At 48.5% G+C, this 72,089-nt stretch overlaps 1 protein-coding gene across 1 annotated transcript; it reads right to left on the reverse strand.

Annotated features, from left to right (window-relative positions):
* Window positions 1-2,403: 2,403 nt before the first annotated feature.
* Window positions 2,404-40,340, reverse strand: SERF2 (small EDRK-rich factor 2). The gene is made up of 3 exons (XM_063925872.1): window positions 40,206-40,340; window positions 5,850-5,952; window positions 2,404-2,899 (listed from the first exon to the last, which is right to left on the reverse strand). Exons 1-3 carry the CDS (start codon window positions 40,210-40,212, stop codon window positions 2,836-2,838), a joined length of 174 nt encoding a protein of 57 aa, XP_063781942.1. The 5' UTR covers window positions 40,213-40,340; the 3' UTR covers window positions 2,404-2,835.
* Window positions 40,341-72,089: the final 31,749 nt, after the last annotated feature.

Genomic DNA, 72,089 nt, shown 5'->3' on the forward strand with positions numbered 1-72,089 from the left:
CAGAAATCCATTTGTCCAATTCAGGACCAAACAACTTCTCACCACCGTAAGGTAACGCCTCTATACCTCTTCCTCTGCCTCCGCTTGCCAAGAACGCAGCCAGAGAACTCGTCGTACTGTAACCAGTGACTATGAAATGCGAGAAGTGAGCTGACAGACGTCAGTAGAAGCTGTACATAGATACTCCGCAGCCTCACACATTTGATCAGCCAGAAGTATAAGGTGATCGTCATGTAGGGCAGACTTGAGTTCTGTTATCCATACTATGAGCGCCTTATTGACTCAGATGCCAACCAACCCAGGTCTCAGCAGCACTCCTGCTGCTATATACATGGACTTTAGCATAATTTCTATTTTGTGGTCTGAAGGGTCTTTAAGCGTAGTAGCAGTTGGCACTGGTATGGTTAATTTCTTTGTAAGTTTCGACACAGACGAATCAACCATTGGTGGATTCTCCCATGTACATGTCACAGAGTTTGGAAACCGGTAACTAGACTTAAATCTGCGAGTTATAGAAAACCGTTTATCTGGATTCTGTGTTTTTCTATTAACATCTTATTAAGAGACTCCGAAACAGGAAAACACATTTGAGTTCTCTGTCGTTTAGTAAATACGACTTCATCATTGGTCAGAGGCTCCTCAGTTTCTGTAAACTTCAGAGACTGACGCACCGCTCTGATGAGATTATCAATGCCTGGGCTGTTAAAATCATCACTATCTGACTCCACTTCGCCCTCCTCACCCTCATCTTGTGCCGTGAGGTCTGGCATGGAATAGTCAGAATGCAACATAGCCGAAACAGGTAAATCATAAGACATATGAAATTTATCCTGTCTACCCAAAATGGATTTGGACCTTTCGCAAGGCTGAGACGCCTCCGGTAGTTCTGGCGGTCTCATCCTAGACTCAGATCTTGCCGCTTCCCGCTCTTGTCGAGCGGCAGTCAATTCTGATTGCAACCCAGCCAGTACATTGGCTAGCATTTCCCATGGAGGGTCCGGGGAGGAAACTGGCTTTAAAACCGGAGCAGAAATTGTATTCGGAACTGAATCCACAAAACATACTTTACATGTGGTAGATCCATCCGGTAACACACTGGTACAGACCTTGCAGTGAACCTGCTTTTTAATTTTTGCTGGTGCCTTACTCATTATGGAGACAGACAATACAATATACAAAGACAGATAATTGCACGACTCAGTAAAATAGTACTAAAGATGTGTGTGATATATATATATCTGGCCAAGTGCAGTACACGTGGCCAGTACTATGAAATGTGATCCCAAATTCCCACTAACACCCCTGCACCTCCAGTGGAGTAGAGATGTAGTACTGGAACGTTCTGGAATCACAACAGGAAGACACAGGAAGCATGGTTAAAATGGCTGCCATGCTTACACTTAGTCACAGTACAGGTTATAATCTTTTAAACTGATATATAAACCTTGTATCAAAATCCTATGTATATTATCCCAGCAGCCTAGCCTACTGCTGCTGCTTGTCCCCCCTCGTGCAGCTGCTTGTAATGGTGCCGTGATTCTCTTCCACCTCCCCCTGTATGCTCCGTTGCGGGTAGAGGCAACCAAGCGGCCAGGGCGGGCAGCGGTAGTGTGGGGCGGGCAGTGGGAGCCGGGTAGCGGGACGCGCTGGAGAACAGACAGCGGGAGGCGGGGAGCGCGGTCCCTTGAAGCGGCTCTGGGCAGCGGCAGGAGCAGCGGCGGTGGCGGGCGGGCAGAGGCTGTAAAGAAAACATTGTCTCCGACCAACATACCTGGACTCCCGTGGTGAGGCTCCGACGGGGCTTCTCTGTAAGCACCGGCCAGCCTTTCTGCAGGATGTCTGCTCTGGCTGTGAGGGTGCTCTTTTAAGTGAGGACCGACACGCCACAGCTGCTTGTAGCAGCTTCCACTATCCCTGACCCTGCCTTTTGGAAGGGGGAAAGGGATGTGGTGTGAAAAAAGAAAAAATATTACACACAAAAAAAAAAAAAAAAAATGTATATTCAAAATAATTGTGGACTAAGCCACACAAGCCTGTTGCTACTTGAGCACAGAAAAAACACTGGGGTACTCTAGGATATGGAGGGGTGGAGTGTTCTAAATTTAAATATTCAGTGCCCTGTTCCTGTGGAAGCCGTCCATATCCCAAGAGTACTCCAGTGACCCCTAGTGGATGAAAAAATAAATTTGTTTACCCCCCTCCCCCCAATAAGCCATCATAATCAAGCAGCAAGTCTGCGTCTTTGTTTTACCACGAACAGAAGGCAGCTTTAATTATTTTACCACTTCATTGTAGGTTCACATATTGGCCGTGTAACAAACCAAGTACTGAGGTCTACATACCATATATTAATATGCTTCTACTACATTGAACATATTCCTGAAACAGACAAAATAATGCGGCTTCACGGAAAAAAGTCATTTTATTAAATATTTGACTGGGTCCAGCGTGAATACAAAATGACAGGTTACTTCAATCACGGTGAAGTGGTTGTTCAGTTTTGAACTTGATTAGAATATGTATTTGAGAAAGCTGACTCAACCAATGCTAGGTCAGCATGCAGAGAAAGCGACAAGTTAAAAACAAGGGCCTGAACTTTGTGCAGGGTTAAGATAAAGTGGTATATTTATAATATGTACAGGAGGCAGGAAAACACAAAACAACTATGCTACTTGTCTATGATTAAAAGGAAAAGGCTGGAAACAATGCACAGCGAAAATACTTAGCATTGGGGGGCAAACAAAGCAATTTAGCCAAATGTTTTTGTTCAGGGACTGGGCAATGTATCATAATGTCATCATCCTCCATCTTTAGTCACACTGCGATCCACAGATGCTATTTAGGATCATCTTTTTTCTCTGTTGCCTTTTTCTGTTTCTCCTGCATTATTTGAGCATCTCTAGAAGAAAAACAAATAAAAATAGATTACAGTTAATATAAAGTACAGCAGATGAGCATATGGGGGAAAGTGTTGAGCACCAGTAATAGAGATAGTGGACAGCATTTCACTATCTCCATACATTCATAATTAAGACAAGCAACTTCAGCTTTAAAATCACATGGAAAATGTGCAGAGATCATGCAACTATGGGGGTAATTCAGAGTTGGTAGCAAACCAAAAAAGTTGGCAGTTGGGCAAAACCATGTGCACTGCAGTGGGGGCAATATAACGTGCAGACAGAATTTGATTGGTGTGTTATATTATTTCTGTGCAGGGTAAATAATGGTGCTTATTTTTACACTGCAATTTAGATTTCAGTTTGAACACCCCCCCCCCCCCAACCAAATCTAACTCTCTCTGCACGTTACATCTGCCCCAACTGCAGTGCACATGGTTTTGCCCAAATTGCTAACTCTGAATAACCTCCTATATTAGCAGTTACATTTACTTATACATGGGTCACTTCTCTATAAGCATCCTCCTGCACACCCTTCACTCAATCAGCAGTTCTTTCTTGATTTGCTACCTAACACATCCTTCAGTACGTATACTTCTGGCACATTTACCCTTCCACTGCCAGCAATACTCTGCCTCTGTCTGCTTTGCTCACTGTATACATTTTTCTTTGGTGGCAAACTCTAGGCACTAGCTCCAAACACACATCTACTCTGACGACATCCACATCTGCTATATTCACAAGCAGAACACTACCTAAAGGCCCTCATTCCGATTTGTTCGCACGGTAAAAATCTTCGCATCGCAGCGATTGTTCGCACTGCGACTGCGCCAAGTAAATTTGCTATGCAGTTAGGAATTTTACTCACGGCTTTTTCATCGTTCTGGAGATCGTAATGTGATTGACAGGAAATGGGTGTTACTGGGCGGAAACAGGCCGTTTTATGGGCGTGTGGGGAAAAACGCTACCGTTTCCGGAAAAAACGCAGGAGTGGCCGGAGAAACGGAGGAGTGTCTGGGCGAACGCTGGGTGTGTTTGTGACGTCAAACCAGGAACGACAAGCACTGAACTGATCGCAGATGCCGAGTAAGTCTGAAGCTACTCAGAAACTGCTACGAGGTGTGTAATCGCAATATTGCGAATACATCGTTCGCAATTTTAAGATGCTAAGATTCACTCCCAGTAGGCGGCGGCTTAGCATGAGCAAATCTGCTAAAATCCGCTTGCGAGCGAACAACTCAGAATGAGGGCCAAAATGTAACATGTTAAGAACACGCCTTACCTCCCTCATAGTTAACAAAACACAAGAAGCTTCCGGTCTCCCTAGACCTCTACCTGGTCACAAATGACCTCATCTCCTACGTTATTATGGTTTTGCTAGGGCCCCAAAGTCCAGAGGAGGAAATTCAACTGCTGGCAAATCCCTTCGCTGGGCTGATTCAGCACGACAATGCCCTGCTATATGGAAGCTTGATCTCACACTTAAGTGTTCGCAGCCCCACAGGGTATTGAGCACTTGTGTGAATCTGGCATTCGGGCAAAGGGTGCCATTGACGGCATTTAAACACCGCAGCAACAGCAATTTGCACCCTTTACCAGCAATTGGATTCCCCCATTAATGTTTACAGAAGAAAATTATATAATTGAGCAATGGTTTTCAAATTCATTCCTCAGATACCTCCAACAGGTCATGTCTTCAGGAGTCCTGTAATTGGGCACAGCTGTTTTTTTGGTCAGTAGTTATCTTACCTATTGCCACACACAGAAAGCATGAAAACACAACTTGTTAGGTGTTTGAGGATTGAGTGGAGAACCGCTGTTATACAAAATTATTTGGCCCTTTCTTCATGCATAGTGGCACTATCATGGTTAGATGAGAGGTCCATCAAAAAAATTGGTTTGCAGAGTTCATTCTGGGAGAAGTTTACTGACCTGCAGACACCTCAAAACCATTGGATTAACCGGAATGCCAACTGTATGCCAGGCCTTATTGCTCCAATGTCACTGCCCAACTTCACTTATATTCTTGCAGCTGAATAGATGCGAATATCCGCAGCCATGTTACAAAGGGGACCAACATTGTTTTAAATGTTCAAGGTTTTGGAACGCTCATTGAAAACATTGCACAGATATATGTGGACACCTGTACGTTTGGCCATATTGTGTATATTATAAGGCAGAATTCATTGCACCTAATAGAATTCACACACACCTATTTAATGTTATTCATGACTAACATCCTATGTACCGTTTCAAAGACGGTTACCAAAACCTGGGCATCGTGATTCAACATTCATCTCAGATTCTCATAACACTATAGGTCAGTTGTTCCTAACCCTCAAGATTTCCCCCAACAGATCATAATGCTCCGATTCAACCAGTATGACACCACTGCTGTTATTATTATTATCTTTAAAGACTAGTGTATGATAAGTATCAAAACATAAGTTTATACATATCCAAAAAAAATATGCTAGAAACACAATTTTCTGTATATACTGTAGCAAGACCTGCAAGCTGACATAAACAAAGGTAATCTTGAGGAAGGCAACTGCTTTTAATCACTGATGGCTATAAGTTAAAACAAGCCTAAAAAAGATTCCTGCAGAAAACTATTAAATATGCTTAATAGTCGATTTGTTACTACATAAACTTCTTAAAATGGACTCTGGAATTCCATTGACTCCAGTGAACTTCTGCCTTACCCAGTGTTATTTCATCAGACTATTACAAACAGTTAGTGCTTGCAGTGTTCCCTGGATCATGTCACCAACTGGGAAGCAATCCAGCACAGTTTCTGTTCTCCCTAAAATGATCCATGTAGTCTGGGGAATCATGTTATAAGACATCTATTTGACAACTATGGTAGTTGAAAGAACTGTCAAATGTCTCAAACAAGATTTGTGGGTACAAGCAGCCCTGTAATTATTCTGCACAACATTATGTACATACCTCTGCTTTCGTGCAGCAGCCGATAATCCATCATCCGCCTTTTTCTTGCTATCCTGACCCTTCTTAAGGTTTTTTGCCCGGGCAAGTTCACGCTGGTTTCCGCCTGGAGAATTATTGGGTTAGCGTCAATACACTTAAAATGCCTCAATGTCAGAGCCACAAAGAATCAATGGTGTTTAGAAGGTATACACATCACACTACTTGACATACATACATACATACATACATTATGGCCCAGAATAGTGCTTCTCAAACTCTAACAGTCCAGGGTTAAGGATATTCACACTTGAGCACAGTAGACATAATTAGTACCTCAGTCATTTTGATTTAATCTGTGATCAAGCATGGATATTCTTAAAACATTGTTCGTGTGTATTGAGAATCAAGTTTGAGAAGCACCTGTCTAGAGATTAATGCTCCAGGCACCTGTAATCCTATCCTGGTACGATTAGGCACTGGTATACGGTTACGTTTCTCTACAGGTCTAATTGTAATTGAAGTACAGACGCATCAAACCTTGGGAAAAAGATTCAGTGGAGAGCGATAAAGTACCAACTAATAATCAGCATTTAACTGCTATTTTACTGGCAGTTTTTGAAAAATGACAGAAGTGGATTAGTTGATACTATCTCTCAGAGCTTCGATAAAAAAAAAAAAAAAAAAAAAAAAAACATTCTGTGGGACAGATTTAAGTTCTTTTCAGATTAAAAAAAAAAACAAAAAAAAACAAAAAACCACCACTTCACATAGGATACACTCAGGTTTAGAACAGTATGTTGGTGGTTGTCAGAGGTAGTTTGAAATCTCAATTAAAAAGACACCTAGTGAAAAATAGGATTTTGGTTACCTACCGGTAAATCCTTTTCTCGTAGTCCATAGAGGATGCTGGGGTCCATATTAGTACAATGGGGTATAGACGGGTCCACCAGGAGCCATTGGCACTTTAAGAGTTTAATAGTGTGGGCTGGCTCCTCCCTCTATGCCACTCCTACCAGACTCAGTCTAGAAACTGTGCCCGAGGAGACGACAAACTTCGAGAGAAGGAATTACATAGACAGTGGCGAGATTCATACCAGCTCACACAACATGCAAATCCGGCCAACATGCCGGAAAAACTCAGCAACAGCTGAAAACCGTAAATAAAACGCAGAACTTACCTAGGAACCAGGTAGAACTGAACTATAAAACCAAAGCAGGAAGAGGTAGCACTGGGCGGGCACCCAGCATCCTCTACGGACTACGAGAAAAGGATTTACCGGTAGGTAACCAAAATCCTATTTTCTCTTGCGTCCTAGAGGATGCTGGGGTCCATATTAGTACCATGGGGATGTACCAAAGCTCCCAGTATGGGAAGGAGAGCGCAGAGGCTCCTGCAACACTGCTTGACCAAACTTGAAGTCATCAGAGGAGTATCGAACTTTTAAAACTTGGCAAACGTGTTCGACCCAGACCAAGTAGCTGCTCGGCAGAGTCGTACGGCCGAGGCACCCCAGGCAGCCGCCCAGGAAGAGCCCACTTTACGAGTAGAGTGGCCTTTACAGATTTCGGACACGGCAATCCTGCTGTGGAATAGGCAAGCTGGATAGTGAACCTGATCCAGCGCAAAATCGACTGCTTAGAAGCAGGACATCCAATTTTGTTGGGATGATAGAGGACAAACAGAGTCACTTTTCCTATGATGAGCCGTCCTCAGCACGTAGATCTTCAAAGTCCTCACCACATCCAAGGCCATTGAAGTAATTGAGGAGCCTCTGGCACCACAATAGGTTGGTTGATATGGAAAGCAGACAGAACTTTAGGTAGGAACTGTGAACGAGTCCTAAGTTCCGCCCTGTCCTCATGGAAGATCAGATAGGAGCTTTTACAAGATAAAGCCCCCAATGCCGACACGTGTCGTGCAGAAGCCAAGGCCAACAAGGTGACCGCCTTCCACGTGAGAAACTTGAGATCGGCCTCCTGTAGAGGCTCAAACAAAGCAGATTGCCGGAACTGCAACACCACATCAAGATCCCATGGTGCCGTAGGCGCCACAAAGGGAGGCTGGATGTGCAGAACCCCTTTCAAAAAGGTCTGAACCTCAGGAAGAACAGCCAATTGTTTTTGGAAGAAGATGGACAAAGCAGAGATCTGGACCTTGATGGAGCCCAATCTCAATCCCATATCCACACCTGCTTGCAGGAAAAGGAGAAAACGTCCAAGTTGAAACTCCAACGCCGGAAACTTCTTGGCCTCACACCAAGAAACATATTTCTTCCAAATGCGATGGTAATGTTTAGACATTACCCCCTTCCTGGCCTATATCAGGGTAGGAATGACCTCACTTGGGATACCTTTCCGAGCTAAGATCTGGCATTCAACCGCCATGCCGTCAAACGTAGCCGCGGTAAGTCTTGATAAGCGAACGGCCCCTGCAGGAGCAGATCCTCCCAAAGAGGTAAAAGCTGTGGATCTTCCAGCAGATCTGCGTACCAAGCCCTCCTTGGCCAGTCCGGAGCAATGAGGATTGCCAGAACCTTTGTTCTTCTCACGAGCTGAAGAACATTTAGTATCAGAGAAAGTGGAGGGAACACATTCACTGACTTGAACACCCAAGGTGTTACCCGTGCATCCACCGCCACTGCCTGTGGGTCTCTTGACCTGGAACAGTACCTCCGTAGCTTCTTGTTGAGGCGGGAGGCCATCATGTCTATGTAAGGAACCCCCCCACCAACTGGTTACCTCCTCGAACACCTATGGATGGAGGCCCCACTTCCCTGGATGGAGATGGTGTCTGCTGAGGAAGTCTGCTTCCCAGTTGTCTACTCCCAGAATGAAGATTGCAGACATCGCCACCGCGAGACTTTCTGCCCAGATGAGGATTTTGGACACCTGACATGGCAGCCCTGCTCTTCATTCCGCCTTGTCGGTTTATGTAGGCCACTGTGGTCATGTTGTCCGACTGCACCTGAACAGCCCGATCCTGTCGAAGGTATGCTGCCTGCAGAAGGGAGTGTTACACGGCCCAGAGTTCCAGGAGGTTTATTGTGGAGGAGTGATTCTTGATCCGACCATCGTCCCTGAAACGTTTCCCCCAGAGCGATTGCTCCCCAACCTCTTAGACTTGCATCTGTGGTTAAAAGGATCCAGTCTTGAATTCCGAACCTTTGCCCTTCCAGAAGGTGCGGAAGTTGCAGCCACCAGAGGAGTGAAATCCTGGCTTTCAGAGACAGGCGTATTCTCTTGTGCATGTGTAGGTGAGAGCCCAACCACTGGTCCAAGATGTCCAGCTGAAAAGGTTGAGCATGAAACCTGCCGTACTGCAGAGCCTCGTAGGCGGCAACCATCTTCCCCAGAAGGTGTATGCATTGATGAACCGATACCCGGGTAGGCTTTAGGACATCCTGGACCATTGTTTGAATCACCAACGCTTTCTCCACTGGGAGAAATACCCTCTGCACTTCCGTGTCGAGGATTATTCCCAGGAATGACAGCCGCCTTGTCGACTCCAGATGAGCCTTTGGAAGGTTCAGGATCCAACCGTGCTTCCTGAACAGCTGTGTTGTGAGCGCGATGGACCGCAACAACCTCTCCCTGGACGACGCCTTGATCAGGAGATCGTCCAGATATGGGATTATGTTCACCCCGTTTGCGGTGGAGAACCATCATCTCCGCCATCCCCTTGGTGAAGATCCTCGGTGCTGTGGAGAGATCAAACGGCAGCGCCTGGAACCGATAGTGATCGTCCATCAGCGCAAACCTGAGATACACTTTATGCAGCGCCCAAATGGGAATGTGGAGGTAAGCATCCTTGATGTCCAGAGACACCAGGAACTCCCCCTCCGTTAGTCCTGAGATGACAGCTCTCAGATTCCATCTTGAATTTGAACTCCCTGAGATAAGGGTTCAAAGACTAAGTTTAGAATAGGCCGTACCGAACCAACCGGTTTTGGTACCACAAAAAGGTTCGAATAATAACCATTGTTCCACTGCTGAAGAGGAACCAGAACAATGACCTCTAACACCACCGATTTTCTGATGGCCTCCAGAAGAATTGTCCTGTCTGCCAGCAGGGTGGCAAGCCTGACTTGAAGAAACGGTGAGGCGGGGGATCTTGAAACTCCAGTCTGTACCCCCTGGACACTATATCCAGGACCCAGTGGTCCAGACCAGACGCCGCCTAGACGTGGCTGAACTGCTGGAGTCTTGCCCCCACCTGACCCTCCTCCAGACCTAGCTGTCCACCATCATGCGGAGGACTTAGGGGTATCAGAAGCGGGCTTCTGGGTCTGGGGACCTGCGGGAGCCGGCTTCTGTCCTTTGGCACGACCACCTCTGAAGGTGGTGTTCGAAGGCTTATTCTTTCTAGGCCTCACGGGCCTAAAGGACTGCGACGTGGTAGATGAAAAAAGGCTTCTTCGTAGCCGATGCAGCTGAGGGGAGAAAAGGAGACTGCCACGGCTACCGCGGGTAAATCCACGCATCCAGCGCCTCCCCAAAGAGAGCCTGACCTTTGTATGGTAGGCCCTCCACACACTTCCTGGATTCCACGTCCGCAGACCAGTTGCGCAGCAGAGACCCCTGCAAGCCGAGACGGACATGGAGGAGATCCCCGCAGCCATGGAACCCAGGTTTTTCATGGAGGTGTGGTGCCTCTGGACTGGCTGAGCTGGGTGGCTTTAGTGTGGCATACCTTTACATTCTATTAACACTTTTCACTTATTCATTTTAACACTATTTCTCTATTTTAATTACATTTCATGTTTGTATCAACCTCTCTATAGCTTCCGCTTCCTAAATACCAATTTATTAACACTATAGTTTTTTCACTGGTATGCTACGCTGGGCTTTCTGGCTTATGCTGGTGTTTTGGGGTGCCACGCCCTGCACCTAGATATAGTGCTAGGGACCCCAAATATACAAAGACGTCTTGATGCGGCTTTGGGGCTTAACCACACGTTTGCGCAAATATGTGTAAAGAAGATCTCTGAATTCTATTATTATGTGGGATTTATATCTGGTTACTGTTCAATAATGAGAATATCCCACTGATAGGTACTTATTTAAGCGAGGAAGTAGTCTGTGACCGATTACAACATTTAAAGATTAATAAATCACCAGGGCCCGATGGTATTCACCCAAGGGTTCTAATGGAGCTTCACTCTGAACTGGCAAAACCGCTATTTCGGATCTTTAAGGATTCAGTTATATCAGGTATGGTTCCCAAAGACTGGCGTATAGCGGAAGTAGTGCCTATATTCAAAAAGGGAAGTAAAGCTGAACCAGGCAGTTATAGACCAGTTAGTCTTACATCTATAGTGGGGAAAGTATTGGAAGGTATTCTAAGATTGTATTCAGAAGTTCCTTGAAGTCAATAAGGTCATTAAAAGGAATCAACATGGGTTTATGAAGGACAGATCCTGTCAAACCAACTTACTTGGCTTTTATGAAACAGTAAGCACAAACCTAGATCAGGGTAAAGACGTGGATGTAATCTTTTTAGACTTTGCCAAAACGGTCGATACTGTACCACACATGAGATTTATCTACAAGCTACAAGAATCAGGGCTAGGAAGCACAATATGCACTTGGGTCAAAAACTGGTTAGATAATAGGGAGCAGCGCGTTGTGGTTAATGGATCTTTTTCAACTTGGACTGAAGTGCTAAGTGGTGTGCCGCAAGGCTCAGTATTAGGGCTGCTATTGTTCAATATTTTCATTAACGACCTAACAGAAGGTCTAGAGAGCATGGTGTAAATTTTTGCAGATGATACCAAATTGTGTAAGGCTATAAATACAGAGGAGGATGCAGAGTCTCTTCAGAACGACTTCGTTAAATTAGAAGCATGGGCAGCCAAATGGAGAATGCGCTTCAACACAGACAAGTGTAAGGTAATGCACTGTGGTAACAAGAACAAAAATTACACCTACCTACTAAATGCGGTAAAATTAGGGGATTCTGTACTGGAAAAGGACTTAGGTGTCCTCATAGATAGCAAACTAAGCAGTAGTACCCAAAGTAGGACTGCAGCAAAGAAGACTAATAAGATATTAGCATGCATAAAACGGGGTGCTGATGCTAGGGACGAGAGTATTATACTCCCGTTATATAAATCACTAGTGAGGCCACACCTTGAATACTGTGTACAATCCTGGGCACCGTACTACAAAAAGGATATCCTGGAGCTTGAAAACGTACAGAGGAGGGCGGCCAAACTAATTAAGGGCATGGAGACGATGGAATACAAGGAAAGGCTTGAAAGACTAGGCATGTTTACATTGGAAAAGCGGAGACTAAGAGGGGATATGATCAACATCTACAAATATATAAGGGGACAATACACAGAGCTTGCACGGGACCTGTTTTTGGTTAGATCAACACAGAGGACTCGTGGACACTCGCTCAGGTTAGAGGAGAGGAGATTCCGCACAATACGGCGTAAAGGCTTTTTCACGGTAAGGACAATACGTGTTTGGAATTCCCTGCCTGAGGGAGTTGTAATGGCAGAATCTGTCAACACCTTTAAGAATGGGTTAGATAAATTCCTAATGGATAAGGATATCCAGGGGTAAGGTGCAAAGTCTTGCATTATAGTTACTATAAATAGGGATAAAATGCAACGGCTGACAGCAGCATCAGTCAGAAATTTTTGTCAAATCATCATGCATAGGAGACCACAAATAGGTTGAACTCTATGGACAATTGTCTTTTTTCAACCTCAGATACTATGTTACTATGTTATCATTCAGGGTGCTGGGGGAAACCAAATGCCTTTTTTTCTTTCATGGAATCCATCAATAACCCTGCAGAATCCTGAATATTACGTAAAAATAAATCAACGTCACCTTTGTCCTGCGTAGTTGATTCCTCCTGCAGAGTGATTGACCACCTGGCAATATCGTTAGCAATCCAAGCACAGGCTATAGTAGGCCGCAATATAGCCCCTGAAGCCGTGTAAATGGATTTCAGCGTAGCATCCACCTTGCGATCTGCCGGGTCCTTTAACGCGGTAGATCCCGGGACTGGTAATACCACCTGTTTGGACAGCCTGGAGACAGAGGCATCGACCATCGGTGGGGACTCCCATCTCTTCCTATCTTCCTCTGGGAAGGGAAAAGCCACCAAGACTCTCTTGGGAATCTGGAATTAATTCTCTGGATGCCGGGAAGGTGAGGGGGGGCTTCTTACTATCTGTAACAAAGGCCTCCTCCACCTGTTCCGGAGCGGTGTCCAAAATGTGTAAAACATCCTTAACAGCCTCAATCATCAACTGCACCCCCTTGGCAAGTGATGCCGTCCCCCTCAACACATCCCCATCACCGTCTGCAGCATCAGAGTCGGTGTCTGTGTCATCCTGCATAATTGCAAGTGCATGTTTGTGAGAATGTACCGCAGGGGACCCCGAGGAGGCAGTATCAGACCATACAACCATAGAGGACTGGAGGATCCGAGTGGCATGCTCAGTCCTAGCAACCCTATCGGAAATCTGAGAAATAGTCCCCCTCAGAGAGACTAACCATTCTGGCTTTCTAGCTGGGATCTGTACTAAAACAGTGCAATCCTGATTACATGGAATGGAGTCTGCCTGGGAAGACAAATCCTCTGCAGCATATGAAACAGTGTCCCTAGACATATTGTCACACACCCTCAAACACACAAGGTATTATGTAGACACAGTTCCCCCCCCAAGAATGGCAGAGAGACAGATTGGAGCCAACCCACACACAGCGCTATTAGAGGTATAGGGAGTCCCTAACCAGCTCTGACTGTGTCCCTTAATAGGTGACACAGCCTAAATACAGCCCCCCTCCTTTCTACAACCCCCTGGTACCGTACTGATAGCTGGAGATTGCTCTGGAGAGACCTGGATCTACTTGGTAGTGAGTGCAGTCAGGAAAAAATAAGATTTTACTCACCGGTAAATCTATTTCTCGTAGTCCGTAGTGGATGCTGGGACTCCATAAGGACCATGGGGATTAGCGGCTCCGCAGGAGACTGGGCACAACTAAAGAAAGCTTTAGGACTACCTGGTGTGCACTGGCTCCTCCCACTAAGACCCTCCTCCAGACCTCAGTTAGGATACTGTGCCCGGAAGAGCTGACACAATAAGGAAGGATTTTGAATCCCGGGTAAGACTCATACCAGCCATACCGTATAACTCGTGATACTATACCCAGTTAACAGTATGAAATATAACTGAGCCTCTCAACAGATGGCTCAACAATAACCCTTTAGTTAGGCAATAACTATAAACAAGTATTGCAGACAATCCGCACTTGGGATGGGCGCCCAGCATCCACTACGGACTACGAGAAATAGATTTACCGGTGAGTAAAATCTTATTTTCTCTGACGTCCTAAGTGGATGCTGGGACTCCGTAAGGACCATGGGGATTATACCAAAGCTCCCAAACGGGTGGGAGAGTGCGGATGACTCTGCAGCACCGAATGAGCAAACTCTAGGTCCTCCTCAGCCAGGGTATCAAACTTGTAGACTCTTACAAAAATGTTTTAACCCGACCAAGTAACAGCTCGGCAAAGTTGTAAAGCCGAGACCCCTCGGACAGCCGCCCAAGAAGAGCCCACTTTTCTCGTGGAATGGGCTTTTACAGAATTAGGGTGCGGCAGTCCAGCCGCAGAATGTGCAAGTTGAATCGTGCTACAGATCCAGCGAGCAATCGTCTGCTTAGAAGCAGGAGCACCCAGCTTGTTGGGTGCATACAGGAGAAATAGCGAGTCAGTTTTCCTGACTCCAGCTGTCCTGGAAACATATACTTTTCAGGGCCCTGACTACATCCAGTAACTTGGAATCCTCCAAGTCCCAAGTAGCCGCAGGCGCCACAATAGGTTGGTTCACATTAAAAAATTATACCACCTTAGGAAGGAATTGGGAACGAGTCCTCAATTCCGCCTTATCCATATAAAATACAGATAAGGGCTTTTGTATGACAAAGCCGCCAATTCTGATACACGCCTGGCTGACGCCAAGGCCCACAGAATGACCACTTTCCACGTGAGGTATTATAGCTCCACGGATTTAAGTGGCTCAACCCAATGCGACTTCAGGAAATCCAACACCACGTTGAGATCCCACGGTGCCACTGGAGGCACAAACGGGGGCTGACTATGCAGCACTCCCTTAACAAAAGTCTGAACTTCAGGCAGTGAAGCCAGTTCAATTTTGGAAGAAAATCGATAGAGCCGAAATCTAGACCTTAATGGAACCCAATTTTAGGCCCATAGTCACCCGACTGTAGGAAGTGCAGAAATCGACCAAGCTGAAATTTCTCCTTTGGGGCCTTCCTGGCCTCACAGTACGCAACATATTTCCGCCATATGCGGTGATAATGGTTTGCGTTCACTTCTTTCCTAGCTTTAAATAGCGTAGGGATAACTTCCTCCGGAATTCCCTTTTCCTTCAGGATCCGGCGTTCAACCGCCATGCCGTCAACGCAGCCGCGGTACGTCTTGCAACAGACAGGCCCCCTGCTGCAGCAGGTCCTGTCTGAGCGGCAGAGGCCATGGGTCCTCTGAGATCAATTCTTGGAGTTCTGGTTACCAAGCTCTTCTTGGCCAACCCGGAACAATGAGTATAGTTCTTACTCCTCTCTTTCTTATTATTCTAATTACCCTGGGTAAGAGGCAGAGAAGGGAACACATACACCGGCTGGTACACCCACGGTGTTACCAGAGCGTCCACAGCTATCGCCTGAGGGTCCTTGACCTGGCGCAATATCTTTGTAACTTTTAGTGGAGGCGGGACGCCATCATGTCCACCTGTGGCCTTTCCCAACGGTGTACAATCATTTGGAAGACTTCTGGATGAAGTCCCCACTCTCCCGGGTGGAGGTTTCTTAGTTGTCCACTCCGGGAATGAACACTGCTGACAGTGCTAACACATGATTTTCCGCCCATCGGAGAATCCTTGTGGCTTCTGCCATCGCCATCCTGCTTCTTGTGCCGCCCTGTCTGTTTACATGAGCGACCGCCGTGATGTTGTCTGACTGGATCAGCAGCGGCCGGTGTTGAAGCAGGGGTCTAGCCTGACTTAGGGCATTGTAAATGGCCCTCAGTTCCAGAATATTTATGTGTAGGGAAGTCTCCTGACTTTTCCATAGCCTTGGAAGTTCCTTCCCTGTGTGACTGCCCCCCAGCCTCGAAGGCTGGCATCCGTGGTCACCAGGACCCAGTCCTGTATGCCGAATCTGCGGCCCCCTAGAAGATGAGCACTCTGCAGCCACCACAACAGCGACACCCTGACCCTTGGAGACAGGGTTATCCGCCGATGCATCTGAAGATGCGACCCGGACCACTTGGCCAACAGATCCCACTGGAAAATCCTTGCATGGGACCTGGCGAATGGAATTTCTTCGTAAGAAGCTACCATCTTTCCCAGGGCTCGCGTGCATTGATGCACCGACACCTGTATACGTATTAGGAGGTCTCTGTCTAGAGACAACAACTCCTTGGACTTCTCCTCCGGGAGAAACCCTTTTTATCCTGTTCTGTGTCCAGAACCATACCCAGGAACAGTAGACGCGTCGTAGGAACCAGCTGCGACTTTGGAATATTCAGAATCCAGCCGTGCTGTTGTAGCACTTCCCGAGATAGTGCTACTCCGACGAACAACTGCTCCCTGGACCTTGTCTTTATAAGGAGATCGTCCAAGTACGGGATAATTATTTCGGCCATTACCTTGGTAAATACCTCGGTGCCGGGGACAGACCAACGGCAACGTCTGGAATTGGTAATGACAATCCTGTACCACAATATTGAGGTACTCCTGGTGAAGAGGGTAAATAGGGACATGCAGGTAATCATCCTTGATGTCCAGTGATACCATGAAATTCTCCAGGCTTGCAATAATCGCCCTGAGCGATTCCATTTTGAACTTGAACCTTCGTATATAAGTGTTCAAGGTTTTCAATTTTAGAATGGGTCTCACCGAACCGTCTGGTTTCGGTACCACAACATTTTGGAATAGTAACCCCGGCCTTGTTGAAGGAGGGGTACCTTGCTTTCACCTGCTGGAAGTACAGCTTGTGAATTGCTGCCAGTACTACCTTTCTCCGAGGGCAGCCGGCAAGGATGATGTGAGGTAACGGCGAGGGGGAGTCGCCTCGAACTTCAGCCTGTATCCCTGTGATACTATTTGCAGAACCTAGAGATCCACCTGTGGGCAAGCCCACTGGTCCCTGAAGTTCCCGAGACGCGCCCCTACCGCACCTGTCTCCACCTGTGGAGCCCCAGTGTCATGCGGTGGACTCAGAGGAAGCGGGGGAAGATTTTTGATCCTGGGAACTGGCTGCTGGTGCAGCTTTTTTCCTTCTTCCCTTGTCTCTGTGCAGAAAGGAAGCGCCTTTGACCCGCTTGCTTTTCTGAAGCCGAAAGGACTGTACCTGAAAATACGGTGCTTTCTTAGGCTGTGAGGAAACCGGAGGTAAAAAATTTTCTTCCCAGCTGTTGCTGTGGATACGAGGTCCCAGAGACCATCCCCAAACAATTCCTCACCCTTATAAGGCAGAATCTCCATGTGCCTTTTACAGGCAGCATCACCTGTCCACTGCCGGGTTTCTAATACCCTCCTGGCAGAATGGACATTGCATTAATTCTGGATGCCAGCCGGCAAATATCCCTCTGTGCATCCTTTATATATAAGACAACGTCTTAAATATGCTCAATGTTAGCAAAATATTATCCCTGTCTTAGCGTGTTAATATTATCTGACAGGGTATCAGACCACGCTGCAGCAGCCCTATTTATGCTGAGGCAATTGCAGGTCTCAGTATATGACCTGAGTGTGTAAATACAGACTTCAGGATCGCCTCCTGCTTTTTATCAGCAGGTTCCTTCAAGGTGGCCGTATCCTAAGACGGCAGTGCCACCTTTTGACAAACGTGTGAGCGCCTTATCCACCCTAAGGGATATCTCCCAACGTGACCTATCCTCTGGCGGGAAAGGGTACGCCATCAGTAACTTTTTAGAAATTACCAGTTTCTTATCGGGGGAACCCACGCTTCTTTACACACTTCATTCATTCATTCATCTGATGGGGGAACAAAACACTGGCTGCTTTTTCTCCCCAAAAATAAAACCCCTTTTATGTGGTACTTGGGTTCATGTCAGAAAATGCGTAACACATTTTTCATTGCCGAGATCATGTAACGGATGTTCCTAGTGGATTGTGTATATGTCTCAACCTCGTCGCCACTGGAGTCAGACTCCATGTCGACATCTGTGTCTGCCATCTGAGGTAACGGGCATTTTTTGAGCCCCTGATGGCCTTTGAGACGCCTGGGCAGGCGCGGGCTGAGAAGCCGGCTGTCCCACAGCTGTTACGTCATCCAGCCTTTTATGTAAGGAGTTGACACTGTCGGTTAATACCTTCCACCTATCCATCCACTCTGGTGTCGGCCCCACAGGGGGCGACATCCCATTTATCGGCCTCTGCTCCGCCTCCACGTAACCTTCATCATCCAACATGTCGACACAGCCGTACCGACACACCGCACACACACAGGGAATGCTCTGACTGAGGACAGGACCCCACAAAGTCCTTTGGGGAGACAGAGAGAGAGTATGCCAGCACACACCAGAGTGCTATATAATGCAGGGATTAACACTATAACAGTGATTTTTCCCCAAATAGCTGCTTGTATACATATATTGCGCCTAAATTTAGTGCCCCCCCTCTCTTTTTAACCCTTTGAGCCTGAAAACTACAGGGGAGAGCCTGGGGAGCTGTCTTCCAGCTGCACTGTGAAGAGAAAATGGCGCCAGTGTGCTGAGGGAGAAGCCCCGCCACTTTTTCAACTGACTTTCTCCCGCTTTTTCTGGAATACTGGCAGGGGTAATTTTACATCTATATAGCCTCTAGGACTATATATGATGTAGATTTGCCAGCCAAGGTGTCATATTGCCCTCAGGGCGCCCCCCCCCCAGCGCCCTGCACCCATCAGTGACCGGAGTGTGAGGTGTACATGAGGAGCAATGGCGCACAGCTGCAGTGCTGTGCGCTACCTTGGTGAAGACCGAAGTCTTCTGCCGCCGATTTTCCGGACCTTCTTCGTGCTTCTGGCTCTGTAAGGGGGACGGCGGCGCGGCTCCGGGAACGAACCCCAAGGTCGGGTCCTGCGGTCGATCCCTCTGGAGCTAATGGTGTCCAGTAGCCTAAGAAGCCCAAACTACCACCTGTTAGGTAGGTTCGCTTCTTCTCCCCTTAGTCCCTCGCTGCAGTGAGTCTGTTGCCAGCAGATCTCACTGTAAAATAAAAAACCTAAATATACTTTCTTTCTAGGAGCTCAGGAGAGCCCCTAGTGTGCATCCAGCTCAGCCGGGCACAAGAATCTAACTGAGGTCTGGAGGAGGGTCTTAGTGGGAGGAGCCAGTGCACACCAGGTAGTCCTAAAGCTTTCTTTAGTTGTGCCCAGTCTCCTGCGGAGCCGCTAATCCCCATGGTCCTTATGGAGTCCCAGCATCCACTTAGGACGTCAGAGAAATGGCGCTGAACGCTGCTGGGTCCGCTCTGAGAAGCTCCGCCCCCCCAATGACGCTGTCTTCCCGCTCTTTGAAAGATTATACTGGCCGGAGGATTTGTGCTGGCCTGGATCCGCAGACCCCGACAGGCTTGAAGTGGACAGTGTAGGGTCCGGAGCTGGCCCAGGGCGCCCCTTCCAGCGCCGCGCCGCAGTACCGCTGAGCCTTCCAGGAGCGCAGTTAAGACCGCGCTCCTACCCTCTAGCCGCCCTGTTCATGCTGTCCCCCCGCTTGCAAGGGGGGGGGACAGTGACTCACTCGCCACACTTCAGCTCCCTGAGGGGGTGGCGGCTGGCTGCTGGGGCGAGCGTTCCCCTGAGGCGGGGTGCGATCGGACCCCTCTGGAGCTCAATTTCCAGTCAGCGGGAGCAGTGGCTCAAGACCCCGCAGGGCGGACACTGCCCCCCCCCCCTCAGTCCCTCGCTGCAGGGAGGCTGTCGCCAGCAGCCTCCCTGTAAAATAAACTCTGAAAAGAAAGAAATAACTTTTCTAAGAGAACTCTGTAGAGCTCCCCTAGCTGTGACCGGCTCCTCCGGGCACATTTTCTAAACTGAGTCTGGTAGGAGGGGCATAGGGGGAGGAGCCAGCCCACACTATTAAACTGCCCATGGCTCCCAAGGGACCCATCTATACCCCCATGGTACTAATGTGGACCCCAGCATCCTCTAGGATGTAAGAGAAAGTTAATTTATCAGGCAGAGCTATTCAAATACACTAACTATGGATAGGGCAACAGATAAGCACGTATCCCTACACTGTAACCCATCATATCTACACCACATATTTGTTGTCAAAATCAGAGGGAACAGATATGTCTGGAAACTTTATTCTGATGGAGAAATTTAACACATCTAGTGATCACCCTCGTAATTTTCCAAACTGGACTAAGAAATTATCTGCCCTTGCATGGACAGCTTTAGGGCCAAATGTAAATAGCTTGTGATTTGCATAACTGCTAGCTTTAAAAGCAGAACCGTGCCTGGAAATCACTGGCTAATACATTTGTTCCTTAAATATGCAACAGACCTATGGAGATTGCACTGCACCATAGCATGATATTTATGAAAACTGAATGGAGTTTTTGTATTTCATTTTTTTAATGCAGTAAGCCCTGATAGATAACCTAAGACACTTTTTTCTTTAGACTCAGTAGCTGCAAGGACAATTCCACTTGAAGTGTATCCACTGGCGCATGCCTGGCCAACCTGTGGCTCTCCCCATACCAGGATGCCCGGCCACAGTTTTAGTATTCACTAATACAAAATCGTGACAAGGCATGCTGGGATTTGTCGTCTCCCAACAGCTGGGCCCCACAGGTACGCTAGGTCTGCTCTGGGGCTTACAACGCTGGGTAATTCCATAGCTCTGCACACTTAAAACATGTTAATCATGTGGTTACCAGCAAATAATTGAATATCTCCGCCCATTGAACCCAGGAGCTGCTGTTGCACAGCTAATTGAATCTATCCAATGACAATTTAGCAAGTTATGCAAAATGCCCAAAGAATATAATGGTGGCACACTACGTAGCATTGCTGTCTAACCACACTCGGCAGATGGGTAATTTCTAACCAGAGAAATGCCTGTATCTGGAGAGTATGCCCTGCGTTAATTGGGTTTCTTTTTACACTCCAAAATACATTGGTAGATCATTTTGCTAGTAATAAAACAAAACGTCTGTATGTATGTGGTTCATTAGGTTGACATGAGTTAGGGCGACCACATTTGGTCGACATGGTCACTTGGTCGACGTGGAAAAAGGTCAACATGGGGTTTTACTTCGTAAAGTGACCGGGAACCCAATTAGTGCACTTTGTCCCTATGCATGGCTCGCTGCGCTCGGCACAAGTTAGCATTCCCAACTGTAGTCCACGTGGATCATTAAGTATGAAAAAGGTCAGAGAAAAGAAAGAAAAAAAATTGTGAAAAACTCATGTCGACCCAACAACCGCCGTGTGTGTGTGTTAGGGAATTTAGACTGCAACACCAATGTACAGAGCTGCCTAATACAACAGGTAAACAATACGAGACATTTAAGATAATACAATGCAGCACCACATTTCTTGGACAACCCAGGACAAAATTAAAAATAAAAAAAATAAAAATTATCTATATATCTCAAAGTCAACTCTCAAATATATCCAGGGCCCTTGCCAGGGAAATGTCAGTACAGAAACAAATGCTGGCAACAGCGTTATAAAACATTAGCATATGTTAATGAGCAGTGTAATTGTTGGCATTACTGCCTCACAACACTGAGGTCATGGGTAGGGTGGCCAATCCCGGGATTTAGGCCAAAAATCGTTCAGTATTCAATCCCAGAGATTGAGGGATCGCGCAGCCCTTTTTTTTTTTTTTAGATGGGCAGCGTGCCCAGATGCTGCTTGGCTCCCTCCTCCCCCAGCACAGGCCATCCCCCACCACCAAGACAGAAGGATGTCTCCCACCCCCTGTTGTACGGTGTTATGTGGTAGGGGCGGGGCGAGAGAGCCAGACACATAGTGAAAAGCCAGTCCAAGGATTGACCATTATTCAATCTCGATACGCGGGATTGAAAAGCAATGGCCCGGGATTGGCCACCCTAGTTATGGGTTTTATTCCCATCATGGCCCTAACTGTGATGAGTATATATATATATTCTCCCCGAACTTGCATGGGTTTCCTCTAGGTACTCCAGTTTCCTCTCACAATCCAAAAATATACTGGTAGGTTTATTGGCTCCTAACAAAATAACCCTAGCGTGCGCGTGTGTTTAGGGCAGACTGGATTGGCCAAATGGTTCTTATCTGCTGCCAAATTCTACATTTCTATGTTACACGGTTTAATGTTCTGAACAAGTTTAAAATAAGATTTTACTTACCGATAAATCTATTTCTCATAGTCCGTAGTGGATGCTGGGGACTCCGTCAGGACCATGGGGATTAGCGGCTCCGCAGGAGACAGGGCACAAAAAGTAAGCTTTTAGGATCACATGGTGTGTACTGGCTCCTCCCCCTATGACCCTCCTCCAAGCCTCAGTTAGGTACTGTGCCCGGACGAGCGTACACAATAAGGAAGGATCTTGAATCCCGGGTAAGACTCATACCAGCCACACCAATCACACCGTACAACCTGTGATTTGAACCCAGTTAACAGTATGATAACGAAGGAGCCTCTGAAAAGATGGCCCACAACAATAATAACCCGATTTTTGTAACAATAATTATGTACAAGTAATGCAGACAATCCGCACTTGGGATGGGCGCCCAGCATCCACTACGGACTATGAGAAATAGATTTATCGGTAAGTAAAATCTTATTTTCTCTAACGTCCTAGTGGATGCTGGGGACTCCGTCAGGACCATGGGGATTATACCAAAGCTCCCAAACGGGCGGGAGTGCGGATGACTCTGCAGCACCGAATGAGAGAACTCCAGGTCCTCCTCAGCCAGGGTATCAAATTTGTAGAATTTTACAAACGTGTTCCCGCCTGACCACGTAGCTGCTCGGCAAAGTTGTAAAGCCAAGACCCCTCGGGCAGCCGCCCAAGATGAGCCCACCTTCCTTGTGGAATGGGCATTTACAGATTTTGGCTGTGGCAGGCCTGCCACAGAATGTGCAAGTTGAATTGTACTACAAATCCAACGAGCAATAGTCTGCTTAGAAGCAGGAGCACCCAGCTTTTTTTGGGTGCATACAATATAAACAGCAAGTCAGACTTTCTGACTCCAGCCGTCCTGGAAATATATATATATATATATTTTTAGGGCCCTGACAACGTCTAGCAACTTGGAGGCCTCCAAGTCCCTAGTAGCCGCAGGCACCACAATAGGTTGTTTCAGGTGAAACGCTGACACCACCTTAGGAAGAAAACTGGGGACGAGTCCCAGTTCTGCCCCGTCCGAATGGAAAATCAAATATGGGCTTTTGTAAGACAAAGCCGCCAATTCTGACAATCGCCTGGCCGAGGCCAGGGCCAACAGCATGGTCACTTTCCATGCGAGATATTTCAAATCCACAGATTTGAGCGGTTCAAACCAATATGATTTGAGGAATCCCAACACTACTTTGAGATCCCACGGTGCCACTGGAGGCACAAAAGGGGCTGTATATGCAATACTCCCTTGACAAATGTCTGGACTTCAGGAACTGAAGCCAATTCTTTCTGGAAGAAAATCTACAGGGCCGAAACTTGAACCTTAAATGGACCCCAATTTGAGGCTCATAGACACTCCTGTTTTCAGGAAGTGCAGAAATCGACCTAGTTGAAATTTCTTCGTGGGGCCTTCCTGGCCTCACCCACGCAACATATTTTCACCACATGTGGTGATAACGTTGTGCGGTCACCTCCTTCCTGGCTTTGACCAGGGTAGGTATGACCTCTTCCGGAATGCCTTTTCCCTTAGAATCCGGCGTTCAACCGCCATGCCGTCAAACGCAGCAGCGGTAAGTCTTGGAACAGACATGGTACTTGCTGAAGCAAGTCCCTTCTTAGCTCCTGAGGCCATTAGTCCTCTATGAGCATCTCTTGAAGTTCCGGGTACCAAGTCCCTCTTGGCCAATCCGGAGCCACGAGTATAGTTCTTACTCCTCTACGTCTTATAATTCTCAATACCTTGGTTATGAGAAGCAGAGGAGGGAACACATACACCGACTGTTACACCCACGGTGTTACCAGGACATCCACAGCTATCGCCTGAAGGTCTCGTGACCTGGCGCAATACCTGTCCCGTTTTTTGTTCGGGCGGGACGCCATCATGTCCACCTTTGGTCTTTCCCAACGGTTCACAATCATGCGGAAAACTTCCCTATGAAGTTCCCACTCTCCCGGGTGGAGGTCGTGCCTGCTGAGGAAGTCTGCTTCCCAGTCGTCCACTCCCGGAATGAACACTGCTGACAGTGCTATCACATGATTTTCCGCCTAGCGAAAAATCCTTGCAGTTTTGCCACTGCCCTCCTGCTTCTTGTGCCGCCCTTTCTGTTTACGTGGGCGACTGCCGTGATGTTATCCCACTGGATCAATACCGGCTGACCTTGAAGCAGAGGTCTTGCTAAGTTTAGAGCATTATAAATTTGCTCTTATCTCCAGTATATTTATGTGGAGAGAATTCTCCAGACTTGATCACACTCCCTGGAAATTTTTTCCCTGTGTGACTGCTCCCCAGCCTCTCAGGCTGGCCTCCGTGGTCACCAGCATCCAATCCTGAATGCCGAATCTACGGCCCTCTAGAAGATGAGCACTCTGTAATCACCACAGGAGAGACACCCTTGTCCTTGGATATAGGGTTATCCGCTGATGCATCTGAAGATGCGATCCGGACCATTTGTCCAGCAGATCCCACTGAAGAGTTCTTGCGTGAAATCTGCCGAATGGAATCGCTTCGTAATAAGCCACCATTTTTACCAGGACTCTTGTGCAATGATGCACTGACACTTTTCCTGGTTTTAGGAGGATCCCGATTAGCTCGGATAACTCCCTGGCTTTCTCCTCTGGGAGAAACACCTTTTTCTGGACTGTGTCCAGAATCATCCCTAGGACCAGCAGACGTGTCGTCGGAACAACTGCGGTTTTGGAATATTTAGAATCCACCCGTGTTGTCGTAGAACTACTTGAGATAGTGCTACTCCGACCTCCAACTGTTCTCTGGACCTTGTTCTTATCAGGAGGTCGTCCATTTTCTTTGAAGACGAATCCTCATTTCGGTCATTACCTTGGTAAGGACCCGGGGTGCCTTGGACAATCCAACGGCATCGTCTGAAACTGATAGTGACAGTTCTGTACCACGAACCTGAGATACCCTTGGTGAGAAAGGCAAATTTTGGGACATGGAGGTAAGCATCCCTGATGTCCCGGGACACCATATAGTCCCCTTCTTCCCGGTTCGCTATCACTGCTCTGAGTGACTCCATCTGGATTTGAACCTTTGTAAGTGTTCAAATATTTCAGATTTAGAATAGGTCTCACCTAGCCTTCTGGCTTCAGTACCACAATATAGTGTGGAATAATACCCCTTTCCCTGTTGTAGGAGGGGTAATTTTATCATCACCTGCTGGGAATACAGCTTGTGAATTGTTTTCAATACTGCCTCCCTGTCGGAGGGAGACATTGGTACAGCAGACTACAGGAACCTGCGAGGGGGAAACGTCTCGACATTCCAATCTGTACCCCTTGGATACTACCTGTAGGATCCAGGGGTCCTGTACGGTCCTAGCGTCATGCTGAGAACTTGGTAGAAGCGGTGGAGGGCTTCTGTTCCTGGGAATGGGCTGCCTGCTGCAGTCTTCTTCCCTTTCCTCTATCCCTGGGCAGATATGACTCTTATAGGGACGAAAGGACTGAGGCTGAAAAGACGGTGTCTTTTTCTGCAGAGATGTGACTTAGGGTAAAAACCGGTGGATTTTCCAGCAGTTGCCGTGGCCACCAGGTCCCATGGACCGACCCCAAATAACTCCTCCCCTTTATACGGCAATACATCTTTGTGCCGTTTGGAATCTGCATCACCTGACCACTGTCGTGTCCATAAACATCTTCTTGCAGATATGGACATCGCATTTACTCTTGATGCCAGAGTGCAAATATCCCTCTGCGCATCTCGCATATATAGAAATGCATCCTTTAAATGCTCTATAGTCAATAAAATACTGTCCGTCAAGGGTATCAATATTTTTAGTCAGGGAATCCGACCAAGCCACCTCAGCTCTGCACATCCAGGCTGAGGCGATCGCTGGTCGCAGTATAACACCAGCATGTGTGTGTATACTTTTTAGGATATTTTCCAGCCTCCTATCAGCTGGCTCCTTAAGTACGGCCCTATCTGTAGATGGTACCGCCACTTGTTCTGATAAGCATGTGAGCGCCTTATCCACCCTAAGGGGTGTTTCCCAACGCGCCCTAACTTCTGGCGGGAAAGGGTATACCGCCAATAATTTTCTATCGGGGGAAACCCACGCATCATCACACACTTCATTTAATTTATCCGATTCAGGAAAAACTACAGGTAGTTTTTTCACATCCCACATAATACCCTTTTTTGTGGTACTTGTAGTATCAGAAATATGTAACACCTCCTTCATTGCCCTTAACGTGTGGCCCTAAAGGAAAATACGTTTGTTTCTTCACCGTCGACACTGAAATCAGTGTCCGTGTCTGGGTCTGTGTCGACCGACTGAGGTAAATGGGCGTTTTACAGCCCCTGACGGTGTTTGAGACGCCTGGACAGGTACTAATTTGATCGCCGGCCGTCTCAGGTAGTCAACCGGCTTGCAGCGTGTTGACATTATCACGTAATTCCATAAATAAGCCATCCATTCCGGTGTCGACTCCCTAGAGAGTGACATCACCATTACAGGCAATTTGCTCCGCCTCCTCACCAACATTTTCCTCATACATGTCGACACACACGTACCGACATACAGCACACACATAGGGAATGCTCTGATAGAGGACAGGACCCACTAGCCCTTTGGGGAGACAGAGGGAGAGTTTGCCAGCACACACCAAAACGCTATAATTATACAGGGACAACCTTTATATAAGTGTTCCTCCCTTATAGCATTTAATATATATTCATATCGCCAAATCAGTGCCCCCCCTCTCTGTTTTAACCCTGTTTCTGTAGTGCAGTGCAGGGGAGAGCATGGGAGCCTTCCCACCAGCATTTCTGTGAGGGAAAATGGCGCTGTGTGCTGAGGAGAATAGGCCCCGCCCCCTTTTCGGCGGGCTTCTTCTCCGGAGTTTGTGATATCTGGCAGGGGTTAAATACATCCATATAGCCTCAAGGGCTATATGTGATGTATTTTTCGCCATACAGGTATTATACATTGCTGCCCAGGGCGCCCCCCCCCGCGCCCTGCACCCTCCGTGACCGCTGTGTGAAGTGTGCTGACAACAATGGCGCACAGCTGCAGTGCTGTGCGCTACCTGATGAAGACTGAAAGTCTTCTGCCGCCTGGTTCCGGACCTCTTCAATCTTCAGCATCTGCAAGGGGGGTCGGCGGCGCGGCTCCGGGACTCCCTCTGGAGCTAATGGTGTCCAGTAGCCTAAGAAGCCAATCCATCCTGCACGCAGGTGAGTTCACTTCTCTCCCCTAAGTCCCTCGTAGCAGTGAGCCTGTTGCCAGCAGGACTCACTGAAAATAAAGAACCTAAAAACTTTTTCTAAGCAACTCTTTAAGAGAGCCACCTAGATTGCACCCTGCTCGGACGGGCACAAAAACCTAACTGAGGCTTGGAGGAGGGTCATAGGGGGAGGAGCCAGTACACACCATGTGATCCTAAAAGCTTACTTTTTGTGCCCTGTCTCCTGCGGAGCCGCTAATCCCCATGGTCCTGACGGAGTCCCCAGCATCCACTAGGACGTTAGAGAAATAGGATTTTGGTACTTACCGATAAATCCTTTTCTCCGTAGAGGATGCTGGGTACTCCAAAAGGACCGTGGGGTATTGACGGGATCCGCAGGAGCTTGGGCACACCAAAAAGACTTAATCTGGGTGTGAACTGGCTCCTCCCTCTATGCCCCTCCTCCAGACCCCTGTTATGGGAACTGTGCCCGGGAGAGACGGACATTTCAAGGAAAGATTTTTGTTTAAACTAAGGGCTACAAAACAACCAGCCCACACCACAAACATACCGTACAACCGGAGTAACTTTAAACCAGATAACAGTATGCAGTAACACCAGCAACAAGCTGAAACAATACACAACCCATGTATAAACCAATTTAACAAGCAAGAAAACACTGCAAGTAATATTCCGCACCGGGACGGGCGCCCAGCATCCTCTACGGACTAGGAGAAAAGGATTTATCGGTAAGTACCAAAATCCTATTTTCTCTTACGTCCTAGAGGATGCTGGCAACTCCAAAAGGACCATGGGGATTATACCAAAGCTCCAGAACGGGTGGGAGAGTGCGGACGACTCTGCAGCACCGACTGAGCAAACGCCAGGTCCTCATCGGCCAGGGTATCAAACTTATAGAACTTAGCAAATGTGTTAGACCCCGACCAAGTAGCCGCTCGGCAAAGTTGCAACGCCGAAACGCCTCGGGCAGCCGCCCAAGATGAGCCCACCTTCCTGGTAGAATGGGCTTTTACTGACTTCGGCACCGGTAGTCCGACCGAAGAGTGAGCCTGCTGGATCGTACTACAAATCCAGCGCGCAAGTCTGTTTTGAAGCGGGATGACCAATCTTGTTGGCAGCATACAAGACAAACAACGCCTCAGTCTTCCTAGCAACAGCTGTCCTAGAAACGTAGATCTTCAATGCTCTTACAATATCCAGAGATTTTGGAATCGCCACCGCTTCCGTAGCCACAATAGGTTGGTTAATGTGAAAATGAAGAAACCACCTTCTGTAGAAATTGTTGACGAGTCCTCAATTCCCCCCTATACGAATGAAAAATTAAGTACAGGCTCTTATGAGAAAACCGCCAACTCTGACACCCGCCAGTGCCAAAAGCATAACCACCTTCCAAGTGAGAAACTTCAACTCAAGCTTACGCAAAGGTTCAAACCAGGAAGACATGAGAAACCGCAAGACCACATCAAGGTCCCATGGAGCTACAGGAGGTACAAACGGAGGATTGATATGCATTACTCCTTTCACAAAGGTCTGAACTTCTGGGAGGGCAGCTAATTCTTTTTGAAAGAAAATAGACAAAGCTGAAATCTGCACTTTGATGGAACCCAATTTCAGGCCTGCATCTACGCCCGACTGTAAAAAGTGGAGAAAGCGACCCAAATGAAAATCTTCCGCAGGAGCCATTTTAGACTCTCACCAGGAAACATACCTCCTCCAAATACGGTGATAATGTTGCGCCGTAACCTCCTTCCTAGCCTTAATGAGAGTTGGCATGACCTCCCTGGGAATACCCTTACGAGCTAAGATCTGGCGCTCAACCTCCATGCCGTCAAACGCAGCCGCGGTAAGTCTGGAAACACGCATGGATCCTGCAACAACAGATCCTCTTCGAGGAAGCGGCCAAGGATCTTCCACCAGTAAGTCCTGAAGATCCGGGTACCAGGCCCTTCTTGGCCAGACTGGGACGACGAGAATCGCCTGAACCCTTGCACGGCGAATGATCCCCAGTACCTTTGGAATGAGAGGAAGTGGAGGGAACACATACACCGATTGGAACACCCACTGCACTGGCTTGGGGGTCCCTTGACCTGGAACAATACCTCGGGAGCTTCTTGTTGAGACGAGACGCCATCATATCGATCAACGGAATTCCCCAGTGTTCTGTCACCTCTGCAAATACCTCTTGGTGAAGAGCCCACTCTCCCGGATGGAGATCGTGTCTACTGAGAAAATCTGCTTCCCAGTTGTCCACCCCCGGTAGGAAAACCGCTGACAGTGCGCTCACGTGTTGTTCCGCCCAGCGAAGGATTTTTGTGGCCTCCGCCATTGCCGCTCTGCTCCTTGTTCCGCCTTGACGGTTTACATGTGCCACCGCTGTGATGTTGTCTGACTGTACCAGGACAGGACGACCCTAAAGAAGGCTTCTTGCTTGTAGCAGGCCGTTGTAAATGGCTCTTAACTCGAGAATATTTATGTGGAGACAGGCTTCATGGAGCAACCTTTTTCCCTGGAAGTTTCTTCCTTGGGTGACTGCGCCCCAGTCTCGAAGACTTGCATCTGTTGTCAGAAGTACCCAATCCTGGATACCAAATCGGCGTCCCCCTAGGAGGTGATGACCTTGTAGCCACCACAGGAGAGAAATTCTGGCTCTGGGAGATAAACTTATCTTCCGGTGAATGTGCAGGTGAGACCCGGACCATTTGCTCAGCAAGTCCCACTGAAACACCCGCGCGTGAAACCTGCCAAATGGTATGGCTTTGTACGCCGCAACCATCTTCCCCAGAACCCAAGTACAATGATGGATCGACACACTCGTCAGCCTCAGAAGTTCCCTGACCATCGTCTGCAGTTCCAGAGCCTTTTCTTCTGGAAGAAATACCTTCTGAAAATCTGTGTCCAAAATCATGCCCAGAAAAGGAAGCAGAGTTGTCGGAATCAACTGGGATTTTGGCAAATTGAGCACCCAACCGTGCTGTCGCAGAACCGACAGTGACAACTCTATACTTCTCAGCAACCGTTCCTTGGACCTCGCCTTTATCAGGAGATCGTCCAAGTACGGGATAATTGAAACCCCTTGTTTGCGAAGAACCATAATTTCCGCCATGACTTTGGTGAAAATCCTCGAAGCCGTGGAAAGCCCAAACGGCAACGTCTGAAATTGGTAATGAGAATCCTGTATCGCAAACCTGAGAAAAGCCTGATGAGGAGGATATATCGGCACATGTAAGTAGGCATCCTTTACGTCGACTGACGCCATAAAATCCCCCCCCCTCCAGGCTGACCATCACCGCTCGAAGGGATTCCATCTTGAACACTTTCAAGTATGGATTGAGGGATTTTAGATTTAGAATTGGTCTGACCGAACCGTCCGGTTTCGGCACCACAAAGAGACTCGAGTAGAGCCCCTCACCCCGCTGGGACGAGAGAACGGGAATAATGACCCTCTGTAGACACAATTTTTGAATCACTGCTAGCACCACCTCCCTGTCCAGAAGAACTACTGGTAATGCCGAAATGAAGAACCGGTGAGGGGGCATCTCCTGAAACTCCAGTTTGTATCCTTGAGACACGATCTCTAACACCCAAGGATCCAGGTCTGATTGAATCCAGACCCGACTGAATATCCGAAGACGGCCCCCCACCGGTCCAGACTCCCCCAGGGAAGCCCCAGCGTCATGCGGTGGACTTGGTAGCAGCAGGGGAGGACTTTTGGTCCTGTGCGCCTGAGCCTGCAGGAGGTTTCCTTCCCCTTCCTCTACCCTTTGAAGCAAGGAATGACTAACCTTTTCCACGCCTGTATTGATTGTGACGAAAGGACTGCATTTGCTGTTGTGGTGCCTTTTTCTGTTGTGTGGGCACATAAGGAAGAAAAATAAGAATTTACTTACCGATAATTCTATTTCTCGTAGTCCGTAGTGGATGCTGGGGACTCCGTAAGGACCATGGGGAATAGCGGCTCCGCAGGAGACTGGGCACATCTAAAGAAAGCTTTAGGACTATCTGGTGTGCACTGGCTCCTCCCCCTATGACCCTCCTCCAAGCCTCAGTTAGGATACTGTGCCCGGACGAGCGTACACAATTAGGAAGGATTTTGAATCCCGGGTAAGACTCATACCAGCCACACCAATCACACTGTACAACTTGTGATCTGAACCCAGTTAACAGCATGATAACAGAGGAGCCTCTAGAAAAGATGGCTCACTACAGCAATAACCCGATTTTTTGGTAACAATAACTATGTACCAGTATTGCAGACAATCCGCACTTGGGATGGGCGCCCAGCATCCACTACGGACTACGAGAAATAGAATTATCGGTAAGTAAATTCTTATTTTCTCTAACGTCCTAAGTGGATGCTGGGGACTCCGTAAGGACCATGGGGATTATACCAAAGCTCCCAAACGGGCGGGAGAGTGCGGATGACTCTGCAGCACCAATTGAGAGAACTCCAGGTCCTCCTCAGCCAGGGTATCAATTTTGTAGAATTTTACAAACGTATTTGCTCCTGACCAAGTAGCTGCTCGGCAAAGTTGTAAAGCCGAGACCCCTCGGGCAGCCGCCCAAGATGAGCCCACCTTCCTTGTGGAATGGGCTTTTACAGATTTTGGCTGTGGCAGGCCTGCCACAGAATGTGCAAGCTGAATTGTACTACAAATCCAACGAGCAATAGTCTGCTTAGAAGCAGGAGCACCCAGCTTGTTGGGTGCATACAGGATAAACAGCGAGTCAGATTTTCTGACTCCAGCCGTCCTGGAAACATATTTTCAGGGCCCTGACAACGTCTAGCAACTTGGAGTCCTCCAAGTCCCTAGTAGCCGCAGGCACCACAATAGGTTGGTTCAGGTGAAACGCTGAAACCACCTTAGGGAGAAACTGAGGACGAGTCCTCAATTCCGCCCTGTCCGAATGGAAAATCAGATAAGGGCTTTTACAGGATAAAGCCGCCAATTCTGACACGCGCCTGGCCCAGGCCAGGGCCAACAGCATGACCACTTTCCATGTGAGATATTTTAACTCCACAGATTTAAGTGGTTCAAACCAATGTGACTTTTGGAACCCAAAAAACTACATTGAGATCCCAAAGTGCCACTGGAGGCACAAAAGGAGGCTGTATATGCAGTACCCCTTTTACAAACGTCTGAACTTCAGGGACTGAAGCTAGTTCTTTTTGGAAGAAAATTGACAGGGCCGAAATTTGAACCTTAATGGACCCCAATTTCAGGCCCATAGACACTCCTGTTTGCAGGAAATGTAGGAATCGACCCAGTTGAATTTCCTCCGTCGGGCCTTACTGGCCTCGCACCACGCAACATATTTTCGCCAAATGCGGTGATAATGTTTTGCGGTTACATCCTTCCTGGCTTTGATCAGGATAGGGATGACTTCATCCGGAATGCCTTTTTTCCTTCAGGATCCGGCGTTCAACCGCCATGCCGTCAAACGCAGCCGCGGTAAGTCTTGGAACAGACAGGGTCCTTGTTGGAGCAGGTCCCTTCTTAGAGGTAGAGGCCACGGATCCTCCGTGAGCATCTCTTGAAGTTCCGGTTACCAAGTCCTTCTTGGCCAATCCGGAGCCACGAATATAGTGCTTACTCCTCTCCATCTTATCAATCTCAGTACCTTGGGTATGAGAGGCAGAGGAGGGAACACATACACTGACTGGTACACCCACGGTGTTACCAGAGCGTCTACAGCTATTGCCTGAGGGTCCCTTGACCTGGCGCAATACCTGTCGAGTTTTTCCCAACGGTTTATAATCATGTGGAAGACTTCTGGGTGAAGTCCCCACTCTCCCGGGTGGAGGTCGTGCTGAGGAAGTCTGCTTCCCAGTTGTCCACTCCCGGAATGAATACTGCTGACAGTGCTATCACATGATTTTCCGCCCAGCGAAGAATCCTTGCAGCTTCTGCCATTGCCCTCCTGCTTCTTGTGCCACCCTGTCTGTTTACGTGGGTGACTGCCGTGATGTTGTCCGACTGGATCAACACCGGCTGACCTTGAAGCAGAGGTCTTGCTAAGCTTAGAGCATTGTAAATGGCCCTTAGCTTCAGGATATTTATGTGAAGTGATGTCTCCAGGCTTGACCATAAGCCCTGGATATTCCTTCCCTGTGTGACTGCTCCCCAGCCTCGCAGGCTGGCATCCGTGGTCACCAGGACCCAGTCCTGAATGCCGAATCTGCGGCCCTCTAGAAGATGAGCACTCTGCAACCACCACAGGAGGGACACCCTTGTCCTTGGTGACAGGGTTATCCGCTGATGCATCTGAAGATGCGACCCGGACCATTTGTCCAGCAGGTCCCACTGGAAAGTTCTTGCGTGGAATCTGCCGAATGGGATTGCTTCGTAGGAAGCCACCATTTTACCCAGAACCCTTGTGCATTGATGCACTGAGACTTGGCTCGGTTTTAGGAGGTTCCTGACTAGCTCGGATAACTCCCTGTCTTTCCCCTCCGGGAGAAACACCTTTTTCTGGACTGTGTCCAGGATCATCCCTAGGAACCGAAGACAAGTCGTCGGAACCAGCTGCGATTTTGGAATATTGAGAATCCAATCGTGCTGCCGCAACACTACCTGAGATAGTGCTACACCGACCTCCAACTGTTCCCTGGATCTTACCCTTATCAGGGAATCGTCCAAGTAGGGGATAACTAAAATTCCCATCCTTCGAAGGAATATCATCATTTCGGCCATTACCTTGGTAAAGACCCGGGGTGCCGTGGACCATCCATACGGCAGCGTCTGAACTGATAGTGACAGTTCTGTACCATAAACCTGAGGTACCCTTGGTGAGAAGGGTAAATTTTGACATGAAGGTAAGCATCCTTGATGTCCCGAGACATCATGTAGTCCCCTTCTTCCAGGTTCGCAATCACTGCTCTGAGTGACTCAATCTTGAATTTGAACCTCTGTATGTAAGTGTTCAAAGATTTTAGATTTAGAATCGGTCTCAACGAGCCGTCCGGCTTCGGTACCACAAATAGTGTGGAATAATACCCCGTTCCCTGTTGCAGGAGGGGTACCTTGATTATCACCTGCTGGGAATACAGCTTGTGAATGGCTTCCAAAACTGTCTCCCTGTCAGAAGGAGACATCGGTAAAGCCGACTTTAGGAAAACGGCGAGGGGGAGACGTCTCGAATTCTAATTTGTACCCCTGAGATATCACCTGAAGGATCCAGGGGTCTACTTGCGAGTGAGCCCACTGCGCGCTGAAATTCATTGAGACGGGCCCCCCACCGTGCCTGATTCTGCTTGTAAAGCCCCAGCGTCATACTGAGGGCTTGGCAGAGGCGGGAGAGGGTTTCTGTTCCTGGGAACTGGCTGATTTCTGCAGCCTTTTTCCTCTCCCTCTGTCACGGGGCAGAAATGAGGAACATTTTGCCCGCTTGTCCACGAAAAGACTGCGCCTGATAATACGGCGTCTTCTCATGTTGAGAGGCGACCTGGGGTACAAACGTGGATTTCCCAGCTGTTGCCGTGGCCACCAGGTCTGAAAGACCGACCCCAAATAACTCCTCCCCTTATTAAGGCAATACTTCCAAATGCCGTTTGGAATACGCATCACCTGACCACTGGCGTGTCCATAACCCTCTACTGGTAGAAATGGACAACGCACTTAGACTTGATGCCAGTCGGCAAATATTCCGCTGTGCATCACGCATATATAGAAATGCATCTTTTAAATGCTCTATAGGCAAAAATATACTGTCCCTATCTAGGGTATCAATATTTTCAGTCAGGGAATCCGACCACGCCAACCCAGCACTGCACATCCAGGCGGAGGCGATTGCTGGTCGCAGTATAACACCAGTATGTGTGTAAATACATTTTAGGATACCCTCCTGCTTTCTATCAGCAGGATCCTTAAGGGCGGCCATCTCAGGAGAGGGTAGAGCCCTTACAAGCGTGTGAGCGCTTTATCCACCCTAGGGGGTGTTTCCCAATGCACCCTAACCTCTGGCGGGAAAGGATATAATGCCAATAACATTTTAGAAATTATCAGTTGTTATCGGGGGAAAACCACGCATCATCACACACCTCATTTAATTTCTCAGATTCAGGAAAACTACAGGTAGTTTTTCCTCACCGAACATAATACCCCTTTTTGGTGGTACTCGTATTATCAGAAATGTGTAAAACATTTTTCATTGCCTCAATCATGTAACATGTGGCCCTACTGGAAGTCACATTTGTCTCTTCACCGTCGACACTGGAGTCAGTATCCGTGTCGGCGTCTATATCTGCCATCTGAGGTAACGGGGGCTTTAGAGCCCCTGACGGCCTATGAGACGTCTGGACAGGCACAAGCTGAGTAGCCGGCTGTCTCATGTCAACCACTGTCTTTTATACAGAGCTGACACGGTCACGTAATTCCTTCCAACAGTTCATCCACTCAGGTGTCGACCCTCTAGGGGGTGACATCACTATTACAGGCAATCTGCTCCGTCTCCACATCATTTTTCTCCTCATACATGTCGACACAAACGTACCGACATACAGCACACACACAGGGAATGCTCTGATAGAGGACAGGACTCCACTAGCCCTTTGGGGAGACAGAGGGAGAGTTTGCCAGCACACACCAAAGCGCTATATATTGTGACAAGAACACTGGGATAGTGTTTGAGGGCAGGTATATTTGTCCCAGGTTCTTGTCTTACATGTTTTAGAAAATGTTAACTTCTAGGAAAAATGCTTTTTGTTTTGTCTGAACCTTTTCAGTTTGCTGTAAAAGCTGGGTAAAGGCTCTGAGAGAGAGATAAGGCGAGTTCTAGACATTGGGCCCAGTTCGGGTCTTTGGCCTCACAGAGGGCTAATCAGGGTTTCAGCTGTGTAAGAGTGATATAGTGCTTCTAACCTGATTAGTATGGGCAGACTGCCTGGGAAGGCTGCAGGATCTGTGTGTGAGAGACACGCTTTCTGATGCAAGTAAGCTATACAGTATGTACTGAAGAACTCTGTGTTTTGTTTAGTGACAGTTAGGAACATATTATGTTTAGTTAGTGCCGGACAGGCAAGGTATTTTTATTTTGGGGTTTGTTTTATTTTCTGTTTCAATAAAACTGGCCGGGGTCAGTTGTACCAGAAACTGGACTTGTGTTGTCCCTCAGCTGCTGCGTGCTGCCATATTCCCCAGGAAAAGGCACCTTGCACCCCTACAGTGTTACAATATATATATATATATATATATATATATATATATATATATATATATATATACATACATACACACACACAGGGATAACCTTATATAAGTGTTTTTCCCCTTATAGCTGCTGTATTGTTAATACTGCGCCTAATTAGTGCCCCCCTCTCTTTTTTAACCCTTTCTGTAGTGTAGTGACTGCAGGGGAGCTTCCCTCCAACTGAGCTGTGAGGGAAAATGGCGCCAGTGTGCTGAGGAGATAGGCTCCGCCCCTTTTTCGCGGACTTCTCCTGCTTTTTTATGGATTCTGGCAGGGGTTAAAATTCATCCATATAGCCCTGGGGGCTATATGTGATGTATTTTCGCCAGCCAAGGTGTTTTTATTGCTGCTCAGGGCGCCCCCCCCTAGCGCCCTGCACCCTCAGTGACCGAAGTGTGAAGTGTGCTGAGGAGCAATGGCGCACAGCTGCAGTGCTGTGCGCTACCTTGGTGAAGACAGGATGTCTTCTGCCGCCGATTTTCCGGACCTCTTCTGTCTTCTGGCTCTGTAAGGGGGCCGGCGGCGCGGCTCTGGGACCCATCCATGGCTGGGCCTGTGATCGTCCCTCTGGAGCTAATGTCCAGTAGCCTAAGAAGCCCAATCCACTCTGCACGCAGGTGAGTTCGCTTCTTCTCCCCTTAGTCCCTCGATGCAGTGAGCCTGTTGCCAGCAGGTCTCACTGAAAATAAAAAACCTAAACTAAAACTTTCACTAAGAAGCTCAGGAGAGCCCCTAGTGTGCACCCTTCTCGTTCGGGCACAGAGATCTAACTGAGGCTTGGAGGAGGGTCATAGGGGGAGGAGCCAGTGCACACCAGATAGTCCTAAAGCTTTCTTTAGATGTGCCCAGTCTCCTGCGGAGCCGCTATTCCCCATGGTCCTTACGGAGTCCCCAGCATCCACTTAGGACGTTAGAGAAAGAGGACTTACCCGCAATCGCGGTCGAGACCAGGTCTGCCAAGCCGTCCCCAAACAAGACAGTACCTTTGAAGGGTAGTGCTTCCATAGACCTCTTGGAGTGGGCATCAGCATTCCATTGATGGATCCACAGGGCCCTCCTGGCAGATATCGACATGGCATTGGTTCTTGAACCCAAGAGACAGACATCCCTCGCCGCGTCCTTTAGGTAGTCTGCAGCGTACTTAATATAACCAAGAGTTAAAAGGACATTATCTTTGTCAAGGGTATCCATATCACTAGTTAAATTCTCAGCCCATTTAGCAATAGCACTACTCACCCATACCGACGCCACAGCGGGTCTGAGCAAAGCCCCCGAATTAGCGAAAATGGACTTCAGACACTTCTCCAACTTGCGATCCGCCGGATCTTTGAGAGCTGCTGTGTCAGGAGACGGAAGTGCCACCTTCTTAGACAAACGGGACAGAGCTTTATCAACATTTGGAGATGTCTCCCATTTTTCCCTGTCATCAGAGGGGAAAGGATACGCCATGTAAATCCCCTGGGGAATCTGCCATTTCTTATCCGGCGACTCCCAAGCCTTTTCACAAAAAGAGTATTCATTTCATGAGAGGGGGGAAACTTCACCTCAGGTTTTTTTTCCCTTGAACAAGCAAATCCTTGTTTCTTGTACCGCAGGTTCATCAGAAATGTGTAAAACATCTTTTATAGCCACAATCATGTACTGAATACTCTTAACTAACCGTGGATGTAAAACTGCCTCAGTGAAATCGACCTCAGAATCAGAGTCTGTGTCGGTATCAGTTTCTACCACTTGAGTAAATGGCCACTTATGGGACCCGGATAGGGTCTGTACCTGAGACAAAGCCTCTTCCATGGACTTTTTCCACACCTGGGTCTGTGACTCAGACTTATCTAACCTATTTGATAAGGAAGCTACATTGGAATTTATCGTATTGAGCAGTGCTAGCAAATCGGGTGTTGGCTGCGTCGACAGTTCCAATTCTAGCCCCGCATCCACACCCCCAATAACCTCTGGTGAATAACATTCAGCCTCAGACATGCCGACACGTAGTACCGACACACCCCAACACACAGAACGTCCCAGCTAGGTGACAGGCCCACAATGAAGCCCAGAGAGAGCACACAGAGGGCGTATGCCAGCTCACACCCCAGCGCCCATATATCGACACAAACGATATATGTACCCAGCGCTGCCTTTGTTAAATTCAAGCACCACACTGCTGCCCCCCTTTGGAAATGCCCCCCCGTTACTTTGTAGAGAAGCGTGGAGGTCCCGCCAGCGTCTATCCCTCAGTCGCGTGTAGGGAGAAAATGGCGCCCATGAGCTGCGGGACGAAGCTCCGCCCCCTTCCCGGCGGGCTACGGCCTGCCAATTTCAAAATTGAAAGAAAATGCCGGCGGGGGTCTGTAAAGGGTGGCGAGGCACCTACAATCTCTTTATGCCGCCCTCAACTCCAGTAACATGCGCCCCCCCCCCCCAGCGAAATACCGTTGGTGATGTGTGTGGGAGCATGGAGCACAGCGTTGCAGCTGTGCTGTACCTTTATTGAAGTCTTCTGTTCTTCTCATACTCACTCGACTTCTGGCTTCTGTGAGGGGGTGACGGCGTGGCTCCGGGAACAAGCAGCTAGGCGCACCAAGTGATCGAACCCTCTGGAGCTAATGGTGTCCAGTAGCCGAGAAGCAGAGCCCTTAAACTAAGAAGAAGTAGGTCTGCTTCTCTCCCCTCACTCCCACGCTGCAGGGAGCCTGTAGCCAGCAGGTCTCCCTGAAAATAAAAAACCTAACAAAAGTATTTTTCTAGAGAAACTCAGTAGAGCTCCCCTAGTGTGTGTCCAGTCACTCCTGGGCACAAAGTCTAACTGGGGTCTGGAGGAGGGGCATAGAGGGAGGAGCCAGTTCACACCCAGATTAAGTCTTTTTAGTGTGCCCAAGCTCCTGCGGATCCAGTCTATACCCTATGGTCCTTTTGGAGTCCCCAGCATCCTCTAGGACGTAAGAGAAATGATATTATACCCTATGGTCCTTTTGGAGTCCCCAGCATCCTCTAGGACGTAAGAGAAATGATATTCTGAAGCAGTTTCGTTACCGTATGCCATCCCATGGGGTCCATGTTCTGAGCTTGACACCACAGAACATCTCATGTTCATTGTACACTAGGAAGGACTGAAGAACTTGCACTCCAAAAGCCAACAACGACAAAACTCCAACATTAATCTGTATGTGCCGCTGCCCATCTGTGCTGCAACTTCTACTCAGTGGAGACTGGAAGGTACATTCAGTGCACCCACGCAATCATTACACCGGGGACGGCTATTGCTACTACCCAGGGCTATGTGTCCCCTCCCCAGGGCTATAAAGCAGAGCCCCTACACTACAGTATATAGAGCGCTACAGTAATCACACCGGCGGGTCTCGACCGGGGCACCAGTAGCGCTCATCCGTACCCCATACCCCTCTGTAACGCTAAAGGCTCAGGGGATCGGTCGTCACAGCCCAACCAGCCGTCCCCGGGTAGCCGAGGCCCTGGCTGACGTGGCATCTCAGACAGCAGCCTCCGGACCACAGGGCGGACCACCACAATCTCACCGCCCCGTCTACAGCGTACACTGAGGCTATGCCGGCTGAGTGGCGCTCCGCCGCCCCCGGTATACTTACGGGTCATCGCTCCGGTTTCCCGTCACTCGTTCCCCTGTGCGGCACCAACTTCCTTCTCAGTTTGCTGCGGTTCACCGTTTGCCAAACGCGGATTGGCTGCCAACCATCACATGACCTAAGGCGACTTAAAAAAAAAAAAATCCCACAGAACTATTTCTAGTGTATTCCACACACGGCCCGCCCAGTTTATCCCGCGGGCGGGGCCTCTTCGCCGAACCAGCCAATGGAAGGAGCTAGAGCGTGCTCCCTGCACACGTTCGCGCGCACACGCGGCCGTCCCAGGGCTCGCGAAATCTGTGGAAAATAATGGAACATCTGGGCAGCAAGAGCGCGGAGGATGCTGGGAAGCAGCCAGCATATAGGACTTGCTGTATACTCTCTGCATATCGGGTCGCTCGCTGTTATTACAGGCTGGGAAACGTGTTAGTACAAGGCAGGCTTAGGCAGTCTGCATACCTCCCAACATGACCCTCTCCAGGAGGGACAGAATGCTCTGCTCCTGGACTTCCCTCTTAATGTATGATTGCCATCACCTGTGTGGAAACACCATTCTTATCCAGTTACCTGCTCAAAACAGGTGCCTGCAATCATAAATTAAGAGAAAAGTCCAGAAGCAGAGCGTTGTGTCTGTCCTGGAGAGGGTTGTGTCTATTTCCTAGTGGGCTAAGGGACTGTTGACCCACGTGACATGCAAGAGAAGGGGAGGAGCAAGTTCGCGGGCTTGCTTCGCTCGCCATGCTTCGGGCACGGTGACTCGCTCTGCTTCGCTCGCCACCTGATTACTAAAGGTAATAGTTGGTGGCATGGATCCTTGCTCCGCCCCCTGATGTCACAGGTCCCTTAGCCCACTAGGCTTTAGCATCTACTCACAGGAGAGGGTCATGTTGGGAGGTATAAGTCTACTCTGTACCTCTCCAATGGTGTTGTAATTGTGTCATTCAGTTGCTTTTTATCCATTGTGAAAGGTGTGTGAAATGCAAACTACACGACTGGCCAACATTAATGGGCAAATGCTTCTAGGCCACTGGTTCCCAAATACTGGGGGTAATTCCAAGTTGACTGCAGCAGGAATTTTTTTAGCAGTTGGGCAAAACCATGTGCACTGCAGGGGGTGGCAGGTATAACATGTGCAGAGAGAGTTAGATTTGGGTGGGTTATTTTGTTTCTGTGCAGGGTAAATACTGGCTGCTTTATTTTTACGCTGCAATTTAGATTGCAGATTGAACTCACCACACCCAAATCTAACTCTCTCTGCACATGTTATATCTGCCCCCCCTGCAGTGCACATGGTTTTGCCCAACTGCTAAAAAATTTCCTGCTGCGATCAACTTGGAATTACCCCCACTGTCCTCAAGGCTCCCCAGCAGTCCAAGTTTTAGGGATATCCCTGCTTCTGCACAGATGCTATAATCAAACTCAGGTACTAATTGTCACCTTTGCGAAAGCATGGATAGCCTTAAAACCTGGTCTGCTGGGGTGCCTCTAGGACTGTGTTTGGGATCTACTGATCTAAGCAAAGAAATAAATGGTATATTAAACAAAAGAGGCTTACAATAAGGATACCAACCAGAATGCATGGCATTGGCCAAAGTTGTCAGGGTGGTAGCATAGTAGCCAAGCATCAATAGGAAATTAGTGATGAGCACCGGAAATTTTTCGGGTTTTGTGTTTTGGTTTTGGGTTCGGTTCCGCGGCTGTGTTTTGGGTTCGAACGCGTTTTGGCAAAACCTCACCGAATTTTTTTTGTCGGATTCGGGTGTGTTTTGGATTCGGGTGTTTTTTTCAAAAAACCCTAAAAAACAGCTTAAATCATAGAATTTGGGGGTCATTTTGATCCCAAAGTATTATTAACCTCAATAACCATAATTTCCACTCATTTTCAGTCTATTCTGAACACCTCACACCTCACACAATATTATTTTTAGTCCTAAAATTTGCACCGAGGTCGCTGGATGACTAAGCTCAGCGACCCAAGTGGCCGACACAAACACCTGGCCCATCTAGGAGTGGCACTGCAGTGTCACGCAGGATGGCCCTTCAAAAAACTACTCCCCAAACAGCACATGACGCAAAGAAGAAAAAAAAGAGGCGCAATGAGGTAGCTGTGTGACTAAGATAAGCGACCCTAGTGGCCGACACAAACACCTGGCCCATCTAGGAGTGGCACTGCAGTGTCACGCAGGATGGCCCTTCCAAAAAACACCCCCCAAACAGCACATGACGCAAAGAAAAAAAGAGGCGCAATGAGGTAGCTGTGTGACTAAGATAAGCGACCCAAGTGGCCAACACAAACACCTGGCCCATCTAGGAGTGGCACTGCAGTGTCACGCAGGATGGCCCTTCCAAAAAACACCCCCCAAACAGCACATGACGCAAAGAAAAAAAGAGGCGCAATGAGGTAGCTGTGTGACTAAGATAAGCGACCCAAGTGGCCGACACAAACACCTGGCCCATCTAGGAGTGGCACTGCAGTGTCACGCAGGATGGCCCTTCCAAAAAACACCCCCCAAACAGCACATGACGCAAAGAAAAAAAGAGGCGCAATGAGGTAGCTGTGTGACTAAGATAAGCGACCCAAGTGGCCGACACAAACACCTGGCCCATCTAGGAGTGGCACTGCAGTGTCACGCAGGATGGCCCTTCCAAAAACTACTCCCCAAACAGCACATGACGCAAAGAAAAATGAAAGAAAAAAGAGGTGCAAGATGGAATTGTCCTTGGGCACTCCCACCCACCCTTATGTTGTATAAACAGGACATGCACACTTTAACCAACCCATCATTTCAGTGACAGGGTCTGCCACACGACTGTGACTGAAATGACGGGTTGGTTTGGACCCCCACCAAAAAAGAAGCAATTAATCTCTCCTTGCACAAACTGGCTCTACAGAGGCAAGATGTCCACCTCATCATCATCCTCCGATATATCACCGTGTACATCCCCCTCCTCACAGATTATCAATTCGTCCCCACTGGAATCCACCATCTCAGCTCCCTGTGTACTTTGTGGAGGCAATTGCTGCTGGTCAATGTCTCCACGGAGGAATTGATTATAATTCATTTTAATGAACATCATCTTCTCCACATTTTCTGGATGTAACCTCGTACGCCGATTGCTGACAAGGTGAGCGGCGGCACTAAACACTCTTTCGGAGTACATACTTGTGGGAGGGCAACTTAGGTAGAATAAAGCCAGTTTGTGCAAGGGCCTCCAAATTGCCTCTTTCTCTATCGTCCTAGTGGATGCTGGGGTTCCTGAAAGGACCATGGGGAATAGCGGCTCCGCAGGAGACAGGGCACAAAAAGTAAAGCTTTAGGATCAGGTGGTGTGCACTGGCTCCTCCCCCTATGACCCTCCTCCAAGCCTCAGTTAGATTTTTGTGCCCGGCCGAGAAGGGTGCAATCTAGGTGGCTCTCCTAAAGAGCTGCTTAGAAAAGTTTAGCTTTGGTTTTTTATTTTACAGTGAGTCCTGCTGGCAACAGGATCACTGCAACGAGGGACTTAGGGGAGAAGAAGTGAACTCACCTGCGTGCAGGATGGATTGGCTTCTTTGGCTACTGGACATTAGCTCCAGAGGGACGATCACAGGTACAGCCTGGATGGTCACCGGAGCCTCGCCGCCGGCCCCCTTGCAGATGCTGAAACAAGAAGAAGGTCCAGAATCGGCGGCATGAAGACTCCTCAGTCTTCTTAAGGTAGCGCACAGCACTGCAGCTGTGCGCCATTTCCTCTCAGCACACTTCACACGGCAGTCACTGAGGGTGCAGGGCGCTGGGAGGGGGGCGCCCTGGGAGGCAATGAAACCCTATTTTTGGCTAAAAATACCTCACATATAGCCTCCGGGGGCTATATGGAGATATTTAACCCCTGCCAGAATCCGTTAAGAGCGGGAGACGAGGCCGCCGAAAAAGGGGCGGGGCCTATCTCCTCAGCACACAGCGCCATTTTCCCTCACAGAAAGGCTGGAGGGAAGGCTCCCAGGCTCTCCCCTGCACTGCACTACAGAAACAGGGTTAAAACAGAGAGGGGGGGCACTAATTTGGCGTTAGAAATATATAAAAAAGATGCTATAAGGGGAAACACTTATATAAGGTTGTCCCTATATAATTATAGCGTTTTTGGTGTGTGCTGGCAAACTCTCCCTCTGTCTCTCCAAAGGGCTAGTAGGTCCTGTCCTCTATCAGAGCATTCCCTGTGTGTGTGCTGTGTGTCGGTACGTGTGTGTCGACATGTATGAGGACGATGTTGGTGAGGAGGCGGAGCAATTGCCTGTAATGGTGATGTCACTCTCTAGGGAGTCGACACCGGAATGGATGGCTTATTTAGGGAATTACGTGATAATGTCAACACGCGCCAAGGTCGGTTGACGACATGAGACGGCCGACAAACAATTAGTACCGGTCCAGACGTCTCAAAAACACCGTCAGGGGTTTTAAAACGCCCGTTTACTTTAGTCGGTCGACACAGACACAGACAGGGACACTGAATCCAGTGTCGACGGTGAATAAACAAACGTATTCCTTATTAGGGCCACACGTTAAGGGCAATGAAGGAGGTGTTACATATTTCTGATACTACAAGTACCACAAAAGAGGGTATTATGTGGGATGTGAAAAAACTACCGTAGTTTTTCCTGAATCAGATAAATTAAATGAAGTGTGTGATGATGCGTGGGTTCCCCCCGATAGAAAATATGGGCGGTATACCCTTTCCCGCCAGAAGTTAGGGCGCGTTGGGAAACACCCCTTAGGGTGGATAAGGCGCTCACACGCTTATCAGAGAAAGTGGCGGTACCGTCTATAGATAGGGCCGTCCTCAAGGAGCCAGCTGACAGGAGGCTGGAAAATATCATAAAAAGTATATACACACATACTGGTGTTATACTGCGACCAGCGATCGCCTCAGCCTGGATGTGCAGAGCTGGGGTGGCTTGGTCGGATTCCCTGACTAAAAATATTGATACCCTTGACAGGGACAGTATTTTATTGACTATAGAGCATTTAAGGATGCATTTCTATATATGCGAGATGCACAGAGGGATATTTGCACTCTGGCATCAAGAGTAAGTGCGATGTCCATATCTGCCAGAAGATGTTTATGGACACGACAGTGGTCAGGTGATGCAGATTCCAAACGGCACAAAGGTGTATTGCCGTATAAAGGAAGAGGAGTTATTTGGGGTCGGTCCATCGGACCTGGTGGCCACGGCAACTGCTGGAAAATCCACCGTTTTTACCCTAAGTCACATCTCTGCAGAAAAAGACACCGTCTTTTCAGCTTCAGTCCTTTCGTCCCTATAAGAGTCATATCTGCCCAGGGATAGAGGAAAGGGAAGAAGACTGCAGCAGGCAGCCCATTCCCAGGAACAGAAGCGTTCCACCGCTTCTGACAAGCTCTCAGCATGACGCTGAGACCGTACAGGACCCCTGGATCCTACAAGTAGTATCCCAGGGGTACAGATTGGAATGTCGAGACGTTTCCCCTGCGCAGGCTCCTGAAGTCTGCTTTACCAAGGTCTCCCTCCGACAAGGAGGCAGTATGGGAAACAATTCACGAGCTGTATTCCCAGCAGGTGATAATTAAATTACCCCTCCTACAACAAGAAAAGGGGTATTATTCCACACTATATTGTGGTACTGAAGCCAGAAGGCTAGGTGAGACCTATTCTAAATCTAAAAAAATTTGAACACTTACAAAGGTTCAAATCAAGATGGAGTCACTCAGAGCAGTGATAACGAACCGGGAAGAAGGGGACTATATGGTGTCCCGAGACATCAGGGATGCTTACCTCCATGTCCCAAATTTGCCCTTATCACTAAGGGTACCTCAGGTTCGTGGTACAGAACTGTCACTATCCGTTTCAGACGCTGCCGTTTGGATTGTCCACGGCACCCCGGGTCTTTACCAAGGTAATGGCCGAAATGATGGTTCTTCTTCGAAGAAAAGGCGTCTTAATTATCCCTTACTTGGACGATCTCCTGATAAGGGCAAAGTCCAGGGAACAGTTGGAGGTCGGAGTAGCACTATCTCGGATACTGTTACAACAGCAGGGGTGGATTCTAAATATTCCAAAATCGCAGCTGATCCCGACAACAAGTCTCCTGTGCTTAGGGATGATTCTGGACACAGTCCAAAAAAAAAAAAGGTGTTTCTCCCGGAAGAGAAAGCCAGGGAGTTATCCGAGCTAGTCAGGAACCTCCTAAAATCAGTGCATCATTGCACAAGGGCCATGGTAAAAAAATGGTGACTTCCTTCGAAGCAATTCCAGTCGGCAGATTTCATGCAAGAACTTTTCAGTGGGATCTGCTGGACAAATGGTCCGGATCGCATCTTCAGATGCATCAGCGGATAACCCTATATCCAAGGACAAGGGTGTCTCTCCTGTGGTGGTTACAGAGTGCTCATCTTCTAGAGGGCCGCAGATTCGGCATTCAGTTTTGGATGTTGGTGACCACGGAGGCCAGCCCGAGAGGCTGGGGAGCAGTCACACAAGGAAAAAATTTCCAGGGAGTGTGATCAAGTCTGGAGATTTTTCTCCACATAAATATACTGGAGCTAAGGGCAATTTACAATGCTCTAAGCTTAGCAAGACCTCTGCTTCAAGGTCAGCCGGTATTGATCCAGTGGGATAAAACATCACGGCAGTCGCCCACGTAAATAGACAGGGCGGCACAAGAAGCAGGAGGGCAGTGGCAAAAACTGCAAGGACTTTTCGCTGGGCGGAAAATCATGTGATAGCACTGTCAGCAGTGTTTCATTCCGGGAATGGAAACTGGGAAGCAGACTTCCTCAGTAGGCACGACCTCCACCCGGCAGAGTGGGAACTTCATGGGGAAGTTTTCCACATGATTGTAAACCGTTGGGAATTACCAAAGGTGGACATGATGGCGTCCCGTCTGAACAAAAAACGGGACAGGTATTGCGCCAGGTTAAGAGACCCTCAGGCAATAGCTGTGGACGTTCTGGTAACACCGTGGGTGTACCAGTCGGTGTATGTGTTCCATCCTCTGCTTTTCATACCTAAGGTACTGAGAATTATAAGACGTAGAGGAGTAAGAACTATACTCATGGCTCCGGATTGGCCAAGAAGGACTTGGTACCCGGAACTTCAAGAGATGCTCACAGAGGACTTATGGCCTCTGCCGCTAAGAAGGGACTTGTTTCAGCAAGTACCATGTCTGTTCCAAGACTTACCGCGGCTGCGTTTGACGGCATGGCGGTGGAACGCCGGATCCTAAGGGAAAAGGCATTCAGGAAGAGGTCATTCCTACCCTGGTCAAAGCCAGAAAGGAGGTGACCGCACAACATTATCACCACATGTGGCGAAAATATGTTGCGTGGTGTGAGGCCAGGAAGGCCCCACGAAGAAATTTCAACTCGGTCGATTCCTGCATTTCCTGCAAACAGGAGTGTCTATGGGCCTCAAATTGGGGTCCATTAAGGTTCAAATTTCGGCCCTGTCGATTTTTCTTCCAGAAAGAATTGGCTTCAGTTCCTGAAGTCCAGAAGTTTGTCAAGGGAGTATTGCATATACAACCCCCTTTTGTGCCTCCAGTGGCACTGTGGGATCTCAACGTAGTTCTGGGATTCCTCAAAACACATTGGTTTAAAACCAGTCAAATCTGTGGATTTGAAGCATCTCACATGAAAAGTGAACATGCTCTTGGACCTGGCCTGGACCAGGCGAGTGTCAAATTGGTGGTTTTTTTCTCAAAAAAGCCCATATCTGTTTGTCCATTCGGACAGGGCAGAGCTGCGGACTCGTCCCCAGTTCTCTCCCTAAGGTGGTGTCAGTGTTTCACCTGAACCAGCTTATTGTGGTGTCTTGCGCCTACTAGGGACTTGGAGGACTCCAAGTTGCTAGATGTGGTCAGGGCCCTGAAAATATAGGTTCCAGGACGGCTGGAGTCAGGAAAACTGACTTGCAGTTATCCTGTATGCACCCAACAAACTGGGTGCTCTTGCTTCTAAGCAGACTTTTGCTAGTTGGATGTGTAATACAATTCAGCTTGCACATTCTGTGGCAGGCCTGCCACAGCCAAAATATGTAAATGCCCATTCCACAAGGAAGGTGGGCTCATCTTGGGCGGCTGCCCGAGGGGTCTCGGCTTTACAACTTTGCCGAGCGGCTATTTAGTCAGGGGCAAACACGTTTGTAAAATCCTACAAATTTGATACCCTGGCTAAGGAGGACCTGGAGTTCTCTCATTCGGTGCTGCAGAGTCATCCGCACTCTCCCGCCCGTTTGGGAGCTTTGGTATAATCCCCATGGTCCTTTCAGGAACCCCAGCATCCACTAGGACGATAGAGAAAATAAGAATTTACTTACCGATAATTCTATTTCTCGGAGTCCGTAGTGGATGCTGGGCGCCCATCCCAAGTGCGGATTATCTGCATTACTTGTACATAGTTACAAAAATCGGGTTATTATTTGTTGTGAGCCATCTTTTCAGAGGCTCCGCTGTTATCATACTGTTAACTGGGTTCAGATCACAGGTTGTACAGTGTGATTGGTGTGGCTGGTATGAGTCTTACCCGGGATTCATAAATCCTTCCTTATTGTGTACGCTCGTCCGGGCACAGTATCCTAACTGAGGCTTGGAGGAGGGTCATAGGGGGAGGAGCTAGTGCACACCACCTGATCCTAAAGCTTTACTTTTTGTGCCCTGTCTCCTGCGGAGCCGCTATTCCCCATGGTCCTTTCAGGAACCCCAGCATCCACTACGGACTCCGAGAAATAGAATTATCGGTAAGTAAATTCTTATTTTTTCCTGCCAGTATAAGTACGAACTGTCTGACGTGCCTACTTGGATGCGGTCACTCATATAATCCTCCACCATTCTTTCAATGGGGAGAGAATCATATGCAGTGACAGTAGACGACATGTCCGTAATCGTTGTCAGGTCCTTCAGTCCGGACCAGATGTCAGCATCAGCAGTCGCTCCAGACTGCCCTGCATCACCGCCAGCGGGTGGGCTCGGAATTCTGAGCCTTTTCCTCGCACCCCCAGTTGCGGGAGAATGTGAAGGAGGAGATGTTGACAGGTCGCGTTCCGCTTGACTTGACAATTTTGTCACCAGCAGTTCTTTGAACCCCAGCAGACTTGTGTCTGCCGGAAAGAGAGATCCAAGGCAGGTTTTAAATCTAGGATCGAGCACGGTGGACAAAATGTAGTGCTCTGATTTCAACAGATTGACCACCCGTGAATCCTTGTTAAGCGAATTAAGGGCTCCATCCACAAGTCCCACATGCCTAGCGGAATCGCTCTGTGTTAGCTCCTCCTTCAATGTCTCCAGCTTCTTCTGCAAAAGCCTGATGAGGGGAATGACCTGACTCAGGCTGGCAGTGTCTGAACTGACTTCACGTGTGGCAAGTTCAAAAGGTTGCAGAACCTTGCACAACGTTGAAATCATTCTCCACTGCGCTTGAGACAGGTGCATTCCACCTCCTATATCGTGCTCAGTTGTATAGGCTTGAATGGCCTTTTGCTGCTCCTCCAACCTCTGAAGCATATAGAGGGTTGAATTCCACCTCGTTACCACTTCTTGCTTCAGATGATGGCAGGGCAGGTTCAGGCGTTTTTGGTGGTGCTCCGGTCTTCTGTACGTGGTGCCTGTACGCCGAAAGTGTCCCGCAATTCTTCTGGCCACCGACAGCATCTCTTGCACGCCCCTCTCGTTTTTTAAATAATTCTGCACCACCAAATTCAAGGTATGTGCAAAACATGGGACGTGCTGGAATTTGCCCATATTTAATGCACACACAATATTGCTGGCGTTGTCCGATGCCACAAATCCACAGGAGAGTCCAATTGGGGTAAGCCATTCTGCGATGATCTTCCTCAGTTGCCGTAAGAGGTTTTTAGCTGTGTGCGTATTCTGGAAAGCGGTGATACAAAGCGTAGCCTGCCTAGGAAAGAGTTGGCGTTTGCGAGATGCTGCTACTGGTGCCGCCGCTGCTGTTCTTGCGGCGGGAGTCCATACATCTACCCAGTGGGCTGTCACAGTCATATAGTCCTGAGCCTGCCCTGCTCCACTTGTCCACATGTCCATGGTTAAGTGGACATTGGGTACAACTGCATTTTTTAGGACACTGGTGAGTCTTTTTCTGAGGTCTGTGTACATTTTCGGTATCGCCTGCCTAGAGAAATGGAACCTAGATGGTATTTGGTACCGGGGACACAGTACCTCCAACAAGTCTCTAGTTGGCTCTGCAGTAATGATGGATACCGGAACCACGTTTCTCACCGCCCAGGATGCCAAGGCCTCAGTTATCCGCTTTGCAGCAGGATGACTGCTGTGATATTTCATCTTCCTCGCAAAGGACTGTTGGACAGTCAATTGCTTGGTGGAAGTAGTAAAAGTGGTCTTACGAGTACGACTTCCCCTCTGGGATGACCATCGACTCCCAGCAGCAACAACAGCAGCGCCAGCAGCAGTAGGCGTTACACGCAAGGATGCATCGGAGGAATCCCAGGCAGGAGAGGACTCGTCAGAATTGCCAGTGACATGGCCTGCAGGACTATTGGCATTCCTGGGGAAGGAGGAAATTGACACTGAGGGAGTTGGTGGTGTGGTTTGCGGGAGCTTGGTTACAAGAGGAAGGGATTTACTGGTCAGTGTACTGCTTCCGCTGTCGCCCAAAGTTTTCGAACTTGTCACTGACTTATGATGAATGCGCTGCAGGTGACGTATAAGGGAGGATGTTCCGAGGTGGTTAACGTCCTTACCCCTACTTATTACAGCTTGACAAAGGCAACACACGGCTTGACAAATGTTGTCCGCATTTCTGTTGAAATACTTCCACACAGAAGAGCTGATTTTTTTGGTATTTTCACCAGGCATGTCAATGGCCCTATTCCTCCCACGGACAACAGGTGTCTCCCCGGGTGCCTGACTTAAACAAACCACCTCACCATCAGAATCCTCCTGGTCAATTTCCTCCCCAGCGCCAGCAACACCCATATCCTCCTCATCCTGGTGTACTTCAACACTGACATCTTCAATCTGACTATCAGGAACTGGACTGCGGGTGCTCCTTCCAGCACTTGCAGGGGGCGTGCAAATGGTGGAAGGCGCATGCTCTTCACGTCCAGTGTTGGGAAGGTCAGGCATCGCAAACGACACAATTGGACTCTCCTTGTGGATTTGTGATTTCGAAAAACGCACAGTTCTTTGCTGTGCTTTTGCCAGCTTGAGTCTTTTCATTTTTCTAGCGAGAGGCTGAGTGCTTCCATCCTCATGTGAAGCTGAACCACTAGCCATGAACATAGGCCAGGGCCTCAGCCGTTCCTTGCCACTCCGTGTGGTAAATGGCATTTCTCTGACGTCCTAGTGGATGCTGGGAACTCCGTAAGGACCATGGGGAATAGCGGCTCCGCAGGAGACTGGGCACAAAAGTAAAGCTTTAGGACTACCTGGTGTGCACTGGCTCCTCCCCCTATGACCCTCCTCCAAGCCTCAGTTAGATTTTTGTGCCCGGCCGAGAAGGGTGCACACTAGGGGCTCTCCTGAGCTTCTTAGTGAAAGTTTAGTTTTAGGTTTTTTATTTTCAGTGAGACCTGCTGGCAACAGGCTCACTGCATCGAGGGACTAAGGGGAGAAGAAGCGAACCTGCCTGCTTGCAGCCAGCTTGGGCTTCTTAGGCTACTGGACACCATTAGCTCCAGAGGGACCGAACACAGGCCCAGCCTCGGAGCTCGGTCCCAGAGCCGCGCCGCCGGCCCCCTTACAGAGCCAGAAGCAAGAATAGGTCCGGAAAAATCGGCGGCAGAAGACATCAGTCTTCAACAAGGTAGCGCACAGCACTGCAGCTGTGCGCCATTGTTACTCAGGCACACTTCACACTTCGGTCACTGAGGGTGCAGGGCGCTAGGGGGGGGCGCCCTGAGCAGCAATGTAAACACCTTGGCTGGCATAAATACACCACATATAACCCCCAGGGCTATATGGATGTATTTTAACCCCTGCCAGAACTCACCAAAAAGCGGGAGAAAAGGCCGCCGGGAAGGGGGCGGAGCCTATCTCCTCAGCACACGGGCGCCATTTTCCATCACAGCTCCGCTGGAAGGACGTCTCCCTGACTCTCCCCTGCAGTCCTGCACTACAGAAAAGGGTAAAAAAGAGAGGGGGGCACTAATTTGGCGCAGTTTTAATACTAACAGCAGCTATAAAGGGAAAAGCACATTTTATAGTGGTATTCCTGTCTATATATAGCGCTCTGGTGTGTGCTGGCATACTCTCCCTCTGTCTCCCCAAAGGGCTAGTGGGGTCCTGTCCTCTATCAGAGCATTCCCTGTGTGTGTGCGGTGTGTCGGTACGATTGTGTCGACATGTTTGAGGAGGAAAATGAGATGGAGGCGGAGCAATTGCCTATTATAGAGTTGTCACCCCCTAGGGAGTCGACACCTGAGTGGATGAGCTTATGGAAGGAATTGCGTGACAGTGTCAGCTCTTTACGACAGACAGTTGACGACATGAGACAGCCGGCTACTCAGCTTGTGCCTGTCCAGGGGTCTCAAACGCCATCAGGGGCTTTAAAACGCCCGTTACCTCAAATGGCAGACACAGACACGGATACTGACTCCAGTGTCGATGATGAGGAGACAAACGTGACTTCCACTAGGGCCACACGTTACATGATTGAAGCAATGAAAAATGTATTGCATATCTCTGATAATACAAGTACCACTAAAAAGGGTATTATGTTTGGTGAGAAAAAACTGCCTGTAGTTTTTCCTGTATCCGAGGAATTAAATGAAGTGTGTGATGAGGCGTGGGTTTCCCCCGATAAAAAACTGATAATTCCTAAAAGGTTATTGGCATCGTACCATTTCCCGCCAGAGGATAGGGCACGTTGGGAAACACCCCCTAGGGTGGATAAAGCGCTCACACGCTTGTCTAAACAGGTAGCACTACCCTCTCCTGATACGGCCGCCCTAAAGGAACCTGCCGATAGAAAGCTGGAGAATATCCTAAAATGTATATACACTCACACGGGTGTTATACTGCGACCAGCAATCGCCTCAGCCTGGATGTGCAGTGCGGGCCTGGCGTGGTCGGATTCCCTGACTGAAAATATTGATACCCTAGATAGGGACAGTATATTACTGACTATAGAGCATTTGAAGGATGCATTTCTATATATGCGTGATGCACAGAGGGATATTTGCCGACTGGCATCAAGAGTTAGCGCGCTGTCCATTTCTGCAAGAAGAGGTTTATGGACGCGGCAGTGGTCAGGTGATGCGGATTCTAAAACATGGAAGGGCCCGTCTCAAGAAGTTCAGTGCGCAGTGGGCCCACTCGCAAGTGGACCCCTGGATCCTTCAGGTGGTATCTCAGGGGTACAAATTGGAATTCGAGACGTCTCCCCCTCGCCGTTTTCTAAAGTCTGCTTTACCGACGTCTCCCTCAGACAGGGAGGCAGTATTGGAAGCCATTCACAAGCTATATTCCCAGCAGGTGATAATCAAGGTACCCCTCCTACAACAGGGAAAGGGGTACTATTCCACACTATTTGTGGTACCGAAGCCGGACGGCTCGGTGAGACCAATTTTAAACCTAAAATCCTTGAACACTTACATACAAAGGTTCAAATTCAAGATGGAGTCACTCAGGGCAGTGATTGCAAACCTGGAAGAAGGGGACTATATGGTGTCTCTGGACATCAAAGATGCTTACCTACATGTCCCAATTTACCCTTCTCACCAAGGGTACCTCAGGTTTGTGGTACAGAACTGTCAGTATCAGTTTCAGACGCTGCCGTTTGGATTGTCCACGGCACCCCGGGTCTTTACCAAGGTAATGGCCGAAATGATGATACTCCTTCGAAGGAAGGGAGTTTTAGTTATCCCTTACTTGGACGATCTCCTGATAAGGGCAAGATCCAGGGAACAGTTGGAAGTCGGAGTAGCACTATCTCAGATAGTGCTGCGCCAGCACGGTTGGATTCTCAATATTCCAAAATCGCAGCTGATCCCGACGACACGACTTCTATTCCTAGGGATGATCCTGGACACAGTCCAGGAAAAGGTGTTTCTCCTGGAGGAGAAAGCCAGGGAGTTATCCGAACTAGTCAGAAATCTCCTAAAACCAGGCCAAGTCTCAGTGCATCAATGCACAAGGGTCCTGGGAAAGATGGTGGCTTCTTACGAAGCAATCCCATTCGGCAGATTCCACGCAAGAACCTTCCAGTGGGATCTGCTAGACAAATGGTCCGGGTCGCATCTTCAGATGCATCAGCGGATAATCTTGTCACCAAGGACAAGGGTGTCTCTCCTGTGGTGGTTGCAGAGTGCTCATCTTCTAGAGGGCCGCAGATTCGGCATTCAGGACTGGGTCCTGGTGACCACGGATGCCAGCCTGAGAGGCTGGGGAGCAGTCACACAGGGAAGAAATTTCCAGGGCTTGTGGTCAAGCCTGGAGACATCACTTCACATAAATATCCTGGAGCTAAGGGCCATCTACAATGCTCTAAGCCTAGCAAGACCTCTGCTTCAAGGTCAGCCGGTGCTGATCCAGTCAGACAACATCACGGCAGTCGCCCACGTAAACAGACAGGGCGGCACAAGAAGCAGGAGGGCAATGGCAGAAGTTGCAAGGATTCTTCGCTGGGCGGAAAATCATGTGATAGCACTGTCAGCAGTGTTCATTCCGGGAGTGGACAACTGGGAAGCAGACTTCCTCAGCAGACACGACCTCCACCCGGGAGAGTGGGGACTTCACCCAGAAGTCTTCCACATGATTGTAAACCGTTGGGAAAACCCAAAGGTGGACATGATGGCGTCCCGCCTCAACAAAAAACTAGACAGGTAATGGACGCTCTGGTAACACCGTGGGTGTACCAGTCAGTGTATGTGTTCCCTCCTCTGCCTCTCATACCCAAGGTACTGAGAATCATAAGAAGGAGAGGAGTAAGGACTATACTCGTGGCTCCGGATTGGCCAAGAAGGACTTGGTACCCGGAACTTCAAGAGATGCTCACAGAGGACCCGTGGCCTCTACCTCTAAGAAAGGACCTGCTCCAGCAGGGACCCTGTCTGTTCCAAGACTTACCGCGGCTGCGTTTGACGGCATGGCGGTTGAACGCCGGATCCTGAAGGAAAAAGGCATTCCGGATGAAGTCATCCCTACCCTGATCAAAGCCAGGAAGGATGTAACCGTACAGCATTATCACCGTATTTGGCGTAAATATGTTGCGTGGTGCGAGGCCAGGAAGGCCCCTACAGAGGAATTTCAACTGGGTCGTTTCCTGCATTTCCTGCAAACAGGACTGTCTATGGGTCTAAAATTAGGGTCCATTAAGGTTCAAATTTCGGCCCTGTCGATTTTCTTCCAGAAAGAACTGGCTTCAGTTCCTGAAGTTCAGACGTTTGTCAAGGGGGTACTGCATATACAGCCTCCTTTCTCTGACGTCCTAGTGGATGCTGGGAACTCCGTAAGGACCATGGGGATTAGCGGCTCCGCAGGAGACTGGGCACAAAAGTAAAGCTTTAGGACTACCTGGTGTGCACTGGCTCCTCCCCCTATGACCCTCCTCCAAGTCTTAGTTAGATTTTTGTGCCCGGCCGAGAAGGGTGCACACTAGGGGCTCTCCTGAGCTTCTTAGTGAAAGTTTAGTTTTAGGTTTTTTATTTTCAGTGAGACCTGCTGGCAACAGGCTCACTGCATCGAGGGACTAAGGGGAGAAGAAGCGAACTCACCTGCGTGCAGAGTGGATTGGGCTTCTTAGGCTACTGGACACCATTAGCTCCAGAGGGACCGAACACAGGCCCAGCCTCGGAGCTCGGTCCCAGAGCCGCGCCGCCGGCCCCCTTACAGAGCCAGAAGCAAGAAGAGATCCGGAAAAATCGGCGGCAGAAGACATCCTGTCTTCACCAAGGTAGCGCACAGCACTGCAGCTGTGCGCCATTGCTCCTCAGCACACTTCACACTTCGGTCACTGAGGGTGCAGGGCGCTAGGGGGGGGGCGCCCTGAGCAGCAATAAAAACACCTTGGCTGGCGAAAATACATCACATATAGCCCCCAGGGCTATATGGATGAATTTTAACCCCTGCCAGATTCCACAGAAAAACGGGAGAAAAGGCCACCGAGAAGGGGGCGGAGCCTATCTCCTCAGCACACTGGCGCCATTTTCTCTCACAGCTCCGTTGGAGGGAAGCTCCCTGGCTCTCCCCTGCAGTTACTACACTACAGAAAGGATTTAAAAAAGAGAGGGGGGCACTAATTAGGTGCAGTATAACAATACAGCAGCTATAAGGGGAAAAACACTTATATAAGGTTATCCCTGTATATATATATATATATATATAGCGCTCTGGTGTGTGCTGGCATACTCTCCCTCTGTCTCCCCAAAGGGCTAGTGGGGTCCTGTCCTCTATCAGAGCATTCCCTGTGTGTGTGCTGTGTGTCGGTACGTTGTGTCGACATGTATGAGGAGGAAAATGAGGTGGAGGCGGAGCAATTGCCTGTAACAGAGATGTCACCCCCTAGGGAGTCGACACCTGAGTGGATGAGCTTATGGAAGGAATTATGTGACAGTGTCAGCTCTTTACAAAAGATTGATGACATGAGACAGCCGGCGACTCAGCCTGTGCCTGTCCAGGTGTCTCAAAAGCCATCTGGGGCTCTAAAACGCCCGTTATCGCAGATGGCAGACACAGACGCCGACACGGATACTGACTCCAGTGTCGACGATTAAGAGACGAATGTGACTTCCAGTAGGGCCACACGTTAAATGATTGAGGCTATGGAAAATGTTTTTACACATTTCTGATAATACCAGTACCACTAAAAAGGGTATTAGGTTGGGTGAGAAAAAACTGCCTGTAGTTTTTCCTGCATCTGAGGAATTAAATGAAGTGTGTGATGATGCGTGGGTTTCCCCCGATAAAAACTGTTAATTCCTAAAAAGTTATTAGCATCATGCCCCTTCCCGCCAGAGGATAGGGCACGTTGGGAAACACCCCTTAGGGTGAATAAAGCGCTCACACGCTTGTCTAAACAGGTGGCACTACCGTCCCCGGATACGGCCGCCCTTAAGGAACCTGCTGACAGAAAGCAGTAAAATATCCTAAAATGTATATACACTCACACGGGTGTGATACTGCGACCAGCAATCGCCTCAGCCTGGATGTGCAGTGCTGGGGTGGCTTGGTCGGATTCCCTGACTGACAATATTGATACCCTAGATAGGGACAGTATATTACTAACTATAGAGCATTTAAAAGATGCATTTCTATATATGCGTGATGCACAGAGGGATATTTGCCGACTGGCATCAAGAGTAAGTGCGCTGTCCATTTCTGCCAGAAGAGGGTTATGGACAAGACAGTGGTCAGGTGATGATGATTCCAAAAGGCATATGGAAGTATCGCCTTATAAAAGGGAGGAGTTATTTGGGGTAGGTCTAACAGACCTGGTGGCCACTGGAAAATCCACATTTTTACCCCAGATAGCTTCTAAACCTAAGAAGACGCCGTATTATCAGGCGCAGTCCTTTCGGCCCCATAAGGGCAAGCGGGCAAAAGGCGCCTCATTTCTGCCCCGTGGCAGAGGGAGAGGAAAAAGGCTGCAGCAAACAGCCAATTCCCAGGAACAAAAGCCCTCTCCCGCCTCCGCAAAGTCCTCAGCATGACGCTGGGGCTTTACAAGCGGTCTCAGGCACGGTGGGGGCCCGTCTCAAGAAATTCGAGACGTCTCCCCCTCGCCGTTTCATAAAGTCTGCTTTACCGACGTCTCCCTCAGACAGGGAGACAGTATTGCAAGCCATTCACAGGCTGTATTCCCAGCAGGTGATAATCAAGGTACCCCTCCTGCAACAGGGAAAGGGGTACTATTCCACACTATTTGTGGTACCGAAGCCGGACGGCTCGGTGAGACCATTTTTAAATCTAAAATCCTTGAACACTTACATACAAAGGTTCAAATTCAAGATGGAGTCACTCAGAGCAGTGATTGCAAACCTGGAAGAAGGGGACTATATGGTCTCTCTGGACATCAAAGATGCTTACCTACATGTCCCAATTTACCCTTCTCCAAGGGTACCTCATGTTTGTGGTACAGAACTGTCACTATCAGTTTCAGACGCTGCCGATTGGATTGTCCACGGCACCCCGGGTCTTTACCAAGGTAATGGCCGAAATGATGATACTCCTTCGAAAGAAGGGAGTTTTAGTTATCCCTTACTTGGACGATCTCCTGATAAGGGCAAGATCCAGGGAACAGTTGGAAGTCGGGGTAGCACTATCTCAGATAGTGCTGCGGCAGCACGGTTGGATTCTCAATATTCCAAAATCGCAGCTGATCCCGACGACACGCCTTCTATTCCTAGGGATGATCCTGGACACAGTCCGGAAAAAGGTGTTTTCTCCCGGAGGAGAAAGCCAGGGAGTTATCCGAACTAGTCAGAAACCTCCTAAAACCAGGCCAAGTGTCAGTGCATCAGTGCACAAGGGTCCTGGGAAAAATGGTGGCTTCCTACGAAGCAATTCCATTCGGCAGATTCCACGCAAGAACTTTCCAGTGGGACCTGCTGGACAAATGGTCCGGATCGCATCTTCAGATGCATCAGCGGATAACCCTGTCACCAAAGACAAGGGTGTCTCTCCTGTGGTGGTTGCAGAGTGCTCATCTTCTAGAGGGCCGCAGATTCGGCATTCAGGACTGGGTCCTGGTGACCACGGATGCCAGCCTGAGAGGCTGGGGAGCAGTCACACAGGGAAAAAATTTCCAGGGCTTGTGGTCAAGCCTGGAGACATCACTTCACATGAATATTTTGGAGCTAAGGGCCATTTACAATGCCCTAAGCCAAGCAAGACCTCTGCTTCAAGGTCAGCCGGTGCTGATCCAGTCGGACAATATCACGGCAGTCGCCCACGTAAACAGACAGGGCGGCACAAGAAGCAGGAGGGCAATGGGAGAAGCTGCAAGGATTTTTCGCGGGGCGGAAAATCATGTGATAGCACTGTCAGCAGTGTTCATTCCGGGAGTGGACAACTGGAAAGCAGACTTCCTCAGCAGGCACGACCTCCACCCGGGAGAGTGGGGACTTCACCCAGAAGTCTTGCACATGATTGTAAACCATTGGGAAAAACCAAAGGTGGACATGATGGCGTCCCGCCTAAACAAAAAATTGGACAGGTATTGCGCCAGGTCAAGGGACCCTCACGCAATAGCTGTGGACGCTCTGGTAACACCGTGGGTGTACCAGTCAGTGTATGTGTTCCCTCCTCTTCCTCTCATACCAAAAGTACTGAGAATTATAAGACGGAGGGGAGTAAGAACTATACTCGTGGCTCCGGATTGGCCAAGAAGGACTTGGTACCCGGAACTTCAAGAGATGCTCACGGAGGACCCGTGGCCTCTACCTCTAAGAAGGGACCTGCTCCAGCAAGGACCCTGTCTATTCCAAGACTTACCGCGGCTGCGTTTGACGGCAGGGCGGTTGAACACCGGATCCTGAAGGAAAAAGGCATTCCGGATGAAGTCATCCCTACCCTGGTCAAGCCAGGAAGGATGTAACCGCAAAGCATTATCACCGCATTTGGCGAAAATATGTTGCGTGGTGCGAGGCCAGTAAGGCCCCGATGGAGGAATTTCAACTAGGTCGATTCCTGCATTTCCTGTAAACAGGAGTGTCTATGGGCCTAAAATTGGGGTCCATTAAGGTTCAAATTTCGGCCCTGTCAATTTTCTTCCAGAAAGAACTAGCTTCACTACCTGAAGTTCAGACGTCTGTAAAAGGGGTACTGCATATACAGCCTCCTTTTGTGCCTCCAGTGGCACTTTGGGATCTCAATGTAGTTTTGGGGTTCCTAAAGTCACATTGGTTTGAACCACTTGAATCTGTGGAGTTAAAATATCTCACATGGAAAGTGGTCATGTTGTTGGCCCTGGCCTCGGCCAGGCACGTGTCAGAATTGGAGGCTTTATCCTGTAAAAGCCCTTATCTGATCTTCCATTCAGACAGGGCGGAATTGAGGACTCGTCCTCATTTTCTCCCTAAGGTGGTTTCAGTGTTTCATCTGAACCAACCTATTGTGGTACCTACGGCCACTAGTGACTTGGAGGACTCCAAGTTGTTGGACGTAGTCAGGGCCTTGAAAATATATGTTTCCAGGACGGCTGGAGTCAGGAAATCTGACTCGCTGTTATCCTGTATGCACCCAACAAGCTGGGTGCTCCTGCTTCTAAGCAGACTATTGCTCGTTGGATTTGTAGTACAATTCAGCTTGCACATTCTGTGGCAGGCCTGCCACAGCCAAAATCTGTAAAAGCCCATTCCACAAGGAAGGTGGGCTCATCTTGGGCGGCTGCCCGAGGGGTCTCGGCTTTACAACTTTGCCGAGCAGCTACTTGGTCAGGGGCAAACATGTTTGCCAAATTCTACAAATTTGATACCCTGGCTGAGGAGGACCTGGAGTTCTCTCATTCGGTGCTGCAGAGTCATCCGCACTCTCCCGCCCGTTTGGGAGCTTTGGTATAATCCCCATGGTCCTTACGGAGTTCCCAGCATCCACTAGGACGTCAGAGAAAATAAGAATTTACTTACCGATAATTCTATTTCTCGTAGTCCGTAGTGGATGCTGGGCGCCCATCCCAAGTGCGGATTGTCTGCAATACTTGTACATAGTTATTGTTACAAAAATCGGGTTATTATTGTTGTGAGCCATCTTTTCAGAGGCTCCTCTGTTATCATGCTGTTAACTGGGTTCAGATCACAGGTTGTACGGTGTGATTGGTGTGGCTGGTATGAGTCTTACCCGGGATTCAAAATCCTTCCTTATTGTGTAGGCTCGTCCGGGCACAGTATCCTAACTGAGGCTTGGAGGAGGGTCATAGGGGGAGGAGCCAGTGCACACCAGGTAGTCCTAAAGCTTTACTTTTGTGCCCAGTCTCCTGCGGAGCCGCTAATCCCCATGGTCCTTACGGAGTTCCCAGCATCCACTACGGACTACGAGAAATAGAATTATCGGTAAGTAAATTCTTATTTTTGTGCCTCCAGTGGCACCTTGGGATCTCAATGTAGTTTTGGGGTTCCTAAAATCACATTGGTTTGAACCACTCACCACTGTGGACTTAAAATATCTCACATGGAAAGTGGTAATGCTGTTGGCCCTGGCTTCAGCCAGGCGTGTCTCAGAATTGGCGGCTTTATCCTATAAAAGCCCTTACCTAATTTTTCATACGGACAGGGCAGAATTGAGGACTCGTCCTCAATTTCTCCCTAAGGTGGTTTCAGCGTTTCACTTGAACCAGCCTATTGTGGTACCTGCGGCTACTAGGGACTTGGAGGACTCCAAGTTGCTGGACGTAGTCAGGGCCCTGAAAATATATGTTTCCAGGACGGCTGGAGTCAGAAAATCTGACTCGCTGTTTATCCTGTATGCACCCAACAAGCTGGGTGCTCCTGCTTCTAAGCAGACTATTGCTCGTTGGATTTGTAGTACAATTCAGCTTGCACATTCTGTGGCAGGCCTGCCACAGCCAAAATCTGTAAAAGCCCATTCCACAAGGAAGGTGGGCTCATCTTGGGCGGCTGCCCGAGGGGTCTCGGCTTTACAACTTTGCCGAGCAGCTACGTGGTCAGGGGCAAACACGTTTGCTAAATTCTACAAATTTGATACCCTGGCTGAGGAGGACCTGGAGTTCTCTCATTCGGTGCTGCAGAGTCATCCGCACTCTCCCGCCCGTTTGGGAGCTTTGGTATAATCCCCATGGTCCTTACGGAGTTCCCAGCATCCACTAGGACGTCAGAGAAAATAAGAATTTACTTACCGATAATTCTATTTCTCGTAGTCCGTAGTGGATGCTGGGCGCCCATCCCAAGTGCGGATTGTCTGCAATACTTGTACATAGTTATTGTTACAAAAATCGGGTTATTATTGTTGTGAGCCATCTTTTCAGAGGCTCCTCTGTTATCATGCTGTTAACTGGGTTCAGATCACAGGTTGTACGGTGTGATTGGTGTGGCTGGTATGAGTCTTACCCGGGATTCAAAATCCTTCCTTATTGTGTACGCTCGTCCGGGCACAGTATCCTAACTGAGGCTTGGAGGAGGGTCATAGGGGGAGGAGCCAGTGCACACCAGGTAGTCCTAAAGCTTTACTTTTGTGCCCAGTCTCCTGCGGAGCCGCTATTCCCCATGGTCCTTACGGAGTTCCCAGCATCCACTACGGACTACGAGAAATAGAATTATCGGTAAGTAAATTCTTATTATTGGCAAGTTTACGCTTCTCCTCCGACAATTTTATTTTAGATTTTTGAGTCCTTTTTTTACTGATATTTGGTGTTTTGGATTTTACATGCTCTGTACTATGACATTGGGCATCGGCCTTGGCAGACGACTTTGATGGCATTTCATCGTCTCGGCCATGACTAGTGGCAGCAGCTTCAGCACGAGGTGGAAGTCGATCTTGATCTTTCCCTATTTTTGGAACCTCAACATTTTTGTTCTCCATATTTTAATAGGCACAACTAAAAGGCACCTCAGGTAAACAATGGAGATGGATGGATACTAGTATACTTATGGATGGACGAGCGACTGCCGACACAGAGGTAGCTACAGCCGTGGACTACCGTACTGCGTCTGCTGCTAATATAGACTGGATGATAATGATATAAAAAATATATATATATATCACTACTGCAGCCGGACAGGTATATATTATATAATGACGGACCTGCTGGACACTGTCAGCACTGCAGACTCCTAAAGTAAGCTACTAGTATCAAGAAGATAGAAAAAAAAAAACACCACAGGTAGGTGGTATACAATTATGGATGGACGAGCGACTGCCGACACAGAGGTAGCTACAGCCGTGGACTACCGTACTGCGTCTGCTGCTAATATAGACGGGATGATAATGATATAAAAAATATATATATATCACTACTGCAGCCGGACAGGTATATATTATATAATGACGGACCTGCTGGACACTGTCAGCACTGCAGACTCCTAAAGTAAGCTACTAGTATCAAGAAGATAGAAAGAAAAAAAAACACCACAGGTAGGTGGTATACAATTATGGATGGACGAGCGACTGCCGACACAGAGGTAGCTACAGCCGTGGACTACCGTACTGCGTCTGCTGCTAATATAGACTGGATGATAATGATATAAAAAATATATATATATCACTACTGCAGCCGGACAGGTATATATTATATAATGACGGACCTGCTGGACACTGTCAGCACTGCAGACTCCTAAAGTAAGCTACTAGTATCAAGAAGATAGAAGAAAAAAAAACACCACAGGTAGGTGGTATACAATTATGGATGGACGAGCGACTGCCGACACAGAGGTAGCTACAGCCATGGACTACCGTACTGCGTCTGCTGCTAATATAGACTGGATGATAATGATATAAAAAATATATATATATCACTACTGCAGCCGGACAGGTATATATTATATAATGACGGACCTGCTGGACACTGTCAGCACTGCAGACTCCTAAAGTTAACTACTAGTATGAAGAAGATAGAAAAAAAAAAACCCACCACAGGTAGGTATACAATTATGGACGAGCGACTGCCGACACAGAGGTAGCTACAGCCGTGGACTACCGTACTGCGTCTGCTGCTAGTATAGACTGGATGATAATGATATAAAAAATATATATATATCACTACTGCAGGACAGGTATATATTATATAATGACGGACCTGCTGGACACTGTCAGCAGAATGCGTTTATAGAATAAAAACACCACACGACGAGTGTTTAACTTTTTCAGGCAGACAATCACAATATACTGGTGGTCACTGGTCACTGGTCAGTCACACTGGCAGTGGCACTCTGGCAGCAAAAGTGTGCACTGTTAAATATATGTACTCCTGCTATAACTGCTCCCCAGTCTCCCCCACAATTAAGCTGTGTGAGCAGTGAGTCAGATATACATAGATGATGCAGCACACTGAGGCTGAGCACAGATATGGTATACTGTGTCACTGTGTATCGTTTTTTTTCAGCCAGAGAACGGATTATATTAAATAATAATAAAACTGCACTGGTGGTCACTGGTCAGTCACTAGTAAACTCTGCACTCTCTGAGTACTCCTAAGCTCCAGTAAATCAAGTGTCTCACTCTCACTATCTATTTCTATTCTAAACGGAGAGGACGCCAGCCACGTCCTCTCCCTATCAATCTCAATGCACGTGTGAAAATGGCGGCGACGCGCGGCTCCTTATATAGAATCCGAGTCTCGCGATAGAATACGAGCCTCGCGAGAATCCGACAGCGGGATGATGACGTTCGGGCGCGCTCGGGTTAGCCGAGCAAGGCGGGAAGATCCGAGTCTGCCTCGGACCCGTGTAAAAAGCGTGAAGTTCGGGGGGGTTCGGTTTCCGAGAAACCGAACCCGCTCATCACTATAGAAAATGCAGATCAAACAACAAGTGACCAAAAAATAGCGTCATTGTGGATGGATTTAGGAATATTTGTAATTACACTGAGGTTCTTTAATTAGTTTTTTCCCTATATGCAAGATTGAACATTAAGGGGTCTATGTATTAAGCCTTGGAAAGAGAAAGTGGACGGAGATAAAGTACCAGCCAATTAGCTCCTAACTGCCATGCCACAGGCTGTGTTTGAAAAATGACAGGAGATAGTTGGCTTGTACTTTATGTCCTTCCACTTTATATCTGCTCCAAGAATTAGTACATAGATAGGCTTACCCTTTAAACCAGGACGCTCTTTGATTACACAGGTTCTGTGGCTGACTAAAACCAGATTGAAATGCTGAAGAGTGTAAAAGCTGGAAACATAGCAATGCATTGAAAGAGCTGGAAACCATGTAAAGTGTATTGGAAAAGCCTGAAACATAACCCGTGAAATGCAAGCTAGAAGTCAGCCAGCCACAGAACCAGTGAAATGAATTAGTGTTCTGGTTTAAAGGAATAATGGGCCCTACACACTGCGCGATAGTAATGAAAGATATGAACGATCTCGTTCATTAATGAACGAGATACCGTTCATATCTTTCAGTGTGGAGGCACCAGCGATGAACAATGCACGGCCCCGCGCTCGTTCATCGTTGGTGCCCCGTCGCTTGTGCATGCAGGCCAATATGGACGATCTCGTCCATATTTGTTTGCACTGCTATGGAGCCGGGTGACGGGGGGAGTGAAGAAACTTCACTCCCCCCTGTCACTGTCGGCAGTATCTGCCGTCGGGCAGCTCGGCGGCGGACCGCGCTGTGTGTAGGGCCCAATAGTATGGTAAGCCTATACATAGACTCCTAAATAACTACTGTGATTAATACAATGATTCTAATTGAAAAGTAAAAAAAAAAAACCCAATAAAATACATGTAAAATAGAAAATCATATATAAAATGCATTGCATGTTTAATTTGAGCCATACATGCTGGTGTACTTGGTACTGTAAATCTCTGTTTGTCATGAAGGAATAATTGACATTAGAGCCAAGGATGATCTGACTAGTCTGCGCTCCTCTCCTTCATTCCAGCAGAACTCTTCCTTATTATGTTAATGGTATACAGGTTGAGTATCCCTTATCCAAAATGCTTGGGACCAGAGGTATTTTGGATATGGGATTTTTCCGTATTTTGGAATAATTGCATACCATAATGAGATATCATGGTGATGGGACCTAAATTTAAGCACAGAATGCATTTATGTTACATATACACCCTATACACACAGCCTGAAGGTAATTTTAGCCAATATTTTTTATAACTTTGTGTATTAAACAAAGTGTGTCTACATTCACACAATTCATTTCTCTAACGTCCTAGTGGATGCTGGGGACTCCGTCAGGACCATGGGGATTAGCGGCTCCGCAGGAGACAGGGCACAAAAATAAAGCTTTAGGATCAGGTGGTGTGCACTGGCTCCTCCCCCCATGACCCTCCTCCAAGCCTCAGTTAGGTTTTTGTGCCCGTCCGAGCAGGGTGCAATCTAGGTGGCTCTCCTAAAGAGCTGCTTAGAAAAAGTTTTTAGGTTTTTTATTTTCAGTGAGTCCTGCTGGCAACAGGCAAGTGAACTCACCTGCGTGCAGGATGGATTGGCTTCTTAGGCTACTGGACACCATTAGCTCCAGAGGGATCGAACACAGGCCCAGCCATGGAGTCCGGTCCCGGAGCCGCGCCGCCGACCCCCTTGCAGATGCCGAAAAGCGAAGAGGTCCAGAAACCGGCGGCAGAAGACTTTTCAGTCTTCATGAGGTAGCGCACAGCACTGCAGCTGTGCGCCATTGTTGTCACACACTTCACACCAGCGGTCACGGAGGGTGCAGGGCGCTGCAGGGGGCGCCCTGGGCAGCAATGAGAATACCTTGTTCTGGCTAAAAAATACATCACATATAGCCCTTGGGGCTATATGGATGTATTTAACCCCTGCCAGGTCTCACAAACTCCGGAGAAGAGCCCGCCGAAATAGGGGGCGGGGCCTATCTCCTCAGCACACAGCGCCATTTTCCTGCTCAGCTCCGCTGCGAGGAAGGCTCCCAGGACTCTCCCCTGCACTGCACTACAGAAACAGGGTAAAAAAGAGAGGGGGGGGGGGCACTTTTTTTTGGCGTTTTTGATATATATTAAGCTGCTATAAGGGAGACAACACTTCTATAGGGTTGTTCCTATATATTTATAGCGCTTGGGTGTGTGCTGGCAAACTCTCCCTCTGTCTCCCCAAAGGGCTAGTGGGGTCCTGTCTTCGATAAGAGCATTCCCTGTGTGTCTGCTGTGTGTCGGTACGTGTGTGTCGACATGTATGAGGACGATGTTGGTGTGGAGGCGGAGCAATTGCCGGTAATGGTGATGTCACCCCCTAGGGAGTCGACACCGGAATGGATGGCTTTATTTATGGAATTACGTGATAATGTCAGCACATTACAAAAATCAGTTGACGACATGAGACGGCCGGCAAACCAGTTAGTACCTGTACAGGCGTCTCAGACACCGTCAGGGGCTGTAAAACGCCCTTTACCTCAGTCGGTCGACACAGACCCAGACACGGACACCGAATCTAGTGTCGACGGTGAAGAAACAAACGTATTTTCCAGTAGGGCCACACGTTATATGATCACGGCAATGAAGGAGACTTTACATATCTCTGATACTGCATGTACCACAAAAAGGGGTATTATGTGGGGTCTGAAAAAACTACCTGTAGTTTTTCCTGAATCAGACGAATTGAATGAAGTGTGTGATGAAGCGTGGGTTAACCCCGATAGAAAACTGCTAATTTCAAAGAAGTTATTGGCATTATATCCTTTCCCGCCAGAGGTTAGGGCGCGCTGGGAAACACCCCCTAGGGTGGATAAGGCGCTCACACGCTTATCAAAACAAGTGGCGTTACCGTCTCCTGAAACGGCCGCCCTCAAGGATCCAGCAGATAGGAGGCTGGAAACTACCCTGAAAAGTATATACACTCATACTGGTGTTATACTGCGACCAGCCATCGCCTCTGCATGGATGTGCAGTGCTGGGGTGGTTTGGTCGGATTCCCTGACTGAAAATATTGATACCCTGGATAGGGACAGTATTTTACTGACTATAGAGCATTTAAAGGATGCATTTCTATATATGCGAGATGCACAGAGGGATATTTGCACTCTGGCATCGAGAGTAAGTGCGATGTCCATATCTGCCAGAAGAAGTTTATGGACGCGACAATGGTCAGGTGATGCGGATTCCAAACGGCATATGGAAGTATTGCCGTATAAGGGGGAGGAATTATTTGGGGTCGGTCTATCGGATTTGGTGGCCACGGCAACAGCCGGGAAATCCACCTTTTTACCTCAGGTCCCCTCCCAACAGAAAAAGACACCGTCTTTTCAGCCGCAGTCCTTTCGTTCCTATAGGAACAAGCGGGCGAAAGGACAGTCATATTTGCCCCGAGGCAAAGGAAAGGGTAAGAGAGTGCACCAAGCAGCTTCTTCCCAGGAGCAGAAGCCCCCCCCGGCTTCTGCAAAGCCCTCAGCATGACGTTGGGGCTTTACAAGCGGACTCAGGGGCGGTGGGGGGTCGACTCAAGAATTTCAGCGCACAGTGGGCTCACTCACAGGTGGACCCCTGGATCCTGCAGATAATATCTCAGGGTTACAGGTTGGAATTCGAGAAGTCTCCCCCTCGCCGGTTCCTAAAGTCTGCTCTGCCAACGTCTCCCTCAGACAGGGCGACGGTATTGGAAGCCATTCACAAGCTGTATTCTCAGCAGGTGATAGTCAAGGTACCCCTCCTACAACAGGGAAAGGGGTATTATTCCACACTATTTGTGGTACCGAAGCCGGACGGCTCGGTAAGACCTATTCTAAATCTGAAATCTTTGAACCTGTACATACAAAAATTCAAGTTCAAGATGGAGTCACTCAGAGCAGTGATAGCGAATCTGGAAGAAGGGGACTTTATGGTGTCCCTGGACATCAAGGATGCTTACCTGCATGTCCCAATTTGCCCTTCACATCAAGGGTACCTCAGGTTCGTGGTGCAAAACTGTCATTATCAGTTTCAGACGCTGCCGTTTGGATTGTCCACGGCACCTCGGGTCTTTACCAAGGTAATGGCCGAAATGATGTTTCTTCTACGAAGAAAAGGCGTATTAATTATCCCTTACTTGGACGATCTCCTGATAAGGGCAAGGTCCAGGGAACAGCTGGGGGACGTAGTAGCACTAACCCAAATAGTGCTGCAACAGCACGGGTGGATTCTGAATTTTCCAAAATCTCAATTGACCCCGACGACACGTCTGCTGTTCCTGGGAATGATTCTGGACACGGTTCAGAAAAAGGTGTTTCTTCCGGAGGAGAAAGCCAAGGAGTTATCCGAACTTGTCAGGAACCTCCTAAAACCAGGGAAAGTGTCTGTGCATCAATGCACAAGAGTCCTGGGAAAGATGGTGGCTTCTTACGAAGCGATTCCATTCGGCAGATTCCACGCACGAACTTTTCAGTGGGATCTGCTGGACAAATGGTCCGGATCGCATCTGCAGATGCATCAGCGGATAACCTTGTCGCCACGGACAAGGGTGTCTCTTCTGTGGTGGTTGCAGAGTGCTCATCTGTTAGAGGGCCGCAGATTCGGCATACAGGACTGGGTCCTGGTGACCACGGATGCCAGTCTGAGAGGCTGGGGAGCGGTCACACAGGGAAGAAACTTCCAGGGAGTATGGTCAAACCTGGAGATGTCTCTTCACATAAATATACTGGAGCTAAGAGCGATTTACAATGCTCTAAGCCTGGCTAAACCCCTGCTTCAGGGTCAGCCGGTGTTGATCCAGTCGGACAACATCACGGCAGTCGCCCACGTAAACAGACAGGGCGGCACAAGAAGCAGGAGAGCAATGGCAGAAGCTGCAAGGATTCTTCGCTGGGCGGAAGATCATGTGATAGCACTGTCAGCAGTGTTCATTCCGGGAGTGGACAACTGGGAAGCAGACTTCCTCAGCAGACACGATCTACACCCGGGAGAGTGGGGACTTCATCCAGAAGTCTTCCACATGATTGTGAACCGTTGGGAAAAACCAAAGGTGGACATGATGGCGTCTCGCCTCAACAAAAAACTGGACAGGTATTGCGCCAGGTCAAGAGACCCTCAGGCAATAGCTGTGGACGCTCTGGTAACGCCGTGGGTGTTCCAGTCAGTGTATGTGTTTCCTCCTCTGCCTCGCATACCAAAAGTACTGAGAATTATACGGCAAAGGGGAGTAAGAACGATACTCGTGGCTCCGGATTGGCCAAGAAGAACTTGGTACCCGGAACTTCAGGAGATGCTCACGGAAGATCCGTGGCCTCTACCTCTAAGACGGGACCTGCTTCAGCAGGGACCGTGTCTATTCCAAGTCTTACCGCGGCTGCGTTTGACGGCATGGCGGTTGAACGCCGAATTCTAAGGGAAAAAGGCATTCCGGAAGAGGTCATTCCTACACTGGTAAAAGCCAGGAAGGAGGTGACTGCACAACATTATCACCGCATTTGGAGAAAATATGTTGCGTGGTGTGAGGCCAGGAAGGCCCCCACGGAGGAATTTCAATTGGGTCGATTCCTACATTTCCTGCAAACAGGATTGTCTATGGGCCTCAAGTTGGGGTCCATTAAGGTTCAAATTTCGGCCCTGTCGATTTTCTTCCAGAAAGAATTGGCTTCAGTTCCTGAAGTCCAGACTTTTGTAAAAGGAGTACTACATATACAGCCCCCGGTTGTGCCCCCAGTGGCTCCGTGGGACCTTAATGTAGTTTTGGATTTTCTCAAATCCCATTGGTTTGAGCCACTCAAATCGGCGGATTTGAAATATCTTACATGGAAAGTAACCATGCTACTGGCCCTGGCTTCAGCCAGGAGAGTGTCAGAATTGGCGGCTTTATTGTATAAAAGCCCATATCTGATTTTCCATTCGGACAGGGCAGAACTGCGGACGCGTCCTCATTTTCTGCCTAAGGTGGTGTCAGCGTTTCACCTGAACCAGCCTATTGTGGTGCCTGCGGCTACTAGCGATTTGGAGGATTCCAAGTTGCTGGACGTTGTCAGGGCATTGAAAATAAGATTTTACTTACCGATAAATCTATTTCTCGTAGTCCGTAGTGGATGCTGGGGACTCCGTCAGGACCATGGGGAATAGCGGCTCCGCAGGAGACAGGGCACAAAAGTAAAAGCTTTAGGATCAGGTGGTGTGCACTGGCTCCTCCCCCCATGACCCTCCTCCAAGCCTCAGTTAGGACACTGTGCCCGGACGAGCGTACACAATAAGGAAGGATTTTGAATCCCGGGTAAGACTCATACCAGCCACACCAATCACACTGTACAACCTGTGATCTGAACCCAGTTAACAGCATGATAACAGCGGAGCCTCTGAAAAGATGGCTCACAACAATAATAACCCGATTTTTGTACCAATAACTATGTACAAGTATTGCAGACAATCCGCACTTGGGATGGGCGCCCAGCATCCACTACGGACTACGAGAAATATATTTATCGGTAAGTAAAATCTTATTTTCTCTAACGTCCTAGTGGATGCTGGGGACTCCGTCAGGACCATGGGGATTATACCAAAGCTCCCAAACGGGCGGGAGAGTGCGGATGACTCTGCAGCACCGAATGAGAGAACTCCAGGTCCTCTTTAGCCAGGGTATCAAATTTGTAGAATTTTACAAACGTGTTCTCCCCCCGACCACGTAGCTGCTCTGCAGAGTTGTAATGCCGAGACCCCTCGGGCAGCCGCCCAGGATGAGCCCACCTTCCTTGTGGAATGGGCATTTACATATTTTGGCTGTGGCAGGCCTGCCACAGAATGTGCAAGCTGAATTGTACTACACATCCAACTAGCAATCGTCTGCTTAGAAGCAAGAGCACCCAGTTTGTTGGGTGCATACAGGATAACAGCAAGTCAGTTTTCCTGACTCCAGCCGTCCTGGAAACCGATATTTTCAGGGCCCTGACAACATCTAGCAACTTGGAGTCCTCCAAGTCCCTAGTAGCCGCAGGTACCACAATAAGCTTGTTCAGGTGAAACGCTGACACCACCTTAGGGAGAAACTGGGGACGAGTCCGCAGCTCTGCCCTGTCCGAATGGACAATCAGATATGGGCTTTTGTGAGACAAAGCCGCCAATTCTGACACTCGCCTGGCCGAGGCCAGGGCCAACATCATGGTCACTTTCCATGTGAGATATTTCAAATCCACAGATTTGAGCGGTTTAAACCAATGTGATTTGAGGAATCCCAGCACTACGTTGAGATCCCACAGTGCCACTGGAGGCACAAAAGGGGGTTGTATATGCAGTACTCCCTTGACAAACTTCTGGACTTCAGGAACTGAAGCCAATTCTTTCTGGAAGAAAATCGACAGGGCCGAAATTTGAACCTTAATGGACCCCAATCTGAGGCCCATAGACAATCCTGTTTGCAGGAAATGCA

Source organism: Pseudophryne corroboree, chromosome 6 (genome assembly GCF_028390025.1).
Source record: "Pseudophryne corroboree isolate aPseCor3 chromosome 6, aPseCor3.hap2, whole genome shotgun sequence".
In the NCBI taxonomy this organism is placed as follows: Eukaryota; Metazoa; Chordata; class Amphibia; order Anura; family Myobatrachidae; genus Pseudophryne; species Pseudophryne corroboree.

Excerpts from the sequence above, each read along its gene's own strand:
- SERF2 (XM_063925872.1), bottom strand. Across the intron at positions 2,900-5,849 it reads GCTGCTGCACGAAAGCAGAG|AGATGCTCAAATAATGCAGG; the intron begins GTATGTACATAA and ends TTTTTCTTCTAG.